Source organism: Excalfactoria chinensis, chromosome 1 (genome assembly GCF_039878825.1).
Source record: "Excalfactoria chinensis isolate bCotChi1 chromosome 1, bCotChi1.hap2, whole genome shotgun sequence".
Taxonomy (NCBI): Eukaryota; Metazoa; Chordata; class Aves; order Galliformes; family Phasianidae; genus Excalfactoria; species Excalfactoria chinensis.
The window spans coordinates 116,241,959-116,302,906 of NC_092825.1; the positions used below are offsets into that span (position 1 = coordinate 116,241,959).

General features: G+C 40.3%; 1 protein-coding gene across 2 annotated transcripts; it reads left to right on the forward strand.

The window, feature by feature from the left end:
• The first annotated feature begins 31,618 nt into the window (after positions 1-31,618).
• Positions 31,619-59,651, forward strand: GEMIN8 (gem nuclear organelle associated protein 8). 2 transcript variants are annotated; one of them, XM_072345641.1, is made up of 5 exons: positions 31,643-31,756; positions 32,456-32,506; positions 35,873-35,908; positions 38,652-39,075; positions 58,011-59,651. In XM_072345641.1, the coding sequence occupies exons 3-5, from the start codon at positions 35,885-35,887 to the stop codon at positions 58,265-58,267; spliced, it is 705 nt and encodes a 234-aa protein (XP_072201742.1). In that variant the 5' UTR covers positions 31,643-31,756; positions 32,456-32,506; positions 35,873-35,884; the 3' UTR covers positions 58,268-59,651. The 2 variants fall into 2 exon arrangements, with proteins under 2 accessions (XP_072201752.1, XP_072201742.1); XM_072345651.1 differs by lacking the exon at positions 32,456-32,506 and having other exon boundaries at positions 31,619-31,756.
• The last annotated feature ends 1,297 nt before the right edge of the window (positions 59,652-60,948 follow it).

A 60,948-nucleotide genomic window follows, 5' to 3' on the forward strand; every position in this document is an offset into this window, starting at 1 on the left:
TGACTGTCCATCAGCACATCAAGGTCCCTTTCCATCAGGCAGCTTTCCAGCCACACCTCCCCAAGCCTGTAGGGTTGCCTGGGGTTGTTGTGACCAAAATGCAGGACCTGACACTTGGCCCTGTTGAAATTCATTCCGTTCACCTTGGCCCATTGATCAAGTATATCCAGGTCCCTTTGTAGTGCCCTTATCCCCTCAGGCAGATCAACACTCCCTCCCAACTTGGTGTCATCTGCAGACTTACTGAGGGTGCACTCAATCCCTTCATCCAGACCATTCAGATCTATGCTAAGATTGTGCTGGTATATCATTCTAGTAACAGACAGCTAGGTCCAGAGAGATTCCAGGCACATCTGTCTCCAAATGTAATTAGGGGAATTCCACAATTCCTATGTATTCGATCTACTAAGGAGCAGACTAGAAGTGTAAATAAGTTTAATTGAGAGCTATCTTCATTATACTTATCTTTCTAATTGGATTTAATTAAATCAGTCTGTGTTAAGGATCTCAGTGACATGGTACACCACTTACATACTCATGCTTTATTTCTATATTTCACTCAGTCTAAGATGAGGCTCATGGACAACTCAGCTCTTCACTGAGCCCTCCAACAGACCTGTTTCTGAAGTGAGTATGAAGCAGACACTAAACACAAAGGAGATTCAAGGCATTCCTGAACAGCTAGGACACTGCAAAAACAAAACAAACAAACAAGCAAGCCAAACAGTGGTAAGTACAGTGCTGAAGTTGCAGACAGACTGAAAGACTAGTGAATAAAGGTAGTGTTAAACATGTCTCCCAGGCAGAGCTTCTCAGTATCCTTTCAAGTACAACAGGGAAGAAGGCAACAAGGAGACTTGTATGGAGATTAGAGCAGAAGTGTCCACAAAGATCAAAGGATATACAAACAGTACTTTTGGCTGCAGACATGGTCAGGCAGCATTTGGAAAGAGGAGGTTTTCAGGAGAAAATAAAGGAGAAATAGGAATAGAAAAAGAAATGGGGCACACAAAAAAATGCTAATAAGAAAGAAGCATTTGCATGTACATCTTTGAGATTGGAATACAGGCAAACCAACAAAAAAAGTTGTGCAGAATAGCACAGACACTGCTATTGAGAAGTGCCGGATACCTAAGAGTGAAGGAACTTGACCTTGAGTTTTACAGTCCACTGAGACAAATAGCACTGTAATGAAATTCTACACCCTCTGTGGCATGCAGCCCTTCAGTTGTGTCCAGCAAGGGACCATGGATTGCCTTAAGAACTGGCTCAGAGAACTGGTGGGAAAAGCAGGAGCTGAGGGGGGAAATTCTCTAACCATTGTGTTTCTGAGAGGAAGGTATTGGGGAATGTTGCCTCTTGCTCCATTTCATCTTGACCAGGTCTGACTTGCTGAGTGAAGAGGAACACATGTTCTGATTTTTAAAAAGCAGAGTATTCCAAGAAGATGATATAGTTTATATAGAAGAGTTCACACAGACAAAAGAGGCTGTAGCCTTAAAGACACAGATCCTTTCAGAATAGCTTTCCTGGACTACTAGGCTGTTCAGTCCCACTTCCAGTGGGAAAACACTCACATTTCCTCACAAGCCTTTCACAGTTACTTGTCATTCTCTGCTCTTGCCTTCCTTGTAGACTATTAACACTTAATAGGGTTTAATTTATTAGTAAATTGAGCTTCAATTGCTATAAAATAATAAGCAAAGATACACTCTTTTTTTCTTATTTTGCTTATTCTTAGATGAATCACTGATGCAACACCAGCTACTAAAGGATGCAGAGAACATCTGCATGTCATGTACTTTAATGTACCTCATCCAGTTCAGCTCAGTAGGGCAGATTTCACACTCTTTACCCTCTGGAGAACACTTGTACCACACAGATAGAATGTTATCAGAAGGAGCAAACCTGTTGGGGAAACCCATACTTCTTGCCATCAATTTGAGGAGTGTTAAGCAAAGTCAGATCTTTGCAGAATACAGTCAACGCAGAAATTTCCTCAGAAGGATTGCTGTTGTCCCAGATGGGATTTCCTATCAAAGCATTTCGGAGACACCAGCCTCAGGAACAAGAATACAACAGCAGCTGAAGGCATTGCTTTGAACACCACAGGTCAGAATATGTGCAGATTAATTTATATGGAGCTGGCACATCTGAAATGAAGAAACAAATCACTGGACTATTGTCTCTGTTAGAGCTTTCCTCAAGCCTTTCCCTACAATAAAGCACTCCAATGACCCTCTTGCTCTGATGCATAGTGACACAGAATTTCAGAACTTCAAGCAAACTAGAATTCTCTAAGGTCTTGGCCTGAAATAAGAGTTCCCCTGGTGAGGAACTGAATAAGTATATTTTTCTAAGCACTCTGGGTAGTGTTCTTTAGTCTCGATTCATAAATTATTGGTGCCTCTCTGCTCTCTCTGAAGTCTCCTTCAGTGAAGGCTTCAGATCTGTGGCATCGAGGAACACACAACTGACTGTTCAGACATAAAATCTTCCCTGTTTGTTCTTCAAAAGCACCACACAGACCAAAGGCACTGAGGAGGTTTGGTTTTTTGTTGGTTTTTGTTTAAGTTGTGATACATCCCCAAAAATATCAGTGAACTGTATTTTCTTTATAGTCTCTGCTCCTAACCTGAAAATAGAAGCATGCAAGTTCAAGATCAGGTTGGATGGGGCCCTGGGCAGTCTGATCTAGTGGGTGGCAGCTCTGCCCGTGGCAGGAGCTTGGAGCTGGATAACTTTCAAGGTGGCATCCAACAGAAGCTGTTCTATGATTCTATGGAATAGAAAACATGAAATCTGCCTGCTGTTTCTCTTGTTTCAGGAAATCACTTCATATGTACAGATCTATAACTACTACATTGCAAAGAATGCATTAGATAAAAATATTGGAGATGTCCCATACAATTTAAAAAGAAAAATCAGTCTGTTCTGTTTTCTGGATACATTTCATGTGTGAAAATTTCATTTTCTTCTTATTCACTGACTTAGCTATCAAAGATGTTCCACTGGCATGTCCTGCAAAGTCCTCTTTACTGTATTAGTCTCTGGAGAAGGATGTTCAAACAGGGAATGCAGTACATACAGTAAATAGTTTTCAGTGCAATTTGATGGGAATTAAACCATCCTGAGGAGTCATTAGTTCAGTAAATTGCTGCTGCAGCATCTGTGCTTTCTACTTACATTACAGAACCGATGCTTCGATTTAATTCAGACCAACAAAACATATAAATTACTCTCAACTTTTTCTTTTACTTTTTTTTTTAACCTAAAACTGCTGTATGCCAGTCAGGTAAGCAAAATAGCTGCAGAAGACTACAGAAGACAAGCTCAGCAACTAGAATATACTCAGGCTAATTGGAAAATCAGAACATCTGCACGTTCATGAATAGTTTTCTCCTTGCTTTTACAACCTCTGTTTCAAAAAAAAAACCATAGTAACAATTAACTAAATCTTGTGTTTTGAGCTCAACCATCCTATTTTGTATAGTTCTAATGTGTACTGCAGCATTAATAGGTCACCATACCATGTGACATGTCAGACAAAGCACCACCAGGACAAACTCACATTGTTTCTTTGTTCTGTTACCATCTAGGTTTAATTGAGGACAAACTTAAGCTTCTTGGTTATTGAGAAACATAAAAATTGTTAACTTTCTGAAAGGTTTCAGATAAGAAAAAAATAAAGCTAAAATGTCATTATTTGGACACCATTCCCATGGATCTGGGTAATTTATTCAGGATCTTTAATTTGAGAGATGTCAATCCCACAACTATGCTAACAAAAATCACAATGTACACAAAAATAATAGGGTTTCAATCTAATATCTTTGATCATGCTTAAGCACTTGTGTGTTTCATTGAAGACATCGCTCTAAATTTGCCACTAAACCCATACAAGCACAAAATCATTCCTTTCCCTCCAAATAATAGAAACTTTATAGGAAATCTATCGCAAATCTTTTTACATTTATGCCAGACTTTATTCCTAGACCATCATACTAAACTATTCTAATCTGCTGCTGTTTGAAGCATTTTAATTTTGGTTCTGGGATACTTCCCCAGAGAAGTCATATTTGCTAGTTATTAGAGGGTCTAAGCTTTCATTTTGCCATGTGTGCATTGCAGCTGTTGTGCATTTATTCTTGTTGTCTACTTTTGGTCTGCAAGTACCTGAAGCATGCAGCACAAGCCAAGTTCCAAGCCATGGCAGATGACATAACTCTTAAGGGAATTATACCAAAACTACAGACAGCAATGAACACTCAGCCAATTAATGTGATCGACTATGATGTCTTTGTCATAATTATGCCTTAGAGAAATTAGCCTGGCTGTTGCCTTTCTCTGAAAAAATAGCTGATCTCTACTTTTGTCACCATGAATATGTGGCTGTTACTCTCTAGTTCACATTTATGTTGCCAGAGTATAATATGTAACAAACGTCAGCTTTTAATCAAAGATAATTCATGCGTAGTCTATCCTGAAAAAATTCAAATGAACAGATCTTGTGAGTGTAGTCTGTATCTTGCATTATCTTACCTGAATGGTCAGTTAAATCATGTTTCCTACTGTGTTCCAGGTTGTACTAAGAGTACTAACTGAGAGAAAAAGATGGTTATTGCTTTGAAAAACTTTCTATCTTAGTTAAACAACAGAAGCAGCCTTAATCTCATGGTACACAGTGTACAACACACTGTACTCTATGAAAACATTATGCGAGCAAAAGGCAGGTTCATTTAAAGGTTTAAGCTTCTTAACAACCTGTCATAATAGTTGACTAGGAAGCTACAACCCTGTGTGCCTTATAAAAATACAGAATCAACTAAAATGTTGCAGTACAAATGATAACTGAGTGTACTATGTTTCACTATGCTTAGAGATACAGTCTGCTAATCTAAAGGAGTTATAATAGAAAGATAGATACTTGAAATGTTGGGAAAACCTCCTCCAATTCTGAATGGTGGCTTTAAAACTGTAGTTGCAAATATTTTCTTTTTTCTAAGCACAAAACCTCACAGAAAACAAAGGTCATACACTACATATAGTTGCGCAAACCTCACTTCCTATGACAACCAGTGATTCCTCATCAGTTCCTTGTGCAGCCCCAGAAATTTGTTTGTTTGTTGTCCTTCCTGTTATTCTCGGTTTATAAGTTTTCAGGGCAAGAACCACTCCTTATACCTCTTTATAACTCATCATGCACAGTGGGAAACTGATATTTCTGATATCAGTTACAATCTGGCTCTTAGATCTCAGATGAAAGGGTTTCAGAATCCTTTTAAAGAACTCATGAAATATTGTTATTTCTTTCAGCAGAGAAGCAGAACCAAATGGCAAGAAGGGCAACTGTGTATTCTGTAGAAGCTTAGAAATATTATATGAGATATTGCTACCTCATATTACCTTTAATTGTGTATCTTCCTGCCAGGAGATCCTTTGTCATAACAGAAATCAAAGTGGCCCTGGGAGAAATGGCCAAACAGACATCTTTTGTGAAGCAGGAGTCTTGAAAGACATTAGAGGCAATTGGAAAAGGGCATTTTACCTAAAGATAGCAATAAAGCAGAAGTCAGAATTTCAAAAGAGTCAAAACTATGTTAGGGTGGGCACATTTTGTGCATAGAATGATAATATTATTTTCTAGCCATCTGTCAAATCAAATTCAAAGGATTTCCAGATCCATGTTGCAGGGGCTGGAAATATCATCAGATGCTTTATTTTGGCTTTGATGCAAGGCTAACTGTGTTAGGTCACTGTCTCCAAGAGTCATAGTTTCTGTTATCTTAAAAATACAAAAGAGGGGAGCAGTAAAAATTTACAGTAAAAGAAAAGCAATAAGAAAAGCAGTGAAAAGCAGTAAATTCTCTGGCTTCTGGTACTGCCAACATGTTCTTTCATTTTGCTTTGGACAATAAAATGACTGCAAATCTCAAAATCACCCTGGTAAGTTACTTCTGTTGATCCTTAAGAAATAATGACAGTGTTTCCTGTTGTACATATTCTGCATTTTTCTGAAACTCGAAATCAATTATTCAATGAGGAAAATAAATTGATTAACACCTGAGCACTAAACTACATCCAAGTTCTTGCTGATGGCCAAAAAAAAAAGAGTACGCCTTAGAGAGGTGGTAGAGACAACAATGACTCAGCTGCTGGCATGGAAATTGGCATGGAGTTGTTGCAGGTAAAGCATCCCCTGCTGATGCTCTGGGAAGGGATAGGGGTGAGAAGCTGAAAGAGGAAACCCTTGGTTTCCTAGTCCCACCTTTAAAATTTCTCCTTGGTCCCAAAATTTCCCACCCCAGAGGACCAAGGTGCACAGGAGCACAAGCAATGTGGTCTGACTCCAAGGAGGCCGGAGGGGGCGCACTATCTCTGGTGCACTATCAAGGAGAAACGTGTCTTTGTTTTTCTCTTGTAATCTGCATGGAACCTGGTTCTTAAGCTTAACACTGCTGGCAAAATCTCTCATCTTCCCCTTCATCTGGCCCTCCACCACCACCACCACTGCTAAGAGCAGCAGCACTATGAGAAAAGTCCATGTCTCCAGGGCTGAGTAGTTTCTGAAGGTCTCAAACATTAGTGACATCAAGAAAGTAAGATATATGACATTATTATTCCTCATGACGAAGTTTGAAACCCTTACTGCTAGCTGCTGGTGAACTCAAAGAGAAAGAGTGTAGATTCAACAGCCTTTTCTTCTCACGTGAACCCATGTAAAATACAAGCAAATGACAAAGTGGCCTTTTCCATCTCATGATTGTTATTTAGATCCACCTTTCTTCTGTGGGTACGTAGCAAAGCGGAGCTGAGCTTGTCATTTGCTGGCTCTATCAGTACTTTTGATACAAAACATTTTTGGGGGTCAAGGCAGAAGGAGGTAGACAGGAACACCTACAGCATGGTATGATACAGTTTGAGTCTCCTATTGGTGAAAGTATTTTAATTGGAAGCATAAAATAAGGCTAAATTCCCATCAAAATGTTTACAGCCATAAAATTCATGCTTTTGGAACTCCAGCTGGGAGTAAGCATACAAACAGAGCAGCTTTCTCTTACTTTGTAGTCTCTGGATCAGAATACAGGAAGATAATAAGTTGGTCCAAGAAACAGCAGGTGTTAAGTCTTCTGTTTTCACAGCTAATATTATACTTGAAACGGTAACCAAAAAAGCAAGGCTTGGATATTTGGGTTGTTTCCACTAAGAATAAATTAAATTTAATGTTTATTAGAAAGTCCGTGTTGCACAGAAATCTTTCATCCACTGGAAAAAATAAAAACAAAAATAAAAATAACAGTTAAAAAAAAAAATGGAGGAGGAAATCCAAGAAAAACTTAGAGCTGTGACAATTTGTAAGAACGTTAAGGTGCTCTCTTCAATTCTAATATCATCAGATGTTTTTCATCTTTAAAGGAGAACAAGTTACTGAATGTTATGTGGCACGCATATCTATCTCGTGTGGGTGTATGAATATATAACGTGTTGGAACAGGCAATGAAATGGCCTACCAAACTGGGTAAAGATGCATAAAATCTTCTTTTTAGCTTTAGCACTTCCTTTTCTCTCCAAGAAGAGGTCCTCTAAAACACTAGGATTAAAATCTAAGGCCTCCGTGCGACTCTTAGGAAAAGCATAATAACATGAATATCTTAAGGGGGAAAAAAGTGTGTTCGAACAAAGTGGATAGAACACGTATTTGAGCAATAAACAGAGCAGAAGACAAAAAATGCAATTGTTGGTATGAAATAAATGCCCTTTTCAGGCCTGGATTTTTAATCTTATGCCATTCTGATAGTGTGAAGTTTTGGACCCAAAATCTATGCCTGAATGAAGCGTTCCCAAAGCTGCTCCCTGACACCAGGGCCAAGTGGCATGAAGCGGTTTGTGCTCAAACTATTAAACTCCATTACCCTATAACATAGGGTGGCTGTACCTACACCACACTTGGGAACAGTCCCTGGCCTAGGCTAACTTCTGAGCTGTGCCTGGGAATCATTTGGGAGACTATTTGGCCAAAAGCAAGCCAGAGGGCATTTCAATAATTTAACAATATAAACAATCAAGTCTGGTGATGTGCCCTGGCACTGCTTCATTTATTAGAGCAGACACAGCTGACATGGCCAGCTGCTGAACCCTTAAAAGCACGAAGACAGCACAGATGGCCTTGGACCACTTTCATCTCCAAGCAGAGGTGCCGGGAGCATGCCCAAGCATATGTAGTGCTCCACCAGGAGCCAGAGGAAACCCGTTTGTTGCAGAGTGAGCCAGAGCTCATGCTGGTAGAAAAGCTGCTGCCTTCCAGTATCGCTGCCTCCCTCCCCTGTGGGCCTGCGCAGGAACACAAGCCATCATTCTCTTGATCCCAGAGCCAGGAAGGGCGGAAGATGCTGACATAGCCTGCCAGTGCAGAGGAGGACAGACAGAGGCCAGTGGTGGTCCTCTCCCACAGCAGCCAGCAGGGTCAGTGCACAGGAGTCATACAGCTGCAGAAGCCACAAGCAGGCTTAGGGAGTGGATGAACTATGCATTGTGATTTAAATCAGTGCAGTTCTCAACAACACAAGTTTCCTCTTTGTTCCTGAGAACTACCATAAGCATCTTTGGTCTGCATTTTTCAAATGTTATCATCTTCTATTTTATGAAATGTTTTCATTACCTGTCTATTCTAATTGTTAATTTCGCAAACAAAATGTCTTGGAAAGCAGCAAATAACTTTCTTATGTCACTGAGAAAAGAAAAGCTGTTTTTTGTTTTTTTTTTTCTTTATGAGCTGTGTTTTAAAAATTGTGATGAACTAAAACACAAACATTTAAATGACATAAAAAATTAAAAGAAGACCAGGTAAAGCGGCCATGCACAGACGAACTCCCAATGTGAGATTCAAAAAGCAACTAGTTTGTGTCTGCTTCTGGGTTTATGTCCAGAATAAAAATAGGCAGCTCTGAGGAATTCAATACTTGCTTTTGTTTTCCTCTCACCACTCTGCTGTAAAGACCTCATAAATGTGCCGTGGGTTTCAGCTCTTTCTCAACTGTCCAGTTAAAATTGTCCTTCAAAACTCCTGGTTACCACTGAGGGCTGTTTGGATAGTTTGACCCAGTCCTCCCATTAGAAATCTTTGTACTACAGCAGCGTCCCTTGCCAGCCACTGGCCTAGAGAAGCAGCATGGATGCAGAGTTTGGCTTTGAGCTTCCGTGGCAAGGTTTTGGTAGCGGAGGGCTGCAAGGCAGCTGCAGGGATGGGCTCACGTCAAATCAGAGCCAGTTCTATCTAATCCAAAAGGGACCTGCTTGCTTGTGCCTCTGGGAAAGCAGCTTTAAGGAAAGGAAAAACTGCTGCGCAACAGCAGCTGGGAGAGAGAAGTGAGAGATGGTGAGAGAAGCAGCTCTACGGGCACTGACTGAGGTCAGTGCAGCAGGAGGGCAGGAGGTGCTCCAGGCACAGAGCAGCAGCTCCCTGCAGCCCAGGAGAGGCCCATGGAAGAGCAGGCCATTCCCAGCAGCCCACAGGCACAGTGTGGAGCAGATCTTCACATACAGCCATGGGGGACCCCACTGGGCCATCGTGAATGAGGCTGAAGAGTGATGACATGAATAATGTGTGGCTGTGAAGTGAGGAGTGTTTTTCTTTGGTAAGAGGAGTCTTATAAAAGTAAAGAAACATGGTCAGATTTTTGAGCTGAATGTCTCATTGCAACTCTACACATTCCATTTGAAAACATTCAGGTCACGTATTTATGTTGACTGAAAATGGGGATGCAAATATGCCAGGGCCTGAGGGAAAAGCATGGAGCTGTGCCAGGGGAGGGACAGCAGGGGATCAGGGAAAGGGTCTGCACCAGAGGGTGGGAGGCATGGAATGGGATGCACAGGGCTGTGGGCATAGCCCCCAGTTCAGGAGTTCAACTTACATCTAGACAACGTTCTCAGGGTTTGATTTGGATGGTGCTGTGTGGAGCCAGGGGCTGGCCTCAGTGAACCTTGTAGGGGCCTTCCAGTTCAGGATGTTCTCTAGTTCTATGATTTCAGTGCTATTTCAAGTTCTTGATCTTGGTGTTGGAACAGTAAAAAGTTAACTAACACATTTTCACCTTATCCATGACACTCAGATGTCATGGACTTCTGTCTTCTCTCTGAAGATTACAGTCTTCTCTTTTTCAGGTTGAATATTCTCCACTATGTAGTCCTACAGCAGTTTCATTCATCTAATAATTCTAGTTAACTTTCTCTGTAGCTTTTGTGGGTGGGCCATCCAATTGATATTCCTTGAAAAGAGATCCTAAATATTCTTCATGCATTCAGCTGACTCTGCACTTCTCTGCAACATGAGCAGACGATGGCACACCATATACTCTCTTTTTGCCTTTTGAGAGGTTTCATGTAGCCAAGGTCAGGCAGAAGAGAAGACCTCCATACAAAAGCTCAGAAGTCAACTGTCCCAGGACAGACTGAACTTGCAGACAGCCCGGCATTATAGTACATTGAGGATGTCAGGTGCTAGGTTTAAAGGGTGTACAGGGTTCTCAGGATTAGATCCTTGCCAGAATGTAAATATAGATACAAAGTCAGAGAATTGCAGAAGTGTTGACTCAGAGAGGCCTGGAAGTCATCCCATGCTCCTCTTGCTTGACACTCATCCAGGTCATCCACAACTTTGTCCAGCCCTTTTTTGAAAACAAGGATCAATACTGGAAAATCTACTTGTTTAGTGTTGCTCTGCCCTCCAAGTGGAACAGCTCTTCCTAATGTCCAATCTGAATATCCAATGTCACACTCTGTGGCTCTTAGCTCTTCTTCTAGCACAATACACCACCAAAAATGAATTGATTCCATCACCCTTATACCTGCCCTTCAAGCAGCTGCAGGGCACTATTAGGTACCTCCTCAGTTTCAACTCCTGTAGCATGTGATTCAGCTTCCAGCCACCTTGGTGACGTCTTCATTGGGCCTTCTTCAGTTTATTTATACCCATCTTGAACTAGAGAGGTCTGAAACTAGATACCATATCTTAGTGGCAATATCATCAGCGCTGAGTAGAGGTGGATAGCAACTTCTGGCCATATTCATCTTAGAAATGGCTCAATGTGTAGATCACCTTTGCAATAAGATGTAAAGATGGTTTATGCTTTACCCCAGAGTAAAGAATTCACCATAAAGCCCCAGTCCTTTTCGACTGCAGTCAAGATGATTCATCTTCCCATTTTTAGTAAAATATATGGCATTAATTTTAAGGTATAACAAGAGATTTATAATTTTATGACAATTAAAATATTCCATTGAGTAGGAGAAGTGAAACCTTCACCTTCATGCACATAATGAAACAACACGGTCCTTGCTTCAAGAAAAGAAGCTTAGGTAACAGAAGGTGTTGTGTGGAAAAAGAAAAATAAATGACCACATGTGAGTTGACAGTGACACACCGATACCTGGTATAAAAAGCAGCAGTTTCAGCATCAGCTGCCCAAGCCAGCATGTTTTATTGATGTCTTCCATCTTTGATTAAAATAACCGTGGCTATAACAGTGCCATGAAGAAACTCCTTCAGATTGTCAGTCCCATATATGATGTCATTTTTCTCAGAGCCTAATAGAAAATAGCATGGCTTCAGAATAGGGAATTACATACCACAACAGGAAGCCATACCAAGGTAAGTCAACTGGAAAAAAGGAAATTCCCATATATCCATGGTGCTGAACAATTTCTCTGGAATTCCAGGATAATTCCTTAGACAGCTCCTGTGCCAATCTCCTAGGTGGGCAACCTGTGCTCATGTGAGGTGAGAAGGCTTCTACATCTCACCTTGGGGCTGTATTCCTGAGAGTTCATTACCTGGAAGCATGAGTCCATGTTACCTTTTTAACCAAGCTCATAGATCATCCCAGTAGCAACAAGTTCTACAGTTATGATGGGTACAGTTAAAACTCTTGTTGATAAGACTTCAGAAGTAGGCATGACTGAAGTGAAGAAGATATAAAGCTATAAGAATTTTTGTGTGAAATATCCATGAAAACCCATTGTGAATATTTGAAGTTTGGATGCATAATATTACTGAACAATAAAGAGGAGTGAATCAGGTTAGTCTGATACACCTCTGTGAAAAGAACAATTTTCCTTTGAAAAATGATATATTCCTAGAAATCTGAATTAATTCAGGTCCATAAATACATCATACATTCACTGAAAAAGGAACAGAAGAAGCAGCCTAATCTGATAAAATTTCCAACTCAAAGTGTCTCATAATTCGTGAAACAGGAAAAGGTAAACTCTGTGCATCTCCCATTTGCTAATTCAGTTTGCTTTCAGCAGAGGTAGAAAATAAAATTATCAAAGAATAGCATTTTTTAAACCGTTAACATAAACAGCTGCTTACTCCACATGGGTCCAAAAAGCACATCAACACTTTTTTTTCTCTCTCTATGGACAGAAATTCTGTTCCAGTTCTACTCATAATTAAAAATCCCAGTAGCCATAGCAACAGGACCATTGAATGTCCAAGGTTGGCCCTATAAAGGCCTGAGAAACATCCTCAAAGCACAGACCAAAGGTGATTTAAAAGGGAAACATTCTCCCTCGCTCTTTGGCTACCATCTTCTTGTTGCTGAGGAAAGAGGGAAGATTCCTAACTCCCAATATGATATCTCTGTACATTAACTAGTTAGAATAAAGGCTAAATTCAAAACTAAATCTCTCGAGTAGAATTTCAGTACCTAATTTACTCTAATATTAGGCCCCTGGCTCCTATTCTCTTCAGTTCATAAATGTAGATAGGCTGGAGGGACTGCAAAACACAAAGCAATAACATAAAATAAACTATTAAAGCTAAGGACACCATGTTCCTTTTATTCTCGCACACACCCACACATATACACCCACACACAGGCAAAAGCTCCTCAGGAGAAGGAATCTTGAAATGTGAAAAGTCCAGTATGCAATAAAGCTGTAAAATAGACATTACTTTTTTATGTACATGTCCTGTGTCATTAAGCAGCCTTCCTAGAAAAAGGGACATGGTATATACATGCCTTTTTTTTTGCTACAGGAGTGGTAATTGCTTTTTCAACACAAGTAATTTCGAGCTACTTGTTATACGCTGAGTGACACACTGGACAAGCAATTTTGTGTTCCCACAACAGCAAATTAGAAAGGCAGCCAAGCCAAGTAACCACATGACAATCCTTTTCTCCCCTTGAGTTTCAAATTATTGCATAGAAAGCACTAAAACCAATACAAAGCCCAGCCATTGATTTCACCATGAATCAAGTTTCACCCCAAATTCTTTTGCAATTGTTCATGTGTAAATTTTAAGTGTCTAGAAACTTCAGCAAGAAAGTTGTTAAAGGTAGCTTTTTACAGAGATCCCTTCAAACAACCATTACACAGTCCTTCCATTTGGAAATAATTTCTTCATTATCTTGAAGACCTGGTTTGTCCTTCAAAGTTTTCCTGCCTGAACACTAGCCCTTCATTCAGGCTTCCAAATTCAGTTGTCCGTTCTGTGCGCCAGACCTTCAGCTCAAGCTGGCAGAGAGACTCCTGGAGAGCATACATCTTCAAACAGCACAATTCAGTGATACTGTGCCCATGCAAATGGAGAATTGCCTGTCAATATGATTCTTGCATTTTTTGTTGGTTTGTATTAAAATGAAACCTCATGTGTCTAGAAGCTGTATCCTCATCTTCCTTTTTGAAGCACTCACTGGTTTTGGAGGGTTCTCTTGTTGGCCCACCTTTGCAAGCACAAGGCTGTGTTTCCATATAGTGCTTGTTCTGCAGCTCCAAATTACCCTCAAGCCACTGCTGCTTTCCCTAAGAAAAGAAAATGCTGACTTGCCTGACCTGCAGAGTGAAAGAACATCATTTGCACAAGGGTAAAGAGCTGCTGTACATAGGAATTGAAACTGAGTCTTTGGTCTGGAAAGCTTGAACAGTTCTGAACAGAAGAGAGAGTACTACAGTGCTTCTACTGAATGGCAGAGAAAAAAAAGAAATACAAAAAGTTTGAAGCTGTCACCTCCATAGGGGTTGCCACTGCATGGAACTGGATTCAGTGCTGAGACCAGATTGCATCATTCCCCACATTCCATAAAAGACGCTTTATAACACTGAGAGTGTCGGTTTTATTGAAAAGCATGTGGCTTTTCTCAAAGATCTTCTGATATCTGGCTAAAAGGGATTCAGATGGCAAAAAGGAGTTCAAGTGAGTTTATTATTGTATACTCCACCTTAGTTTCCCTCTTTGCCTATTTCCTGTTTCCCAAAAGAGTCAAGCACATGCAGACAGAAAGAATCATATAATCATAGAATTGCTCAGGTTGGAAAAGACATCAAAGATCATCAAGTCCAACCACAACCTAACCATACTACCCTAACTAACAACCCTCTGCTAAATCATGTCCCTGAGCACCACATCCAAATGGTTTTTAAACACATCCAGGGATGGTGACCTCTCTGGGGAGCCTATTCCAGTGTTTAACTACCCTTTCTGTTTTTCCTGATATCAAAAATAAACCTCCCCTGGCACAACTTGAGGCCATTTCCCCTCGTCCTGTCACCTGTCACCAGTGAGAAGAGACCAACACCGCTTTAATTGTAAGTACCTTCCAGGTATTTGAAGAGAGCAATAAGGTCTCTCCTCAGCCTCCTCTTTCCCAGACTAAACAGCCCCAGTTCCTTTAGTGCCCTCCTCATAGGGCATATTCTCCAAGCCCTTCACAAGCCTTGTTGCCATTCAAGTCAATTCAGTTTTGAAGGAATTTGTTTGTTTCCACAGGCTGCTTTGGCAGTCAGAAGTACACAAATAAGAAAACAAAAGGTTAACACCAAAAGCACCCCAAACCAATTTCAAATGCACAATTCAACAGAATAGGCAAACATAACTTCTTACAGAATAAATTAAAGCAAGGTAAACAGAAAAAAGGGATATGCTGAAACCCATACTTCATTACTCAGATAAAATTCATACAAAACTTAAAGCAAGCTTGGCAAACAACTGTTTTTTTCAGACTCCATGGCTTTCCATAAATAAAATGAGAAATATGCAAGGTAAATATCCAGATGAAGTACACTGGTTTTCCCATCTGCAGTTCCAAGTCCAAAACAAATTACTTGCCTTCTGTGCTTGGACTCAGAAATAAGTAGAGCTGGTTCACTTTTGGCTCAAGGGATTGGCTCTGAATTGGCTTGCTGAGCTAGACGGCAGCAATAAGCATTCTGTGTGTATAATATAGTCTTAAATTTGGCACTTTCTCTCCCTGCAGTCCTCTGGCATAATGACATCTATTCAAATCGCCTACTTTATTTGCCTAACACAAGTGCTGAACATCTCAAAATCAGATGCCTGACCAAAGCAGGCATCAGTACTAAAATAATGCAGAGCATCCAACTTAGGGTGCCAAAAAGAGAAGACTATGAGATCCACAGCCCTGTTTTTCAAGGTGAAAAGCATGCAAAATATGACCTTACAGTATCAGTCCTCTCATATTTACTTTCCACTGCACTGCTTCTAGAACTTGTCTCCTCTTGGGAGGAGAAGGGCTACTGTCCTCAGAATTTGCATACCTGGTGAGACAGACAGACAGACAAAAGATATGGTTGTTATTCCTATCTTAAAGGCATTTAACAGGTATTCACATAGTGCCTTGCTATGAACAAAACAGTGACATACAGACAGGAAGGGAATTAACCTAAAAGATTTAACTGAACAGTGTTGTGACAATGTGTGATCCGTGACCAAAACATCTTTTGAATTTTCCACTATTTTTGTGTTACTTTTTACTCACTGTAAAATGAAGATTAAGAATTGATGTTAACATATGTGCACTTCTCAAGAAAATTAAACTATTCATATTCGCATCCAAGCTGGGATGTGGGGGAATTATTTTGGGCATTCTAACAAAAATAGAGTGAGTTTCCACCAGCTCTTGAGGTCAATAAAAGCTAAACACTAAAAGGCCTGGCAGAATTGTGCCACAGCTTCTAATACCTAATATACATATATATATATAATTTAATGTGAGGGATTAATGTTTTACCCTCAAAAACTAGCAAGTGCCCTGTAGGGAAAAGGCTACAACTTATAATAACAAAACCATGAATTTTAAATTATGAGCTTGTGAAAAGAGAAAACTGCTGATGAATATTAAGTCACAACTGTAAGATGACTCACTTTAGTATTTATTCCCGTGTCAGTTATATGGCACTTCTGAAGCTGTCTGAAACAGCTGAGCTGGGTAAAACAAAGAACTGGTCATTATGCAGAATCAGTCAAAACACAAGGGCTGATACTCCATGTTATAAAACGAAGAGGGATGTATTCTGGCTACAGGTTTTAGCCTTATTATTTACCTCCTCAGCCATGCCCACTTCCTCATCAATGCCTCTTTTGTGCCAAGTCCTACACACCTCAGTGTCAGTATCCTGTGATCACTGCTTGCTCAGTATGGGTTTATCATGCAAAAACATTGCCCAGACTACAATTAATCTTTAGTACCACAGAGGCCTGAGATGTGATTGTTGTGGGAATTCCACAGGCTTTACAGCATTTAAATTCTCAGCCACAATCTTGCATTAATGTAGAAGAGTTATTGTGTCTTGAATAGGTTCGTGCCTACCCAGAACAATGTTAGATTAGAGCTTAATGCTTCCACATAGCCCAGCTTCTTGTCACTTCTGGTCTTCTTTTTTTTTTTTCTTTTCTTTTTTGGCAAAATTAAATTCAGCTTTACCTAATGAATATACACTCCTGATCATGCAGAAAGAGGGTCCTAAGGCTTATGTTGGCAGGTTGGAAAGTCTACTGTGCATTCCATTTCAATGAAAAAATAAATAAAAAAGGAAAAAGAGGAGTTGAAAATTAAGTTCTTAAGCAAGAAGACAAAACTTAGACAATTCCCCAGTCCTCCAATTAAGAACTTGCTCATTCGGGCCTTGTGCACTGCCAGCAGACTGCACACTGATAAAAACAATTTTGGATTATTTAGATTTGAGCAAAAACACTGTGAGTTTAGAAGGCCAGCATGAAAATCATTGGCATAATGACAAGCTCCAGCAATAAGAAAATTCAATTAAATCATTACACAGAAACATAGCACTGATGGAATTTTCACTGCTCTAATGAGGCCAGTATGGAGTTCGTGACCTGCTATGAAGAATGTTTAACAATGATGGGCCATTGAGTGCAATTATTTATTTCAAATTCTAAGAGGGAACTCCATCCTACATTCAGGATGGGCCTCATCAGTGGTAACAAATGATAGCCTAAATAAAAGACGTTACTAACAAACGATAGCATAAACATTAGATGTTTCCTTCAGCCTTCCCATCACCAGAGAAGAAGTGAGTTTTGTAGCATTCACACACATTGAAAACTAAGATACTGTTGGTGAATCAAAGAGGGACTCCATAAGCATGTCATGAAGATGCTTTAAAGGGCGTAGAGGAATTATTATTTTCTTACTTCAACAATCTCTAAGAAAGTTACCAAAGTAGAATAGAACTGGTGAACTGGGATTTGGATGTACAAAAGAAAGAGCCTTGCACAGGGCTGGAAATTGCTGAGTTTTGTAGACCATGCTGCCAGCTGACAGCACAAGACACTGGCTGCATTTGGTGCTGGGCCCAAGTCTTGCAGTTCTGACAATGTGGTCAGACCTACTACAAGAAATGAAGTAAAAACAAACAAACAAAAATATGAACAGGAATATTTGTACAGCCATTTTTTATTTCGTTTAGCCGACTTGGATTTCAGATTAGCTCTTGAGAACACAAAATACTTTGGGCTCCATATGAAGTCCTCCAGTCAGAATGTGATTAAGACAAAATTTAACTCCCTCTTGTAGACAAAATGAAATCCAACACTAGGAAGAATCATTTACTTCAGTACTCATGGGAGAAGTAAAACACTATTAAAATAAATGCACAGTGGGTAAGCACAGCTCCTCGCATTCTCTCTCAAATTGCATTTTTAGAGGAACGCTTTATTAAGGTTAATACTGTTCTCAAAGTTCTCATGGAGAGCTGGGAAAAAAAAAATAATTCTTGGCTTTCAAAACATGCTTTAAGGCCTTCAGAGGGTCTTTTTGATTTTTGAAGTTTAAGTTACTCTACCTACATCCCTCTGTCACGTGGAGCTGGGACCTGTGGTTAAGTGTTTATTGAACACTTATATATTACCCTGCCACAGAAATACTGTTCTATTGATATTTCCCATGCTAAATATGCCCTTCCTTTGGTGTTTAACATTCACCATGTAGTGTGATATATCTGCAGAAATGTGCTGAATAAAGAGAAGGAGAAAAAGAGAGGGAGAAAAACACTTCTGGAAAATCTTCCCACCATCTTCATCTTACTGTAATTAACACATCTGGTATTATAATATAATAAAGATCTGGCTGATTTTCACATCACCACCAGTACTGGTAAGAAGAAAGTCAGTATCCTGAAGTATTATACATCCTTCACTTGGCAACACAGGATTCAAAAGTAGGGACTTAGTTACTTGTGGGCATTAGCTATATTCCCTCCTAGAGGATGATCTTGACTCTTTTCGGTGTTTCTACTCCCACATGAGCTCTCAGCTGTGCTCTTTTCATCAGCATCTCTGTTCTCAAGCATCACCATGCTGCAGGGGACAGACTGTACTTGAGACAGTTTGCTCAGGAGGATGCTATATATTGTGCTGGACTGTGCTCTCTTTCCCTCTCCTCCCCCTTTAATGAGTAGGGAGAGGCATCTACAGAATAAGCCTGATTTTCTGGGGAGCCAGCAATTATTACTAAGAGAAGCAAGGCAGGAACAGATAAAAAAGTGGGATAGATCCAGGAGGGGACATAAGATAAAAATGAGCCCTGAGTTGCTGCACTTTTTATAGATGCTGCAGATGTAGAGGGATTGCCATTTAAATGTTTGCCAAAGTAAATCAAATATTTACAAAGAAGATCACCTCCTTGGGTGGAAAAAATTATCTTTTCAGGAGCTGTGGTATGCTTATGTAGAATCAATTTTCTTTTAAACAATGACCCATTATAAACAAAAGTAAAAAACAGACCTTGACACATCATAGCCAGAGGAATTAGTGTGCACTGCAATATTTGGAAATAACACAGGTTTTCCAGCATTTTATATCTACTGTAGCTCCTCTTCCAAACTGCATTTCTAATACCGTAGGTAACAGCAGTAAAGCAGGCTGTGTTGCTCAGTATTCTGATGGGGGGATTCCTGCTTCATCTTACCACTCTAGAGCAGACTATCATGCAAATGTTTGCTGCAGTGCCTGATTACACCAGACTGAAATACGAGAAAAACAAACAAACAAAAAACCACTGTATATCTTTGCCAGCAACCATAATCATGTAAAAAAATCTAACTGCTATGGGTTTTTATCTACAAAAAGGAAACACGGCATTTTAATCTGAATACCATTACTGAAAAAGAAATTAAAAAAAAAAATAAAATACACTTTTATGGGAGAAATTCCAATTGTTTGTTCTGAAACAGACTTTATTGATTCTGCCTCAGTAATATCCTTGCTGGGGTAAAAAAAACAACAACAACCCTTAGAAGCCAGAAGGCACAATACAGAAGGAATAAAATGACAATTGCATAAATGTCTTCCTCCCATTAACCAGACTGAAAGCTGTTCCCACAGATATTCTATGAAACCTTCCCACTAAGTAGCTAGGTGCAAAATTGCCTTGATTCTTTTCTTTCTCTTTGTGAGAGAATTTGACACAGAATGGCATACTGTGGCGCTTCCTAGAAAAGGCTCAGGTGACGGCTATCGCAGTGTTAGCTACACATCACAAAGTTTTCTAACAGTTTAGTAGAAGGTTAAATGTTATTAGGCTTTAGAAAAGAAAGCATTTCCTACAGCCGTCCTTCTCTGATGTCATTATTCCTTGTGGTTCCAGTTCAGCTCATTTGTCATGTTATAGAGCACGGTAATGAAAATTCTGTTGTTCTTGTGAAAGCTCTGCAAATAGCTGAAGTATCTTACGGCTATTCTTACTTCAGGGTTGTACAATAATTTGTGTGAATTACCATCAAAGATGAAAATTTTCTCTCGTCCCTGTGAGTTGTCAGATGTTTTGGCTTTCACGTTTAATAGCCTACAGTATATATTTTTAGAAAAGTACAAACAATCAGTGGTGAGAAGACAAACCTAAAGAGATGAAGCCACTGTATAAGTTCAGTTGTTGTGAAAATCTGCAGCAAGGAAAGATTTGATGAGCACTTAGAAAGCTTTTATTTCTATAGCAATAGCAAGAGCACTAAGTAGGTGGCAACAATTCTTCCAAAGTTATCTAATATTTTAAGTCAGGGTCACATTCCTCTTTTCTTGTAAAAGTTTGTCTACCCTTCTGCTCCCAACTCCTTTATAAATGTGGTTACCTTCAGCCCTTGACTTCTGTTTTTCCAGAGCCATCCTTGCAGCCTAAGCCACACTAGCCCTGTCCATCCCAGCTCTGCATCCCCACCAGCACTTCAGTCGGCCTGCACCTTGCCTTGCCAAACCACAATGTCTGCTTCCCTGCATGTCTGATCAGGTCATCCCCAAAATTACTCTTTCCCAGGTAGTACTGAGTGGCTAACACTCCAATTGCTGGTGACAAGAGAAGTGAGGGAAAGAAAAGGCTAACACCACATTTTACCAGTATCTTTTATACATGGGAAATACATTCTTCACACTATCCCACCTCAGCATTTCAATGCCTGTTAGGCTGGGTCTTTTGACTAAACATGCAGCATTATCCAGTAATATCCCACATAAATCCATATGGATCAATCTCACTGGAACAACTGTTTCTGAAAAGATTGTTCCATTTTCTATTTATTTAAATGTGGTATTCACAATGATTTCAAAATGCTCACTGATTTAAAATACTTTATAAAACTATCTTTCAATCTGTCATAAAAATTTCTACAGCAGTGGAGAAAATACTAAGCTAAAGTTCTGGCTCTGCACTAGAACAGGTCAGAGAGTTTTGTGTTCCATTTTCCTTGTTTAATGAAAGTTGAGGGGTAAGGCCCAGTAGTATACACGTGAAAACCACATCTCGTTAGTTGACAACCTTTTAAATGTGCCAAAGGCTTTAACTTGTATAAATGTGCTAAGGAAAGACTTCTATAACCATTAAGAGATAATGAAGGCTTTGAGATCTCCGTTAAATCTATTCTAGGAAGCTAAAATGAGCCAAAATTAATCTAAACTAAAATATTTGAGAGCTATATGTCTTGAGAGTTTGAAAAATGTAACGTTCTATGAGCAATGCCCAGACAATCTAACACAATGAATTTTCAATAGTATTTTGATGCCAAGAAATGGCAAGGAGCCCTACATCAAAATGAAAAATATCCAGTTACAGATTTCTGTAAAATCTTGAGCAATGAGGATGGTAATGAGATAAACGAAGGGGAAGAAATGAAAGGGATAGGAGATGGGCTTTTAGATCTTTATGATACAAAGCTTCACCTGCAGTATTTTGTTGTTGGTTTTATGAGCATTTTTCTTCTGGTATTTGCACATTTTTATTTCTCCCTTTGACTCCCTCTCCATGTCTGCTTTGATTGTTTACTTGCCCTTTAAGTAATTCCATGAAGATGTTACTGTGTGCAGTACAGCACTTTTTTAGTTATAAAAGCAAGCCACAACAACAGGGAAGGGGAGGAAGAAAGCACCTAGGAAGCAGTCAGGGCAGCATCCTGTAACCCTTGGTCATAGTGTGGACGTGCACCAAATGGCAGTCTTTCCTCTAGGTAACAAAGCGATTAGAGGTAATCTAAGGATGCACGACTCCTGAAACCTCTGGATGCAAAGTTAATGAAAGTTCGTAGAGCAGACAACATTCCATTAACAACCCACAGGGCTGGCACTAGAGTGATGGAACAAAAATTATTTATGCTCAAGCCAGCAACTGCATGTGGTAAAGCAAACTGCTCCAGAGATTATCCCCTCGCTCACATAACTCAGACCACTGACACACAGTTGAGATTCTCAAGCCACGTGCACCACGTATAGCTGTCTCCCTACAAATACTGCTGTCAGGCCACTGTTTCCTCCTGTAATTCTCCTGCAAGTAACACATCTCTCTCCTCTTGCTGTCTCTTGCCTGAACCTCAGTGCTTGCTTGAACAGACATTTTCTGAAGGTAGGGAGAGTGCTTCCACTGAGGTAATTGGTCTAAGTTCAGGGTACCTAGTTGCTATCTCAGCCAGAGCCAAACACAGTACTTCAATGACTCTGTGGAAACTGTAATGATCTCAGATGAGGACCATTTTCTCATCGTTCACAGTAATGACAGGTTATAGTCATTCAGAAGAAAGGATAAAAACTAGCAAATAGTTCATGAGAACCAATTCTGCTAACCTAACACCCTTAAATAAACAGTAATATTACAAATCTTAGTAAATCTGTACAAGCTTAGCCAGTCAGAAGTATTCTGAGAAGGATTTTCAGTGTTTATTCTTATAAATTAATTGTTGCTTCTTAGGAGTAGTATTCCAAATATAGCAAGAAGATCTCTACTAAAGCATCTTACAGTGTCCTCATAAACGCCTAAAAGAACAATGGAGATGTACAAGCTTTTTTGTTGTCACTGTTAAGTGTGTCACAAAATACTGATGTATAAGAAAGGAATTATGTTCTCAGGAATAAATCTCTGGAACCACCCCTGAATCTATCCAGTTATGTCGCATTGTATTCATTACAAGAGCATTTGAACACCTTCCAGCTACTTACAATGCAAACAACAATCTCCGTCTCCTTTCCCACAGTAGGATTGCATTCATATTCAGTTCTATGCTAGCAAATTGGTTGATTTCTGTATCTGGTACCAGTACAGTGAATATCACAGCTTGTCCTACGTCTCAGAGAACAACATATAGTAAGTATAATACAAAATAATACAGAAGTGTTTGCTGGTTTGGCTGGCCATGCTGTGTGTATACACATGCCTGGGAAATTCATCAAGTAAATATCACATTTGATTTCCCAAGTGAATATTATTTACCACACCAGTATTTCTCTCATTTTGTAAAGGCAGATTATCATCTCTACTCCTGAAGATTTCCTGCCATGCTAGTTCAACTCCACGTGCATCTCCCTGTAAGATAAACCCTCCAGGAAATAGCAGTAGTGAGATTTTGCTTTTTGGAATCATTTAATAAAAAGTGCTTCATTATTCATTCTGTGGGAGTCTCCCTGGAAATAGCAAGCTCTCATTGAACAGGGAGATGCTATGGTTGTAAATCATAGAATACCAAACTGGTAAGATGAAAACCACAAAGAACATTTAAATTAACAGAGAATGGATGAGCAATTCATAATTAATGATTTGGGAATGAATGCCACCTCAATTTATCATCAAGTGTTTGCAAAGGCAGTACATGAGCTTGTAAAGCCTTTTACTGTCTTTTCAGGGTCATTACTGAACGCTGGCCCAGTCCATTCCAGTATGACCGATAAGGTCGGGTGTTTAGTCCTGCACTGACATCTCAGCTAAAAACTGTGCAAAGGATGACATCAGTAATAAACTAAATGCTTATCATCTTGAGGGGAAAAAAAAAAGAGAGAAAAAAAAAACAGAACTGTTGAAGCTTGTGCCTATGAATTCAGCTTGACTGGCTGAAAGGGACTGTGCGACGCTTTGTGGAATCTCTCCATGCCCAGCTTAAAAAAAGATTGATGTTATGAATTTGTGTTAAATTTATAAAGACTGTGTCTTCAATTCACATACAGAGTACGTCTATTTTCTCTCTCTGCTGGTTGTGTTCTCTCCTTGTTTTCTGCTGGACTGAAATTCTTAACCCCAGTGGTGATTCAGGGCCAACAATTGTGCAGGGATGCCATCTTTCTGACAGAACATGTCACATAACCTGTTACAGAGACATTCAGCAGCTACTCACCACTACCTTTCTCACCCATATAACTACACACATACCTCACTTAAGAGCACAAAGGCCTCCCTCTCTGATGGTCATTGTGTGAACATCATGTCTGGCCATGTGGTAGGACTATGCACACACATACCACATCTCCTAAAGGACTTCATGTGCACATCTCCAGCCACAGAAAAAAGGTCCCGAGCATGTCAGCTGGAATAAATACTGTGACCCTGTGATGGAAAAAACAGCTGAGTCTTCAGGACAGAATTAGCAAGGAACAGGTGAAATACCAGAGAAATTTGTCCAGCTCACTTCAGGCTCTCTCTCCATCTCCGGGCTACCTTTAGGAAAGAGGGAGTCAGGATGAACCAGAGGCTGCCCTCTTCTAGTCATTTATTTTTTTTGTCTTCCAACACATTGAAATATAATAGGACAAAGAGTTCATTATCACACTGGCCAGCTGCTTTCCTAAACGTAAATTTCAAGAGGAGGTAACTGAGCAGGGGATCATCTAGTGGGAACCTGGATCATCTGTCAAGGATGATGAAATGTTTAATATACACAGAGAACTTCTATCTAAGGAGAAAGCAAAGGTAAGTCCAGGAAAGAAGGCAGAGAATAGCAGGACAGAATAGAGACCCTGTTGGCAGAGGAATATCATTGCTTCAGGAGGAGAGCTCTGGGCACCTGAAGCTCAAGGACAGTTCCAAAGTAAGGAGAAAACTGGAGCGTGAGTGTACATGAATTCACACTGCTTCTAATTTCTGTAACACTTACCAAATCTGCATCTGCTTGCTTTGCCTTCCACATACCTCTTACAAAGCCATTATAAGCTCAGAGTCTGAGATCTGGGAAAGGGTGAGAACTGGCATTCAAAGAATGCTCAGGATCAGCATTGCTTCTGGGTATGTCAAGGCTTCTGGGCACTGAAGCCCTGTTCCTGAGAGAGGCCCAGCTTCTGCGTAAGAAGTTTATCAAAGACAGCAAGGAAACAACACCAAAATTATTCAGGTGGCAAAAAGCTTAAAAGCACACAGGATCCAAAGGAGCCAACTCAGCAGGACATGTGCCCAGCCTCTTTAAAATCCTTGCTTCAAAGCTGACATCTTTGCGGCTTTCAGGATTCTCAGAATTTAGCTGGGACTTCCAGCTAGAGTATCTCAGTCAAGTGTAACCTAGCAATAACAAGACAAAAAGCAACAATTAATGGACTGTCAAAGGAAAATATTTGCTTTCAATGATGTAAAAACAGTTTCTGTACAAATATTGATTCATTTAAGTTCAATTTAATTTTTTATTTGTATTTACAAAAAATACTTTGATGTTTGCCACATTCAAACGTTCTTATTCAACTCATATCTGGTTATTATTCAGGACTGAGAAGAAAAAATAGTGAAGTTTTCACAATTTGATGCTCTGTAGGAACTTCCGTCTCCTAAACCAGCAGTAAGTACATGCCATATGCAGGCCATTTCTCTGGGTTTGCATGCTGCTGGGTTCTTCTGAAGAACACTTTTTTTTTTTTCTGATTTGGGTATTCTCTGTCAAGGAAATCCTAGGAGTACATCTGTTTGTGTGGGATTTCTGCACTGACATATAGGAGAATGTTCCAGAGGCTTTGTTGTCTGTGCTCAACTCAACACAACAGTACCTGTTCTGCAAGTTCTAGAACCAGGGGGCTTCTAGGGAAGTAGTATGTATGACGTAGAAGTAAAATCTCCCATCTCCAATATGTATTGGTTTTTCTCTACACAAGGAAATCCTCATTAGCAGTAGGTTGTACCTTTTTCAATTGCACAGACCTAGCTCTGTATTTACCATATAATGTACACACACATCTTTCTGACATTTCCGAGACTCAAATTTTACCTCTCACACCCAGGAAGCAGAAATCAGCTTCTGGTTAATCAGCCAGATCCCACTGGTGAGAGCTGAGAATACACCAAAGGCAAAGGCTACATGACACCTCCCTCAGTCTTCACACAAACTTTGTTGAGGAAAGTTGCTTCCCTTCTTCTGCCCCAAGAGGAACAAACTATAGTGAGATCAAGAGCAAATGTTTCCATGAAAACTTCAGTCCCAAAGAGCATTCTCATTGAATGAACACGATAGTGGTAATTAAATGAGAAACTGGGACTAATTCATAATCAGACAAATAAAATAAAACAAGCTGTTGATGCTTGAAATATTCAAAATGTATGGACCCCCCTAATACTCTTTTCACAATTACTCATTCCTACTGCATCAAAAATGTTATTTGACTCTCTAAATTTCAAGTAAATCAAAGGGAGCACATTCATCATGGCATTTAATTGCCACCTAAAACAAGAAAGACTTGCATCATTTTCAGACAGAATAGCTACAGGTAAAGATGTCACATTACAGTTTCTCTTTTTGCCTACCCTTGAATACATAGCAGAAATATCCAGGATTGTATCTGGTATCTAATGTCAATGGAGGCAGCCATTTTCAGAGAGCTTGCATGTTTTCAACTGAGCCTAATGGAAGAATGGGCTCTTCACCTGGAAGCATAAAGTTGGTAAAATAAACACATGCACCAGTATAAATATTTTCAGATAACTATTCTGGAGCACTCAAATGCCTTCCTGAGTTGAAGAGAATACCCCAGACAGAACTTTCAGCTTCAGATCCTGCCTTGTGGATTAAGCATCTAAGAGTCATGAACTTACACTCTTTTCCACCACCTTCTTTTCCTCCCTATTAGTTCAGCTCTGAGTCAGTCATGAGTTCCACAGACTTGTTTTAACCCCTAAAGAACTTAAAAGCCACGTGTAGCACTTGAACCATTAGAGACTTGTAAATAGTCTAGATGTGGCCCTGCCATCAAAGTCAGACCACTGACAGCAGGTTTGTACTGGCCCCACAGCTGGAGGGGTGCCTAAATTCTCAGCTGCAGAAAGAAGCAAGTGAGACTGACTTTGCAGCTTTGTTGGGGTCAATCCATTTGGGCACCTAGCTCAGCTGTGACCCAGAGCGAAGCCATTGCCATCTCTTGCATTTGCACACAGAACTTTCTGCAGCTCTTCTCTCACAATTCTCAGTCATATGGAGACAAAGCAATGCATTTGAAGGATCAGGCAGACTCCTCTTGTTTGGGACAGGTCAACGTAAGTACACACCTGTTCTATATTCTACACTGCTCCTCAGTGCACTTTTAGCCTCAGTTCAAAGAAATTATGAGCTTTTGTAACAGGGGACAGAGAGAACACAGAGAAAGACTTTTGCTTCCTCAAAGCCATCTTTCAGCAGAAAGATCAGCCAATATTTTCTATGGTCTGCCTTGGGATATAGGCACTGCTATTGGCATTATTATTTTCACCTACTGTTCTGGGCACAACAACAGTCTGTAGCTGTGGAAATTCAAAAGGTCATTCAAAACATCATCAGTGAAGAAAAGAAGAAAGATTACATAGGGCAACTAGAACAAATCAAGCATCTATGGCCTGACAAAGTAACTGAGTGTTTTCTACTGAATGTCAAGTGTTATTCAGTACTTCTATCACTAACCCACAGTCAGTCAAAGGTGGACTATTGAAAAGTTGATTATGAAGCTTAGGCAGAAATTGAAATACGGAAATAAACCTGATCCCACAAGATTTGCACAAACTCTTTCCAAACATAGAACCCTTTAATTTTAGTAGTATTTTTGTACCTATACCTCTTAGGCAGTTCATCATATTTCAGTGACCAATAAAGGAATGCAACACACAAATAAAAACAACGAGAACATAAATGTAATTTTAAAAGTTAGCTGTATCTCTATTATGCAATATTTGTCAAAGCAAGGAAAAAAAGCAAAGAAACCCTACATTAAAATGCTGAATGTTATACAGTCATTATTTCATAGAACCATAGAATTGTTAAGGTTGGAAAGACTACTAAGATGGTCTAGTCCAACAAACCACAGCCTCAATCGCAGCATTCAAAGCTTCTCTGGGCAGACTGTTCCAGTGTCTCTTTGTCCTCATCATAAACAATGTCTTCCTTATACCCAGTCTAAATGTATTCTCTTTCAGTTTAAAACCATACAGCAGACTCAGTACCCTCCTTCACTACTGTAGTCACAGCCATCCAGCTGTACAACTCTGCCCTGATCCAATCAAGGCACTGATTGGACGTTTAAAACATCTGACATTACCAGAGGTTTTTCTGAATGAAAAGTAACTGGTGATATATGAAATAATATCTTCTTCTGTACAGAAGAAACAGTACAATGTCATCTGCTAATTAAAATCTTTATACGCTGCTGCTGTATAATAATGGCAAAATTAACAAAGACAAACATAAAAGAGACCCAATAACCAAAGACAATCAGGATAAAATTTAAATCAACAATAAGATGTATCATTACAGTGTTTTATTGTGTGCATAAAATTAACGCGTAAAATTCTGACCTAAACCATCAGAAGCTGCTATGCCAAATGTTCCAGTGTCAAGCCTCCAGCAATAGAAATTTAAGAACTAAGTGCTCTGTTCATTTTTGGTTTCAGGCTCTGAAAATCTGGATGGCACAGGTCCCTTTGCTAGCCTGCGAGAAAAAGAGGGACCTTGTGCCATCTGAGAGCTAAGAGAAGACAGCATATTTTAGCAAGACAAAGCTACACACCTGCCTACTTGGCAAATCTTTTAGTCCATCAGAGAAAACAGTTGAGATACCAGCACTGCTGCTTGAAGCAGAAGGTTGTGTATTACCATTTAACAATGCTGCCATCTTTTGGCTTAGGTGGAGTTTCATGTTTAATAATCACTGTTGCCACATTAAAATTTTTGCACTTTTATAGTGGGTCAAAGGTGGCTAAACATAAACAGCTGCAATAACAGAACCTCATAAGAATTGTCTCAAGCTTCCCTGAAAGTCAGTGGAAAAATAAGCACTTTTGAGGAGTGATTCATTTCATCCCAAAGTAGATAACCAGCAGACATCAGATATGAGCACTACTTAAAAAGTATTAATGCTCTTTTCCAATGGCTATAAAAGCTACTGAAGCATGATCACCTCAGTCGTATACATCACTGACACATTCTAACTGTACAGAACTGGCAAAAGGAATATTACTCTATAATTCAGTGGAGGAAGTCTTCAGAGGTGCTGCTATCAATTCATTTATTGGGCCCCTCACTGCAAGACATTGAGGCCCTGGAACGTGTTCAAAGGAGGGCTACAAAGCTGGTGAGGAGTCTGGAGCACAGGCCGTATGAGAAGAGGCTGAAGGAGCTGGGAATGTTCAGCCTGGAGAAGAGGAGGCTCCGGGGAGACCTTATTGCTCTCTATAACTTCCTGAAGGGAGGTGTAGTGAGCTGGGCATCAGCCTCTTCTCTCATGTCATTAGTGATAGGGCCAGAGGGAATGGTTTAAAGCTGCGCCAGGGGAGATTCAGGCTGGACATTAGGAGGTATTCCTTCTCAGAAAGGGTGGTCAGACACTGGAATGGACTGCCCAGGGAGGTGGTGGAGTCACCGACCCTGGGGGTGTTCAAGGAAAGACTGGATGTTGTGTTGAGGGACATGGTTTAGTGGAAGCTATTAGTAATAGGTGAGCGGTTGGACTGGATGATCTTTTAGGTCTTTTCCAACCCTGGTGATTCTATGATTCTATGATTTTCTTGTATTCACACACAATGAGGCAACAGGAACTAAAGAAGGGGATTAACTACATCTAAATCTGTATGAGTCATAACATTTATTCCGGAAGTCCAGCTCCAGTATAAATTTTCTCCAGCAGTTTAAGATGTTTCTAGCTCTCTCTCTGCTTTGCCTTCATAGCCTGTCATTTCCTGTCTCAGAAAGCTTAAGTAAAAGAAATTCCATGTGCTGTTTCCTGCACAAATACACATATCAGAAAATTTTCCTAGAAATGTTAGGAATTTTGGATTCAGATTATGTAAGAGCTAAACCGAAGCAGGATTTGTTTTAATCCAAAGATAGATCTTGAATTATAGTTGAAAAACCGCTACAAATTAAACAACATTTAGCATGATTATATCTTATCAAAGGGAAAATAGATATTAAATAAAATGCTTTAAATGGTTAATAATTAGCCAACAGCTTTAGAGTTGATTTTTTTTGGATTATCTCTAAATCAGTAGAGCAACACAAAAATAACACATTTGCAAAATAATTTTCTACATACAATTTTGCATCAGTTCAACAGAACCACACATTTAAATGTTACAGATATACAATTCTTGAACAGTAATGCAAGAAATAGTGGTCAGAATCTAATTTCCTACTTTCTGTTAGAATCACCATGTGATGGAAACGTCTATCCTGTCAATGCCTTGTCAACGGTGCTCTTGTTACTTACATTTCTACAAATCCCCAGTGACTGGACTCCTCATTTCTTAAAGTATAACCTAATTAATTGATCAATTAATCAGTCTGAGTAGCTGATAAATGCTCTCTGAGATGTCAAGACTTAACAACTGCTTATAAGGAAATTTCTTTGCTCTTGCACCTATTTTACTCCAGCATTTCAATCTCTGCCCAGGCAACAATATCCTAACTTTCTGCCTGGCTCTTGACTAGTGTTCAATCACTAAAGCAGCCCTAAAAACTGAAAGGAATACAGCCATGGAAGAAAGTTGAAGAGGGCCCTGCTGTGTTATAGGTTACCATTCATAAAACTGGTAACAGCAAACCTTCCCTGTAATGCTTCTGGTTCCAAACCTGAGCCACCTAGCTAGAAAAAGATCTGGGAATCCTGGTGGACACCAAGCTGAATACAAGCCAAGAAATGTGCTGTTACCATGAAGAAGGCTAAGAACTTATGGATGCTCCATCTCTAGAAGCGCTCAAGGTCAGACTGAACGGGGTCCTGCACAGGTTGATCTAGTGGCTAGCAACTGTGCCCATGGCAGGGAGTTGGAACTGGGTGGGCTTTGAGGTCCCACTGGGGCACTATTGATGGGCAAAGCATCAATAACGGGTCAAGAAAAGTGATCCTTCCTCTCTACTCATCAGTGGTGAGGCAACACCTGGAGTACTGAGCCCAGTTCTAGAAGTATAGTACATGTGAGACATGGACATGCAGGAAAGAATCCAATAGAGGGTCACAAAGCTGATGAAGGAACCAGAACATCTTTCCTACGAGGTGCTGTGGCTGCTAAAGCTAGAAAAGTGAAGCCTTGGGAGAGCTCTCAACAATGCATACAAATACCTGAAGGGAGAACGTAATGAAGACAGAGCTGCTCTGTTTTCAGCAGTGCCCAGAGACAAGAAAGGAGGCAGTGGGCACAAACTGGAGCAAAAAAGGTTGCCACTGAAGTACCACTGAAGACAGCATTTCTGTGCTGTTCAGGTGACAAAGCAGTGGCACAAGCTGCCCAGAGAGGCAGCCTGCTCTATGGAGATCTCCTAGAGCCACCTGGCCGTGGGCCTGGCACCCTGCTCGGGGAGGGCTGCTGGGGCAGGGGCTGGGCCTGATGGACGCGGAGGTGTGTGCCAGCATGTCATTCTGGGATCCTGATCCTTAGCAAACTCTGAGCATCTGGTGATTTGCTCGTGGAATTCTTAACTCAGGACCGTGTCTTCATAACAGATAGCCGTTGTATAGCTTTCCTCATATCTTTTTTTGTGTGTGTGTGTTTTGAACCTAGTGACTCGCCAAGTTAACCCCCACCTTCTGCTTTCCGCAACTCCCTGCCACCGGCCTGCCGCTTGCACAAACACGCATCCCCCTGCCGTGACCCGACTTCCCACAAGATGGCGCCGCGGCTCCAGTCAGGGTCGGGCGGAAGCGGCGGAGGAAGCCCCTCTCGCCGTGCCGCTCTGCGTGAACGCCGGAAGGGAGCGACGGAGCGCCAGGGCCGGTTCCTCTCGGTTCCCTTCGCCGCCGGCTGCTCGGGCGGCCTGGGTGGGTATGCAGGCTGCGGCCGAGGCCGCTCCTTTACGCCGAGAATGCTGCGGGAGGGACAGGCCGGGGAAGGCGGTGGCGTTAGCGGGAGAACGAGCAGCTCGTGGGGAGTTAGTTGTGCTTTCAGAGCTTGGGCGCCTGATGGGGGCGGATAAACAGCGTTTATGGCACGCAAATCGGCTTAAGGAGTCGAGGCTTCTGCCGTCCTTTCCTCCGCAAATTGTCGGTGATTTGGGGGCACGGCCCCGTGTGTGCTGCACGCAGACCTCCGTGGCAGCGTGTTTCTATCGGCCCGTGGCCTTCGCATTTAGCAGGGCCGTGTGGCCTGAGTTACAGGACTCTAATCGGAGTTTGGGCACCACGTATGTGAGAGCAGGAAGTTGCTTTTGTCTTCAAAGCTATGAAGCTTCGTTCTTTTCCAAGCTAATGACTGAAGCGAGGAGGTCCCACGAGGCAAAAGCTGACTGGGGCTGCTGGTAATTGCACTGCACCATCGGCCTCAGCTTTGGGCCCACGTGGGTTTGTGTCCTGGATCTTAATTACCCTCCTTTCAGCAGCAGCACAAGGTTACAGCCCGCAGGCTCTGCCTGGCTTGGTCCTAACGCACTCTGAAGTTTGATCAGCATGCCTGCTTTGCAGCTGTGTTGTTTAAGCCCCTGCAGTGATCATAGTTGTGACTTACATGCAATTTGTTTGCAGGTATTAGCACTGTTGGTGTATGAGATTGGTGTGAAGACATGGTAACAATAGGTATGTCTTCACGCTGTCCATGTTTGCTGATGACCTAAGTTCCAGGCAGATCTTGTATTTATGGCCATTCTTAGAGAAGAATGAAGTCCATACAGTTGGGAATTTTTCCTCTTCTTTCTTTTTAAGGGAGATACTGGTGTAGCCAACTGTCTTAGCAGTCACAGAGTTGAAATGTCTTCATAACTGTAACTAGGGCACTTTGGTATTAAAGTTAACATTGTACACCAGTATTAGTCTAAAACATATAATCAAAGCACTCTTCAGACAGTTCACTCGCCTGGTAATTCTGCATTAGAAGCAGAAATAAATAAATAACGCAGTAGGTATTTGTCGGAAGGTGCACGCTATTGATGTAGTGCACACTATTGATATATGATGGCTTGCTTTATCTTACTAAACTTTTGGATTATTTTTTAAGAGCTGTAAGCAGGTGAGTTTGAAGGTACCCAGTGTGGATTGATGTTCAGCACTTTAAATTGTCACTTATAGCCATGGGACTTTGTGTATGCACTTTGTTTTTCAGAGTGTCTCTTGCTACCCTTTGTTAGGAGTTGTTGAGTTAGGAAGATCTCTGGTCTGATTTGGAGAAGACCCTACTCAAGGAGGAGAAGCATTAGTAGTAATGTTTGTGGTTCTTTATCTGTTGTTTGGGGCATTTCTTATACAAATGTAGATCAGTTTTTCAGGAAAGCTTTGTATAAATGTTTTGGTGAAGAACTCTGTTGAATTTCTCAGAAGTTTGCCTTTCTTTAATAATATCTTGTGTTCTTATCTCAGTACCACAGGCTGATTTATTTTATAGTCATCAGTGTTATAAATAAAGTCAGAATCTCTTTGATCCCGCATCCTGCATTAATGGGCCTTTTGAGCTGTACCTGTAGCCTCCAGTATGGCAGCCATGTGACAGCACTATATCTAACACCAGAAGATGGTTTTGTTCCCGTACTGTATTACCAAGCCTTAAAATGCAACAGTTGGTCTCAATTTCATTTGACTCCAAACAAATTGAGTGCTGTCACTGCTTTGATCAGATATATTTACTTTCATTAATGTTTACTTGCCTGATGCTGATAAAGAAACAAGCATGTTTTGATTAAGCACATTCTTAATTATCTGTGGAGAAATATTCTAAAACTGAGAAAACGAAGCAGTAAAATTTACCAAAGAAAATGCTTTCATTCATTAATTTCTTTCATATTTGGTAAACTTAATAGAGTTGAATAGGTTCACCAGGTTTTCTCCCTCCTTTCTCCCTTCCTCATTAGAGAACACGTGTACGTGTTGTGTATTAGTAATAAAGTATCAAACTTCACTAGTTACTGCTTTAAAAAGTACATTTACATTAGGCTCTGAACCTGATTTCTATTTACGCTGAAGCTAGTTCAAAGAACCTTCTGTCACGTAGGAGGAATTAGGGGGATAATGAATGTGAAATGTACCTAATTTTTATTTCTGAAGTGGAAATTGAAGAGTTGGCTACCATGAGCTTAGATTTTTAAGTGTAAGGAAAAGACATAGTGACCTTGACAGTGTCCAGATGTGTATGGGAAAGAGACAGAAAGTACACACATAAGTCATGAGAATGGAGCTAGAAGTTTTGACAAGAGGTAGCATGGGAAATGAGATGTTTGAAGTGTGCAGAGGGGTAGCCTGTGAGGCTTCTATGTAGGTGTGGATGGCAAATGTTACAAGTCACTGCAGTGATTTTCAGTGATCTCAGTTCTGGGTTTTATTCTCTCTCCTTTAAGTAGGCAGAGGGGAATACAGTGAATTCATCACTTGGTTTGCCTAATGATGCAGTTCTTTTACTCACTTACGTGTCATCCCATTGATTGCAGTGGACTGCTTGTGAACATAGGGATTCCTGTTGGTCTGACTAAGGATTTATGGGTTTGAGCTTGGTGTGTGCCATACGAAGGGCAATAATCTGCCTTTGTGGTAGCTTCATGATTTGCATTTTCTTTGAATGTGGCTCATCCTTATTCTTTCACCCAGTATATTTTGTCATAAGAGGCAAAAAATTGCTGTTTAATTAGGAGTATTAAATGGGAGACAGAGCACAAGTGATGTTTGTCCTGTATTCGCATGCATTGTGAAAAATCCTAGTTTTACGTTGGTATAAATCTACCAGTTTATAAATCTAACAGTTGTAAGTAAGTGCTGTCCTGGCTATATTCCAGCATTGCCGGGAAGAGCCTTTGACTATGTTTTATGGGTAGCGGTGATGGTTTAGTGTGCTGGGTTCCTGTTACCTTTCACAGTCATCATGTACATTAAGTTTTGAATGACAGTACTGGGAGGAAGTTGGTGTTGAAGCAACTAATGTTGTAATAAAATAATTGTCAGGTAGGGAGGTCAGTTGGAATATTTCTCAGTGATTCATGCTGGAAGATCACACTGAAAATGATGGCAAATACAAATCCAGCCTAAGAATCACAGAATGACTTGAGTTGGAAGGGATCTTAAAAGCTCCAACCCCCTGCCATAAGCGGGGTTACCAACTGCTAGATTAGGCTGCCCAGGGCTGCATCCAACCTGACCTTGAAATGTCTCCAGGGATGGGGCATTCACAGCTTCTCTAGGTAGAAAACTTTGTGGTTACAATAATCTTGTTCATGCTCTTGCTCTTTCCCTTCCTTCCCTTCCCCTCTTTTTTCTCTTTTTTTACTCCTCTCCCATTGCCCGTATTCCTCTCTTTTTCCTCACATTCAAAAATGTTATTGCAGCCTGTGTTGGTGTATGTTTTCTTTGCAGGAGATAGGATTGGCTGTCTGGACAAAAAGATCAGTAAATCAGAAGAAAGGGTTTTATGCAGTTATAAGCGCATTCTAAGTTTAATCAGAAGATTTACAAAAGTGAAGTTAAGATGACTTTAAACATCTTGTGGTACTTAAATTTTATGGGTGTCCCTGTGCAGATGCTGCGAAAAAGCAAGGACACTGTGTTTGATTTGTTTGATGTTTGCTTGTTATTTGTTTTCTAAACAAATAGTTTAGAAATAATTAGAAAACTATTTCTAAACTATTTGTTTCTAAACAAATAGTTTACTCTAAAGTAAAGGTTGTATAATATGTGGGATAAAATGAAAGATAGTAACATGGAAAATCATTTAGTCCCAGTATTTTGGGCTGTATAGTAGTAGGCAGCTCCCTTTTAACCTGAGTATTGTAGAGGAGAATTCTAAGGACTGGGTTTTGTACTGACTAATAAAAAGCAACTAATAAGAGCCTTCAGCTAGCCGCAACAGAGAAAGGGTATTCAATACCAATAGGCCATGGTACTCAAGCTTAACAAATATATATTGATTACTTGTGACCATCATAATGCATATTCTTACAAATTAAAAGCTGCTATTTTGTTTTCTAGTTCACTGTGATCATGGAGCAAACTCCTCAAGAGATGGTAAGCAGTATTTATGGTTGTCAATGGGATTGCTTAGTCACATTTTTATATACAAAATGCATATAAACACTTTTATTGAGTTGTCAACACAGACATGTAAAAATTAGATGTGAAAGTATCTAAATGGCTATGAAACAGAATTCAGATTACAACAGCGAGTGATTTGTCTACTCCTGGGGAGGCTCCAGAGTCATAACAGGAAAATAACAGAGGACTCTGATCATTTGCCTTAGATTTATAGCCTTTGTTTTCTTGAGGAAATCTCTTATTTCCATTTATTCTGCAGCTGAAAAAGCACAGACGTAGAACTAAGATAGACTTTAAAGTGTTCCCTTCCTCTTTCCACACCAGTGTAAAACATGTCTGTAATTTCTTTTTTAACAGATGGATTTTAAAAATTCAAATGTAAAAGGGGGGGTTCTAAGGGGTCATTTTCAACAGAAAAGCCATAAAAAGTTCTTGGACAGGCACCAGCATCGCAGTCCTGTCTCCATGAACTGGCTTTTTGTCTTCCTTTCTCCTAAATTAACAACTGGAGCCAGTCAACCAGCTGGATTCCAGAGCTTAGAGTAAAGTCATCAAGGGCACTTTTAGAAACATTTGAGAAGAACCGGAGATATTTTTTGAGCTTTAAAAGAATATGTTGTCATTTTTGTAAATATATAGAATGTAGGAGATCTGTGCTTTTGTCAAGCTGCATAATGTTTCAAAACTGGATTTTGAAGTAGTGGGAATAATCAAATGTTCTGTAAGTAACCTGCGAATGTATCAAATTTGACAACAGAACGTTCTCATCTGTTGAAGGATGAGGAGTCACTGTGACATTCTTTAGCAAAGCAAGAACAATAAATAAATGAAAAAAACATTGTATATTGTAGCTTTTAGGTCACTGGATGATTAAGAATGAAGAAACTCCATATGGAAGGCAGATGCTTCTCTTGCACCTACTCATTTTAGGAATAAATCTTCTCAAATGATAGGTCTTGTAGCAACACAGTTTTGGACTAAAACAAGCATCAATGCTATGAAGTTTAACATCCATGAATTGTTATCTGGGCTTTTAAATCGGATTGCTGAGCCCTGTAGCCCTTCACCATTAGGGTGCTATTTTAATCAAAAGTTATTAAGGAATGCAAGCTTGTTTCATTGTGTGGTGTTTTTCTAATGGACTCATGGCTGGGGATCCTTTATTTCTGAAAGCACATAGCAGTTACCTAGAACAGGAGCATTTATAGACCTCTTATGGAGTAATGTGCTCAGCTTTGTAGAAAGAAGGAAGACGTAGCAGTTGAGGGTTTTTTTTTTTGTATGAATAATAATTACTCCAAGCTCTCGAGTATTATCTGACAAAAAGAAAATGAAAAAAGGTATAAGTAAATGAAATTAACCTCACTTTATACTGTTAGCATTAAACAGGAAGTGTTTCTTAGGCTTCTTTTTTTTTTCCTGTTTTGTTTGGGGATTTTTTTTCTTTCCAGAGGGCCATTCTTTTAAAGCTGTGGAATTGATGCCAGTGCAGACCAAGAAAACACACATATAAAGATTTATTTTCTGATACGCCTCTAAAAAAGAATAAAATGAAAAAAAAAATAATAATAAAGGGCTGTAAATGTCACATTCATCTCTGAAAACCTTGGCTAATCTCGCCATGGATTGAGTGTTTGCCAAAAGGTGGTTTAATTAAAAGTCTTCTCATTTAACAGGCGTTCTGTTTTGCCTAGATAAAAGACTTTCTATAGAAATCAAGATGGGACAGGAGGGAGGGAGAATGACTATATGTTTTATTTGTTCTAGATTTTAGCTTACTACTCTATGGCTTTCTTTTAAGATCCTCTGTTATCTCCTGATTTTGAGAGTAGAGTGACGATAGAGTTGAAATGGTCTGTATGAAGGGGCTCAGGGCTAGAAGGACTGCAGGGCTTTTCAGTTGCTACTGGAACGTGAACAGAGTGAAACTGAGCCATTTCAGGGAAACTAAGATCAGATGTAGGACAAGAGAAGGTGTTGTTGCAATACATTTGCCTCTATAGAATTATTTTTCCATGTGCTTTATCAGTGGTACTTTGTTACCCTTTTTCATGTGTTGGTTGCTGATGAGTACAAAAGGGAAATTTACTGGCAGCTGGCAGTTGGCTAAATACAGACTTGTTTTTGATCAAGGCCATGATGGCTATATGAACTTGGCTGAATTGCCATTTGACCTTTCCCGAGAAACTTATTTTGGCAGGCAGATGGAGGAAATATGTTACTGGATAAAATGAATGCCTTTGTTTAATATGGAGGAATTTTAATCTCTTGTGTTTTCCGCCTGCGGATTTGGAAATCAGGTGTCAGTTGTAATACATACACCTTGGAATGACTCTGTTCTTAAAACTCATGTGAGTGGTTAAAGGAGATGTGGAATATACCCACACAGCGTTTTTCCTAAAAAACACTGACTTTCACCTTAACAGTACAAACACTTGTATGGAAAACACCTCCTGCACACTACAACTCTGAGCTGTTAATTCTTCCTTGGTAGATATGATGATGAAAAAACAATCTCTTGTAAGAGTAATGAAGTGTAATGCATTTGTACTGTGTTAACAGTTGCCCTTTTCTTTTAGATATATATATTTTTTTCGCAGGAAAAGTGCAGTCAATGATTAAAATACGAATGTAGGGCTTACTGTTACTCAGTGTTTTATCTCTCAATTACTGCTTGTTTTCTCTTCCATGTGTGTCTCCCCCCATTTGGATGCAGGAAGAAACTGAGCCATGGTATTCTCATAAAATGTACGCAAGATATTGGAAGCACTATGATTTAGCTATGCGCTGGATGCGTAGGCACCAGGAAGCCTATAGGAAAGCCATGGAGTCCTTTTGTCACGTACCATGGCCACCTTATGCAGCTTCTCCAAGTAGCCGCTACTCAGATTGGGGTGAGGATGACCCCCCGTGTACCCACAACCATTTTTCCAACTATGGCCCACATGGCAGAGCTCAGCAGTACATGGATACCCAGCCAAGGAAGGAGGATGATGACAGGGAGGAGGAAGAGGAAGACTCTGAAGCGGAGGAAGACTCGGAGTCCGAAGGGGAGTTTGAATATGACCTGAGTAACATGGAGATCACAGAGGAACTTCGCCAGTTTTTTGCCCAAACAGAGAGGCATCGGGAAGAACTACGTAAGTCTGTTCTTGTTTTGTGTTTTCTTGTGCTTCGTGGCCATACCACTGAGTCATGGACAGCTTCAGACTTTACAGGTTTTATAGCAGTTACAGAAACAGGCACTGCAGGTGGACAGGCCAAGCAGATCAAATCAGGCAAAACCAGTGGGTGCTGTTGAGTTCGGCTCATAAAAAACTGTTAGAAAAATGTTCAAAATACCTTCTGTGAGAAAGAGAGAGAATTATGACTGCAAAGAGGGGAATAACATGCTTTGTCTAGGAGATCGTATTCTTAAAAATTTTGGAGTTCTTGAAACTGAAGTTTAAATCTAGTTAACATGCTGTATGTCTGAGAGGGGAACCCAGAGGAAGTGCTTCGCTGCATCACTGAACCCTAGGGTGAACCTCAATGTGTTCTATAATATGGAGCAGCCATTTTGTTTGTTCTTTCTTGGCTAACCCAACAGTAAAATTCCAAGACCTTTCTCTTGTCTCTGCATCCCTAAGGTACTCTTCATTCTATACTATACCAGAAGTTTCTCTTTATTTTGCATCTTGATCTGGAGCCAAGTCATTAGGCAGGAAATGTAAGCCAAAGATTTACTATTTATGTCAGATCTTGAGCATCATCTTTTTTTCTGTGAAATTCCTTTGTTTAAAAAAAAAAAAAAAAAAAGAAAAAAAAAAGTTTATTGATAGTTTATTTCATATACAAATATTGCAGGGAGATTAATGATCTGTTTTTAAGAAGTAGTATGATGAGAACTGTTCCCCTGAATTCAAATAGCAAATACTCAGAATAAATGTTTAATAGAGCTTTCTTAACATACCGAAAGAGGGAAATATTCTAAAAGGAAAAATAAAATAAAAAAAGGATAATAAAAGCAGTGATTGGGAGGGGAAAATAGAAGTCATGTTATTATAAGGTCTTTGATCTGAGGTATCCAGTGAGCTGAGACTCCTCAGCTTTAACTTTGTGCTTCCTGTCAGTATGGTGCACTGTTTCTGTAGTTAGCAAAGAAACATGAGCCAGAGTTCAAGTGGTAGTGTGTGATGTACCAGCCCTTTCTCTCCATGGTTTTTCAGCATCAGCTTGATGTCCTCTTCTGAAACATTCCTTTAATGAGGTACAGGGTACTTTAAGATGCTTGGCTAATTCTAGAAATGCAGTACTTTCTTTATATATATATATATATATATATATTTTAATCTATAGATATATATATATATATCTTTATGATTAATGGTGTTTAAAGGTGTATGAGTGATTAAAGTGCTGTCCTGGAAATTGGAAAATCTGGGCTTACAGATGGTCTTTGTCACAAATCTCCTATATGACCTTGGTATAGCTGTTCAGTCTATTCCTGACCCCTCACTGACTGCTCTTGCTAAAAATATGATTTGATCCTTTATGATGAGCAGGTGAATCAGGAAGTGGCTTGTGACTCAGAATACAGATTTGACTTCTGTTCCTTCCACCACTCGGAGCCTTTTTGGAATATTTAGGTTTCTGCTCTGTGCCATATACTAGCCTATTTGTGGGTAAGCGTGACTTCACTTTCTTCAGTGACATATCTTTGTCCAGAGTTAAGCAGAATCTGGCCTTGAGCTACTGCATGCCTCAGTTTCTTGTCAATTGAAGTTTCTTTGTGGTATGATAAAGTGAGGGTAATAGTTGTATGTAATTATTCAAGGCATGAAAAAGTAAGCAAGTGCTAGATTTAATTAAAATATAGAAGTGTTACAGAACTCTTGAGTTACTGGTGCTATCTAAATGCTAATTTTAAGAATAATTAAAACTATTGTATAAGCTTGTTCAGAAGAGTATTTTTTTTCTTGCAGGGGGGAGAAAGAAGAGTAAAATGCATTTTTTGTTCTGTTGACGTTTCTCATGTAGCATAAGTAGCAGGAAGAGGAGAAAATCTTTGTTTCCCTCATTGTATGGAAATGAGCTGATATGGAGACTGTTCAAGGCAGTATCACACAGTGAGGTAGTGTTATTCCTTTTCTTGGATGCCTTTCCAGAACAAAATGAAATGAAAGTTAGAAGCTCATTAAGGTGCAGTCCCTTACACTACCATGTTCTGTCTTTCATAGTGTGCTGAAGAATCCCTGTAGTTCTGTATTGATACTCAAGAAAACTGAGACAATACAAATGCACAAAGGAAACCCATGCTTACTTATTTCCCCTCTGATAGCTTTTCATTTTAATCCCAGACTTCATGTCATGGGCTGTCTCACCACCTTTAGGAACAGATCTCTAGAGAAACACAGGCATTATAAAGCTCAGTAACGCCTGAAATTTAGGCATCCATCTCTGTGAGAGCCGCTTGTAGTGTTGAGGTGAGAATTTTAAGTTTTCTCTAAACTGGGTATTTCAAAGGAGAATATCAGTAGAGACCGTGGCGATCAGGTGAAGTGTCAGCCAACTGTCAGAACATTAAGGGGAAGCTGTGTCTCGAGTTTTCTTCCTCTGATGTAAGTAAGTGGGTCCAGGTGGAGTTCACAGCCTTTAAACCATCCACCTTGATATGCATTTGCAAGCAAACATCTGGCTCGCTCTTCTTTTGAAATGAGTGCTGTGCATGAGTTTGATATATGTTTATGGGCATTCTGCTGAAGTGTGAGACACATGGGAGAAGAGCAAAGGGCCAAATAGGGGATTTGGGCTCCTACAGGAGGGTTATATTAGTATAGACATGGACTATTAGTTTATTTTTGTAATGGATGACCACCAGGTCTGTTTTTCAAGACCTGCAAAATTAGGAAATTGTACATAGACTTAATTTGGACATGTGTAGGATGAGAGCTTTGATTTACCAAGGTAAATACAGCCAGTTCTCAGCAATGACCCGGGTCTCATCAACATGTGAAAGAGTAATCAAATAGACTGAGATGATCAGACTCTCACTTCCAGTGCCGGTTAAAGAGTCCACTGGAGGTAACAGGAGTCACAGACCTTAGAAGAGAACATCTTGCAAACTTTAATTGGAAGACTTAAGTAGGCCTGAGGTGTGGGTGGGAAAGGCATATGTCTGGGTGGTAAAATGCAAGTCAATACTAATTGCAAAAAGAATTTCAAAGAGAAGGAAGCTATCATTTTAAACCAGCCACAGAAAAGAACTTCAGGTTTATTCCAGCTTTCAGTAACTAGCACAGATTTACAGGACTATGCCTATTCTTTAGCAATTTTTTTTTCAGTTGTTGGCTGACTTGTACAGTAAAGCCTTTAAAGCTGGCAAGTTCTAAGTCTCGCTGCATGATTTAACACTTAGCAGGGATACAGTTGTTCGCAAACAATCTTTTTTTTGTCTTTGAATTCATATCAAATTCCTCATAGTTTTTATATTCTCGTCATGTGTTGCAGTCAAGTTATGTGTTCCTGGAATGCCCCAAAGTAATTGAGAGCAGAGTTCTGCTGAGTCTGTATGAGCTCAGACACATTAATGCACCACAAATTTCTTCCATATCCTAGATATCCTGTACATTTGGATAGAATTCCTTACAGGCAGTTTTGATTTCTTTTCAGTTGTTTACCTTCATATGCAATCACAATTGTTGAGCATATCTGTTCTAAGCGGTTTTGTCCTTCATCTTAACTGATGATCCTAGTACCCTGTGCTTCCCAGGGATGTTTGTACTAGCATTTAGGTCATCATTGTTCTAAGTTATCACACCTGTCAGGCCTAGGTAGTGTACTTAATTTTCCAAGTGTCCTAGATATGAAGAGCTGAATACATTGTCGTCTTACATTTGCAAGAATTAAAGGGATGCAAACAAGAAAGTAAGATTCACGAGCCTAAAAATTCGGTGAATTGTCTAATTGCATGTATTTTATTTATTGCACTTCCAAATTTAGCCTTTGATATGTAGTTTGTTGTTACGCAGTTTTTCTTTGTTCCCTTTTTACATACAAGAGTAGATGACTGCTGTAACTGAGCAAATACAGCATTGCGAATACATTGAGAACCATTCTGGGGCAGCCAACAGGCAATGAAACAGTGTCTTTTATTTAAAAACAAAAGCAAAGGAAAGTACCGTCATGACAGTTCATTACTGTAAGATAACGGGCTGTCAGTTGTTAATGCTACGACTCTTATTTTCCATTAAAGCCTCTGTTTGTATTGCCCACATAGACCCTCCAGCTGTTCCCAAAATAATGTTGTCTCAACTTAAAATTTCTGTGCCAGATGGAAAGCCTTTTAAAAAAAGAAGAAGAAATTGAAAGGAAATGCTGAATGAAGATGTTTGTTTCAAATCAGCAATTTGTAGGTTTTTTCCCTTGGGTTTCACAGGAAGATGACAGTTGCCACTGCCTCTTCCGTGACAAGGAACTTATGGAATTTTCCATGTTTTTTAAACTTGTCTGAATAATACCAGATCCATGAAGCTTGGGGTTTTGTTTAAAGCCTTTGTACTTTGGAAAATACGGGCTTTTATGCTCATGTTTGTTACCATGCTTTACCAAAAGTGAAAGAAATAAATGTTTCTCTCTGTTACTCATTTTGCTCTCTGAGACTTTAGTTCTCCTCCAGATGACCAGCATCTTTATGCTTCATTTTCCCTACCCTGGACTGTCAAAACAATGCGCATGGTGACACTATAAATGTCTGCTTGACTCCTTGGCTTGTCAGCTTTGCCATCATACAGATTTTTACCACTGTCTTTGTAAGCTGGATTGCTGAAGTTTTTGAGAAGAACTTGTGAAATCGAGTGCTCTCCATAATACATGTGGGTGTTGAGATATCTCAAAGGTATGCCTTTTGGAGGCATGGGGTGTTTTGTTTGTTTGTTTTATTTAATGGAAGGATAAATACCTTCTCTTAATGACTGAACCTTTTATCCTTTAGCAGCAGTCTTCTGTGTCCAGTTTTGGGCCCATCACTGCAAGAAAGACATCGAGGCCCTGGAACATGTTCAAAGGAGGGTAACAAAGCTGCTGAGGGATCTGGAGCACAGGGCTTATGAGGAGAGGCTGAAGGAGCTGGGAACGTTCAGCCTGGAGAAGAGGAGGCTCAGGGGAGATCTCATTGCTCTCTGTAACTTCCTGAAGGGAGGTTGTAGTGAGCTGGGGGTCGGCCTCTTCTCTCATGTCATTAGTGATAGGACTAGAGGGAATGGTTCCAAGCTACAGCAGGGGAGATTCAGGCTGGACATTAGGAAGGAATACTATATATACATACATACATACATATATTTCTGAGAAGAAAGAGTGGTCAGGCACTGGAATGGACTGCCCAGGGAGGTGGTGGAGTCACCAACCATGGGGGTGTTCAGGGAAAAACTGGATGTTGTGTTGAGGGACATGGTTTAGTGGGAGCTATTGGTAATAGGTGAGTGGCTGAACTGGATGTTCTTTTAGGTCTTTTCCAACCTTGGTGAACCTATGATTCTCAAGTACATAGGCTGGTGCAATCAAAATAGAGGTTGTTATTATTTAGAAATCGGTGGTAGAAGAACGCCTCTTGCTGCAGAAACAAAGAAAAATTCCACAATTTTTCACCACCTTTATGTTGAAAAGTAATCTGTACTCACAAACAAACAAACAAAACAAAAAGGTTCTGCATTGCATTTGCGGAACAATGGAGTTGGGCACAGTTTTATATACTCTTCATAAGGGAAGAGATTAACATTATACTAAGAGTACCAAGTTGGGAACACAAGATATTCCTACAGAATGTGATAGTCAAGAAAATGGCCATGGATCTCATGCTGGAGACAGAGCTTGAGTTTCTAACATGTTTAGTTTTGTTGTGTGGACCTTTGATTTTTTTTCCCACTAATCCAACGTGTTTTGCAACTGGTGGCTGTTATGCTGCTGAAAGTTTAATGGAACAGAGAGGCAAGGTGGCTATGTGCTTTCTGCATCACTGGACCAGATACAGTCAGAAATGTATTTCCTCTGTTGCATGGTCAGGAGGATTTTGTAAGGGTTCATTTATAGAGCCAGGAGTTACAATAACTGAAGTTGCTGTTATTGTGCCTCAGGCTGAGACTTTTTGACAGTGTTGGCATCCACTTATAGTGTGCAAGCAAAGGCTAAGTGTGCAATCATTTTGCTGCTGCTATGTTCTTGGTATCATGTCCAGGGGTGCTGCAAACTATGCTTCAAGCATGCAGTCTGGGCACTCAGGGAGCTGGGGCTGGCGAACTGCAGCTCTGTCTATGGCTGCACTGCGCTCAGTTCTGCCCAAGTGTGCTGTGGGTTACAGATGTTTGAGGTACAACAGGCTATTACTAGGAGCATGAGAGAAGCAGCTTGTCTGGTTCAGTGTAATTGCAATATAGACATTGCTTTAAGAGGAGTGCTGAGGTGTCAGGTGTCTCCATTTTTTCTTTCATTTGATGGAAGTGAAGAATGCTTCAATAGCTGCCTTAGTCTGAAAATATGTATTAAACTTTGGAAACCTATGGTTAAAATCTCACCCTTTATTTTTCTGTCTCCATCAATACAGTGGAGATAACACATAGGTGGCTTGTTGAGAGGTTCAATTTGTTCACGTTTATGAGAGAATTTGTGTACCTTGGCAAGAAGTGAAAGCCTTAGGTGATACAAGAATAAACGGTATGATCTGAGTTGTTCATTCCAGACCTTTCATTTAATGCTTAAGTTACATGTCACTCCTGCGTACATCCTACTGACATCATCTTTACTGAATGAGTGCAAAATTTCACCTCCTTTTCTCCCAGAGAGCTGTTGTTCCTAAGTTATTTGTGAATCAGTGAAGTATGGTAACCTTGTATTGTTACTGCTCTTCGTAAATCATTGCTGTGGTAAAATTCCTCCTGAATTGAGTATTTTTCTTGAGGCTGTGAGGATAAGATGCATGGGACAGACATCATTGCTCCTCTCAGCTGCCTTTGCCCCTTAGCATCTGCATGTAGGTCTGCTGTGAAGTCTTGATAGTTAGTGGTCTCAGAGGGATCCAGTGAAAACTGTTCAATAGTTTGCAGTTGTGTACGTGGTCACTTCTTAGCTCTGATAGGTCAGCTATTAGAACTTCCTCTGTACAAAGAAATTGGCAATTCAGTTTTAGGTCAGACAAGCGGAGTGTCATCACCTGTTTTGTGTCCATGCTGTTTCCAAAGTATGAAAGTATATTGCAGTATTGTACCTGGGTTCTGCAAAGCTCTGGTAAAGAGCCACCCAGATGACCCCAAGGAATCATAAAATCACAAGGTTGATTCTATCCCTTCCCAGTCTTCTTGTTAGAGCAAGAATAACTTTCAGAAGGTTAGGTGAGTGAACACATAGAATCTACTTAAACCGGGAACTTGTGCTGGTAAGACACAGAAGTCACGTCTGTCTGCTTGCTTATGCTATAAGCATCTGCAGCTGCTCTGTGTGGTTCCCCTAGTCTTCTCTTCATTCTTTGTCCCTGCAGGGGAGCCTGTGAAAGCAGCTGCAGCTGCTGTGGAAAAGAGCAGGTGAGACCATGCTGATAGCTCTAGGGAAGTGGTGTCAGAGTCATTCAGTGCTAATCACTGGACTCAGACACTCTGTTATGCACTTTTGTATTGCTCTTAAAATTCCTGGATTAGTGGTTCTGTCTGGGTGCCACATGTGGCACTTGTGGACCTCTAAATGCTTGCAATTAGGAGAGAGCTCTGACTCAGTTTTGTGATGCTAAATCTGAATTCATCCATCTTTAATGTAGTGCTCATAACCCTGTAGTTGGGCAGTGGCTATGAATTAAGTATTTTCTAACCCAGTCTTTTTTTGTGTCTGCTTATGGGAGCTGTTGTAGCATGGACATTTAAAGTTTTAAGGCTTATAGTACTGGAGGGAATGCATTTGCAAAGACCGAGGTTAGAAATGAATGTAACCACGATGCACGTTTTTTGTTCTCTTTATTTCCAAAATCTGCTCAAAATCTACAACAGAGTATGGTGCAACAATACTTCAAGCATTTAACATTTTAGATCACTCTCTTAGAAAGCAAACGTCTTGTATGGATTTGCTTGGAGACGTAACTTAGCTCTGCAAATTTTAATGTGATGTTGCTAAAGCCAAAATTTCAGAGGAACCATTTTCTTTTCAACATCTTTCACTGTTCCTCAGTTTTATCAGAAACATCCAGATGGAATTCTTGCCTACTGTAATTAGGGGCTATGGGTGCTGCATGGACAGAAACTTGCGAGTTGAAAGACTTCCTTCTGCCTGGCTCTTGTAGAAACTTACTTCCTTGCATGATCAAAATTGAGAGATCCAGAAGCTACCAGTCTCAGACTCAGGTGGCCTTTATAGAATGCCATTATGGTCTTGGACATGTCATTTGGGACTGCATCCACAAAGCTATCAAAATGGATGGAATTTAATATCCAAAGTAATAATCTTTCTTTTCCCATCCATACTTTCAGGTTAAAAATCATATCCAAAGGAAGAGGCATCTTAAACTCCTGTGTGCAATGAAACATTTTCATTCTATCTCTTCCAGTGGCAGAGTTGAGCACCTGTGATATGTTATGATGTGGTCTTCTATGAAGCCCATCCATTCCAAGAACTTAAGTCATCTTCTGCTCTAGGAGTTTGTGTCCAGAGTCCCTCTTTTGGATTTTAGTACAAGGGCACAGAGGTATTTTTCTGTCTCTCAGAAACATAGAGAAGTTTGTTGATATGTTAACGCACTTAAAAAGAAGTTGTACTGCAAGCATATGAAGTGCTCAGCATGGATTGATCCAGCTGTTCATTAGTGTTTTATTTGTTATTTGCCTCCAAAGTACAAAAACCTGTTTATCTGATGTCAGAGCTTTCCCTTGATATTTTCAAAGACATACGTCTTAAGTTGTCAAAACGTTCTGCTATACACTGAAGTCACAGAGACAGTGAGTGTAAAATGAATAAATCTTAAGTGGGTATTTGTACTGAAATTGTATATGTACAGAAATAAACACGTGTGCTATACTGGTGATTGTTATTGTTCACATTTAGTTGGATAAGAGTCTCTTGGGTTTAATTTCATTTCTAATTGCTAAAGCTGTGGTTGTTGCTTTAAAAATCAGCTCTATGTTCACGTAGAAATTAGGGAAACTTTGCAAAGTAACGTAGGTTTCCTGAAAGATTGTTAGACCTTTATTTTAATGTGGTTGTTCAAATACTACAAAACCAATATTCTTCTGATCTTACTCTACACATGACTTGTAGAACATCTTTATTTCTAGATCTGCAGTATTTCATGTGGTTGCTGATTAGAAGGGATGCAGAAGATTTCAAATTCATCAGTTGTCACTGCTCTGGGGTTTCTGGCCAGTGGTGTGGTGAGGAGGAGTCTGAGAAACTGTGGAAGGGTCCAGAGCATGAGATGTCATCATGGTAATGTGTTAGAGAGGAGGAGGTGCTGAGGTGGCAGTTAGCAAATTATCTGACTGGATTTGGTGGTGTATGGGGAAAAAAAACATCTGCTTTTTTCTGATCTTTCTATTTCTCAGTATGTAAAGCTGGTGATCACTGATTACTTGCATTTTCCTGCTTTTGTGGTCCTCCATTTGTGTTAGCTACTGACTTCTGTTGAGAACAGGCTGTGGAGTTTGAATCTTACAATGACTTGGGTTGGAAGTGACCCCACGGATCATGAAGCTCCAAATTCCCTGCCTTAGGCAGGGCCACCAACTTCCTGACTGGGTACTAGGCCACGCAGCCCAGGGCCCCATCCAACCTGGTCTTGATCACCCATATGGACAGAGTATCAACAGCCTCTCTGGACCCCCTCCAACAGCTCCACATCTTTCCTGTACTGGGGACCCCAGGCCTGGATGCAGTACTGCAGATGGGACCTCACGAGGGCTGAGTAAAAGACAATCACCTCCCTGTCCCTGATGGCTGACCCCTCTTCTGATGGAGCCCAGGATTCCATTTGCTTTCCAAGCTGCAAGAGCACCCTGCTGGCTCATGTTCAGATTTTCATTCACCAGGTCCCCCAGGTCTTTCTCAGCAGGGCTACTTTCAAGTTCTTCTTCTCTCAGTCTGCATACATATTTGGGATTTGAGATTACTCCAACCCATGTGCACTTTTCTATGCTGAACCTCATTAGGTTCACATGGGCACACCTTTGTAGTTTGTCAGTGTTTCTCTGGGTGGCATCTCTTCCTTCTAATGTGTCAACTGCACCACTCAGTTTGGTGTCGTCAGCAAACTTGTTGAGGGTGCACTTGAACCCATCATCAGTGTCGCTGATGAAGATGGTGAAGAGCACCGGTCCCAAGCCAGACCACTGAGGGACACCACTTTTCACTGGCCTCCACCTGGGCATAATGCCATTCACCACAAGCCTTGTTCTATGGCCTTCCAACCAATTCCTTATCTGCTGAATAGTCTAGCCCTCAAGTCTCTAATGTAGAGATAAGGATGTGGCAAAGGGACCACGTCAAAGGCCTTGCGCAAGTCTAGGCAGATGGCATCAGTCACCTTCCCCTTGTCCACCGTTGACCTCACTGCATCACAGAAGGCCAACAGAGTGGTCAGGCATGACCTTCCCTTGGTGAAACCACACTGGCTGTCTTGGGTCATCTACTCATCCTTCATGTACCTTAACGTATCTTCTAGGAGGATCTGTTCCATGGTCTTTCCACAGGCACAGAAGTGAAGCTCACTGGCTAGTAGATCTGCGGATCCTCCTTCCTCCCTTAGGATTTTATTCTGATGGCTGTCCTTGTGTGAAATCTTCATCAAGTCTCTTCAGTGTTTCTTTCGCTTAAGAACTGCACCACTGAAGTCACAGAAGGGAGACATGAAGCTCCTACTTGATGAGTGTTAACTTTGTAGAAGCCAGGATGCTGAAAGCTGCCTTTTTGAAATGAGACAGTGCTTAGACCTCTGCTCCAGCAAGGGGCTCTTGAATTATTTCTAGTGTCAAACATTTCCCTTTTGCAGAAGGTATGATAGGCACACATCTGCAGGTTTTCATCTTGTTATTGTTGTTGTGTTTTTCCATACTAGGCACAACAATTTAACCTTGTCCATTTAAGTAAATCTAATTTAATTTGCTAGGGCAATGAAATGATGCTAGGTGAAAGACAAGATTAGAAACAGAACTAAGCGTTTATTTTGTGTTTCATTTGTATGCATCCTGGCATTGCTCTTAAACTATTGCAGTGGCTTTGAAATCCTAATTTGTTATGTGGGTTGTTTTTTTTTTTAGCATAGTAGCAATGAGAAACTGAGAAGGAAAGTTAATTTGCAAAGTTACCCCTCGGCCCTTTCTTTTATAAGTTTTGTTTTATGTGCTGTTTTCTTTAGTTCCAGATGTCTCTTACAAAATTGTTGGTCAGGCAACACACTGTAGGGGTTTGCATTTAGTGTACTAGCAGCATGGAAAAAAAATGTATATTGTGGCGCAGTGGTTTAAGCTGCTGCCTGCGGCACTGGAGAGCCCGGGTTCGAATCCCCCCCCTGTGGCGCAGGGGTAGAAGTGCCACTTTGCTACACAGGGGGCTCGAAACCCGGGAGTTGGACTCGATGATCTCTAAGGTCCCTTCCAACTCGCACGATACTATGATACTATGATGATGATGATTTCCTTCTGAGATTAATTTTATCTGGATTGATGATTGTTAGTTCTGCATGGCTACAGTGTCACTAACTTCTGGACCGGCTGGTGAACTGAAAGGTCTGTTCATAGTCTGTGCTTTCGCTCAAAAAATTGGTGATGTGGGCATAGGTTACTTTCAAAAGTCTTTGCTTTGGTAACTTAGCAGATTTCCCTGCTTATCTTACTGAGCTGCTTTGCCTTAGAAGAAGCTTGAAGTCAGTGGTATAGTTTGTGTCTGGAATCAAGGAGAAAATTCAAGTGAAATTCTAATGTATGAGTTTATTTTAAAAGGCTCATACATGCTACTCTTTTATGTTCCCATGGAAGCACCAAACATTCAGTTTTATTTAGCCGTGGAGCACTCTATACATCTCAGAATGCTGTCTTCCAAATGCGCATGCCTATTTTCTATTCAGGACACATACAAAGCTGGTAGTGAAACTCATGTTTCCTCATTGTTTTGGTTTGCTTTTAAAGAAGCACTTCTAATTGTGTGTATTTCTTTGTTCGATCTGCTCCGGCTGTGCCATATATGCATGTGTGTATATATGGATACAGTTATATATAGATTTAAGTAATCCTTCTGTTTACTCTAGCACTGGTGTCTTTGTCTGGCGTCAGCACTGTTGCCATCAACGACAGATTGGAGTCGTTTGGGGGATGGGAGTGCAGAGTCAGCTGGCTTGTATTTAATCTTATTTCTGTAGGCTTGATCTGTACTAGAGGCAGCTGCCAGTGCCTGATCCTGTATTAATTTCTGTATGGTGGTCGGCAGCCTCCTAGCTTTTTAATTCTTATAGGTGGTGCAAATGTACAGTCAGGATGTCTATGTGATACAGTGCTGTGGTTAGTTACCTTGGGTGTGCATGTGTGTTTTGTGTTCTCTGAGTGGCTATGGGATGCACGCACATATGATTAAGAGCTACATTCAGACTATTCCACTTTCTAGAGCAGGCTTCCACTTGGAGTTCCATGGAGCTGGCTGGTTGATTGGTGTTGATGGGTTTTGCTTCAATTCATTCTCTGCTGGAGATAAGAATGTCCCTTCTTAAGGGTTTTGTTGTGGAAGGTAGTAGGAGGAAATAAAAGTTAATGGTCGTTTAGTTGGATGGTAACCAGTGTAGCCTACTACTAGTGTAAACATGGACATGAAGGCTTGTATTGTTTCTATCTAGGAGCTTGGGCAGTTTGTTTTGGAGACTACAAGACAGCCCTTCTTGGTTTTTAATCCTATTTGTGGAACAGAAATCAGCTTTTTTAATCTCCAATTAACTGTGCAGCTTTAATCCAGTTACTTACTCCAAAAATTTCAAAATTGTATGAGATAATTAATTCTTCATAATTATCAGGTAGGAAAGCATTAGACTCCTTTTGTAGAGTAATTACACTGAATCATGATGTGGATAATTAACGAGAGTGGTAAAGTACTGTTCAGTAGCAAACCAGGGGGTGGAACGCTGTGGCTCTAACCTTGCTTCCTGGCTGTGTGTTCACCTCGGTTTCAAAGATAACATCCAGTCACTTGTTGTCTTAGTAAGCGATCTTGCCCTGTTTCTACAGAAGTTTCTTCTTTGAAATTTGTAGAAGTCTGTTATAATAACGAAGCTATCAAACTGAGTACTTTAGATTTGCAAAATCCGTTTCCTGTCTGCCCTGACGGCCTGTTGCTACTTCATCTTTCTTAGGGAGACACTCATGTTTCTTAGACTATTTCCTGCTTTTACCCTTAAGTTTTCAGTCAGTCTGGGGTTCAGCAAACATTTCTTAGTGCCAAAGCCAGGGTAGGTTGTTTTTCTTCCCAGCCCATTCACTTCTGCTTCCATGCTGCCATTTTAGTTCATCTCATGGTGCCAAGACACTAAACTGTACCAAGATTAAATATAACTTCTTTGTGGGATATGGTGTAGTGCCCCTGAGACAGTTATACCCGCATCTTGAGGGGCTTGTGAGCTGGAACGTGCAGATAAGGGGAGAAAGAGAAGCAAGAACTGCATAAGCTAGTTTTGTAGTCGGGAAAAGAAGAATGTCTGTGGAACCACAGTTTCAGCCTGCCAAGGAATCACATCTGCTCTTACTTCAAAGCCTGCAACAGAGCATTTTCTTTCCTTGTTGTTTTTTTTTTCTTCAGAACATTGCGTTGCTTGTAGATATACATGGTGAAATATTCTATTTCTTTTAACTCCTTCCCTTCTCAACTAGCGGATGGAAAACATGTCTGCATAGGTGCTTGGGTTTTTAATGCCTTTGGCATTTGTGGTAGCTCTCTTTCACAGTGGTTGTCATTCTGATGACGAGGAGCTTATCACTGGGGACAGTTACTTCCCCCCAAAAGTCACCTTTATTCCAGAATGGTGTTTTCAAGCCAACCAGATGATTTAACTATGTAAGTTGCACTGCTCGTGTAGTAAGATTGTGATTACTTGCATCTCTCATGTTCCCACCAATGGAAGCTCCTGCTCCATAAAGCTTTGCACTTGATAAGGAGTAATGGTCGAGATGTCAGCTTTCTTGAGAGCTCTGGAAAAATTAAAATCCTTGAGTATCCTATTGGCAAATCCTTAAATTGAAATCCTTATTTTGTTAGAATTCCTTTAGGTGGAGATTGGGATTTTCTACATGGTATGCCTGGTTTCTACAAGCACTGGTGTAATAAAATGGTCTGATGCTGTCACTTCAGAGAAGCCATGTAACTCCATGTAGAGCTGTTTAGTTTTCTGGGGGAGCCGAAGAATCTGGCATTTTGCATTGAGAAGCCTGTGTGGGCAGAATATTTAACACAGCAGATAGGCTTGTGGGAAGTGGCATTCAAAGGCAGGGAACTAGGAGTTTTTAATCAGTAGAAAAGGGAAGTGTTTTTAATCCTGTCAGCGTGGGCTGTTCAAGCTCAGCTCAGGTAGCATTTAAGACAGGATGAGAAAGCTCAGAAAGTGCACATGCAGCAGTAACAGATTCATTAATCACTTGAAATAAGCAGACAAATATGTGAACAGGGGTATAGGTTGAAAGCATGGAAAAGAAAAAGCAGAATCATGACTAGGAAAAGTAAAATAATTCCTTCAAGGATAACTTGCTAGATAAGCAAGAAACTGGAAGTCAATGGAGGCTGTGTGATATACAGGGCAAGCAAGACCTTGGTCTCGTGGCATAGCTGTATTGGTGCAGATCAGCAAACAGTAGTACATCCAGCTGCAGGTGATGTGCACCCAGAGGAGTGGGAACAGAGAGAGCTGCCTTGTGAGAAATGCTGTCAGCTTGTGTGTGATCACTGGGCTACAGCAAGCTAAGGGCCGGGCGTATAACTACAAAGAGCTAAAAATGGTGCAAGATGTGATAGGATGCTGGATATGAGTTTTTCCACTGCCTTCAGTTACTTTCCTTGCTTTTATTTGTGTTGAGAAATCTCTTCATGAAGACTTGTCTTGAAATGTGGGAATTTTCTTGCATTTTGGTTTTGAGATTATTTTGTCCTTTTTTTTTCTTTTTTTTTTTTCTGTTTTCTTTTAATAAAAAAAGGGTGAATTCCAGAGATGTTTTCTGTTTGCTTCTTAATCTTCTCACAGAATACTACAAACAAAGAACAACAATGTAAATCAGACTTAGTGGTATACGACCTTCTTCTTCTTATAAAATAGAAGGAACAAGACCTCTGAGTTTATGAGAGCTTTTAGGGGAAATTGCTTACATCTCGAAGAGCTTTGGTCAGAGGTCCACAGAAAGTGTGCAGAATGGTATTTGTGTGCATATGGAACCACAAATGCAGTGACTAGCCAAGATGTTTTTACTGTTTATCCTGCTTTTGGCAGCCCGAGGATGAAGGTCATTGCCTGCATTCATTCGCATTTCTTTCATCTGGTATAACCAAAATTATAAGGCAATATCCATAGCAGGCAAGAAAAAGTGTGAGGAAAAAAACCTTCTTTCAGAAGACCTAGAATAATTGATGATGTCCCAGAATGCAGTATGATCTTGGTATTCCTGAGAGATGAAGAAAAGATTACTTACTGCACTTGGACAAAGGTGTCTGAACTGCTTTTGGCCAGTTTTTAGCTATGGCTTCACAGAAGCGTACTTAGAAGGGATAAGTTACTTCTGGAAATTGCTTCAAGGGAGAGGAGAATGTTTGGGAACAAACAGAACTGGCCAGTCAAGAAAATGTCAGCATTGCTTATCCTTGGTGTGGCAACCAAACATTGCTGCTGCGGTGTGCCTGCCTTTTGACCATCTGCAAAATGCTTTTTCACAACAGGGGGAAGTGAAACTTGCCAGAAGTTGAAACTGCATGCTATAGAGGAAAGCACTAGGGTTTATTCCTGCTTGTGTGAAATAAAAGGAGAAACTTCTCAGAATTGTGTAAAAATTATATATATATATATATATGTGTGTGTGTGTGTGTTTGTTTCACATTTATTGCCTGGCAGCACAGTGACAAATTTGGAGTATGGAGCTCAGATTTGAAAATGAGCCGGGAACTTCGTTGCTGTGGGCTCAGAGTTAGTTTTTTAATAAACCTTGCTGCCTAATTCATAAACTAATTCTTCCTCTCGCTATAGGTTATTATTGCTAGAAACAGCATATAGTTCTATTGTGTTTGTGTGTGTGTTTTCTATTATCAGAGTCTAATTGTCATCTTTTGATGAGATGGTAGCTGCAGATGTAGCGCAAATTGTATTGCTTTTAAAGTAAATCTTGAGGTAACAGATAGAACCCAGACTGACAAAGTTAGGGGAGTTGTGCTTCACTGTCCACCAAAGGTAATTAGTATGCTTCTCAACAGGACAGAACTTTCTCAGCCATCTTCTTTCTTAGCTCAGTATTCGGCTGGAAATAACTGCTTTGATAAAAGCAGTAGCCCACATACTCATTTTATGCCATGGCTTCTCTTTACATGATTGCCATGATGCCGAATGGTGCCAGCGCTGTCACTTCTCACAGTGGTACCTCTCCACAAATAACTGATGGGAAACTACATCTTTCATGCAGCTACTGCGGCATTACTAGCGACAGCTACCATATTCTGTGCTCAAATTCAGCCTCTGCAATTAAAAGCTGTGGGTGACAGACTTCTGTCCACTGCCTACGCTCAGACTGTCTAAAGCTCATTCTTAGATCTAGAACTATGTAGTATTGTCAATCTGGGAATTTTTTAGCCAGTCGCTGTGGAATAGTTAGTTAGGTTGGAAAGTTAATGGCGTTACATGTGATTAATAAAGTGCAATGTAAAATATGTGCTTCAGAGGTTCACGAGGTAATTCAGAGAGTAGAATTAAAATTCACATTATTATTTTGATTGTTAATATCAGGATCTGTGGGTTTATGAACCACTCTGCGCTTCAAATAGAGATTGATGCGCACTAAACTGTAATCCACTCATCTGTCATAAAGCTTGTGCTAGAAACGTATTTAATTTCCAAAGAGAAGGATTCATTATATATCTCCAGAGAAATTAATTTCTAAGTGTTACTGTGTGCAGTGAACTATCAGAGATACTCTCAGGCATGTGAGGAAGCAGCTGTTTCTAGTACGTAGCTATAGAAGAAATGAGTAACAAATTTCCATGGACAGTACAGAAGTAGAAGGAATTGTCTTTGTGAACAAATTTTTGTCAACAAATGTGGGTATAGCTCATTGCCTTGCCAGGGTTTTGCTCTATAACCTGCAGCAGGAGATGTTTTTCCAGCACAGATTTTTGGGGTTTGTTGAGGAATATTCAGTGTGAGTTGCATAATTTGCTGCAGGTTTGTCCTTTAAGCATATTACCTAGTTGTGGGCAGCCTGGTGTGCCACAAAGTCTGCTTCAATGCAGTCTAAGTGACCTGTGCCACCTGAGCTCTAAGCCTGTTCTCATGATGCTGGGCCTTCTGTAGGTGGTATTAATAGTTTTAATTAAGAACTCTGGTTGAAATGGCATGACACCAAATAAATCCAGAAATGCACATGGACCTCTAATGTAAGTTTCCTCATGAGTTCTGGCAATGCAGCACGCTCTGGGGATGTACACTTAAAGAAGCAGCCCTGAAATTGAAGCATCTCTTTGGAGTAGATTGCAGGGGAGGTTGAGCTCAATGGTCTCCAGAGGTCCCTTCCAACCTCTATGATTCTGGTAGCCCCTCAGGCACTGCTGCCCTTCCTCTATCAACACAAAATGGTAGAAATGGCAGGACAAAAGCTCTCCCTGTCCCTCTCTTAACAAACAGATACCAGAATTGAAGTTTCTTCTTACATTGTTGAAAATGCCTATTTTCTGTGAATGAGGTACAGGGGGTAATTCTTTTATGAAGTCTGACAGTCAGTTGGCTGCTGCATACAGGGCTTTGCAGTGTAACAATAAACTGCAAATGTTTGACATGGATATGTCAGGATACTTAGCTTTGGATTAGGATTTGCAGATGTTGTGTGTTTGGTAGAAGCTAAATTATCTCTCTGAGGGAAAGGGGTCCGTAGCACCGAAGACTGAGAAGTATGTCCTGTATTTGATTAATACATCCTGACCAGTGAACTCAGTCCCTCTTGTTTGTTTTAAAAGTGTTCACATTAACAGTGTACCATTCCTATGATGAAGTTTTGGGAACCATCATTTGCTATTGGTAGGTGAAGAAGTTCGGTACCTGCCAGCTGATTTTCTTCATCTTGTATAAATGTCTCCCACTAGAGAGGAGTCCTGTACATGCTTTGTTTTAATTGCACAGAGCATTGTTTATTCCCTCAGAGTAGCGTTCATGAAGTAAGGGTATCCTTACGTGCATGCAAAACCAATGTCTTGCTTCAAAATTGGCCTTAGTAAAGAGGATATTTGGCAGATTGGTCCCAGCGTTTCACCTCTCTGAACTGGTTTGAATCCTCTTTAAAAGATGTGGTGCAAGGATATGTGTTAGCTGTTGTTTTGTCCTGCCTTTAAAGCAATGACAGTAAGGCTGTCAGTTTTGAACTTTGCAGGTCATGCAAAATGGATGAGGTTGGCTAGTTTGTCTAAACACAATGCTTACAGCTGTGTTTCATTGGTTCCATTTGATGGCTGACACTTGCGTGACAGACTGGTTTGTTCATTTGCAGAGAGCAGTAACTGATTACATTTTCCCTTGGCTGTGGTTCAGCTAAAGTTGCACTGTCCTATGCATTGTTTCATTATCTCAGCTGCTAAGTAATTACTTTGGAAACCAACTCTCACAGTTGTTCTTTGCTTTTCAGGACTTGTGTACATTAGGGAAGAACTGAAGCAATGCTAGTTACTACTTTTTATTACTAACAGAGAGGTTTTCTGTAATTTCTAGGATCTTCTTTGCTTGAAGAAGTTGGCACCCTAAATGAGTGAATCTGGGCTATCTAGACACACCACAGATTTGAATATGTACTATTTAATAAGTTAAAATAAAATGTGATTGGGTGATAGATCAGTAATTTACGTGTCTTGTGTTTCTGTTGTATAGGGAGACAGCAGCAGCTGGAAGCGGAGCAGCAAGAAATGTATGTGGAAGCTGATCAAGACCTTTACAGAAACACGAAGCGTTCTGTGGAGCCACCTGCAGAAAGGCCTGGGGAGAGAAGAATGGCAGAAATGGAGGAACTGTACGGTGATGAAGCTGCCAAAATCCTAGCTATGGAGACTGCCATGCAGCTTATCTTTGATAGAAATTGTGACAAAAAACAGCCCAAATACTGGCCAATTATTCCTCTCAAGTTGTGAGTACCTGGACTGTGCTCTGACCTGGCATATAACTGTAGGGACAATTGCCTCAAACTGTGCTGCTGAAAGAATGAACTGCACATGTCAGTTTTGGATGGGTTTTAGGGAAGAATCCAGCAAGGACAGAGTGATTTTTTTTCCCCCTCCGTTCTTTTACATTATCTGTAGTGATGGTCAGACTTCATGTACGTACACATCATTGCCAATTAGTAAAAGGGAGAGATAGTAACGTAACTGAAGTCTGTTTCACTCATTTGATGTCAGCCTGGCTTGACCATGCAGGTGAGAAATGTGACAACACCTAATGAACTGGAAGAAATTAACAGCAATTACAAAATGGAAAAGGCTATACAAATTGCCAGCTCATTCCATGTAGGAAACTAAGTCATCTTATTCTTTAGTCTTATTTAATATAGCAGTGTTTGGATCCAGCTTAACGTGACACAGCTTGAAGTGTTGTGTCTCCTAATCTTTTGATTTTTTTTTTCTCTTTGAGAGCCAGGAGCCCAGTGGTCAAGACACAACATATCAGATTACTGTAGCCTGGCCATTGGAATTACTTTTTCAAAGGCATATAATAAAGCAGGAAGTTTTTCTTCAAGACTGATACTTGCCTGGCAGGAGTTCAACTCTAACAGAAAATTAGATAGGAAAATGTTTTAATGAAGAAGGTGGGGAGTTTGTGGGAAGAGCTTGATGCAGCCCTGTCTGTTAGAGATATTTCTAGCAAAAGAGAACCTTAAGAGGGCAAAATGCTTTTTGAGCCAATGCCAACAATTATTTTTGCCATTCTAATAGAAACGTCTTATTGATTTGAAGCTTGAAGGAAGATGTATCAGTCTTTAACTGTGAAGCACTGCTGCTACATACTGCTGTGTGCTGGAGTTCTGTAGTTTGTGTTAAGCACTCTTACCATGGCAGAGTAAAACAGCATGCTGTTTTACTTACGACAAACATTTGTGTGCCTTTTCTTCACAGCAGAGAAAGTCACAGCTGAAATTAACTTCTCGTGCCCATTGTGTTTGGTTTTCTCTGCTACAGTCAGCTGCTCCAAACCAGATCTGAGGTGCAGTTTGGAGACTTGGTTTTCACTAGTAGCTAACCATGCTTTTTAAATCAGCATTTTGAGTTCAGTTCTGCCTCTTTCACTCTTCATTAGGTGTGAAGAGATGGAGTTAAACACTGAAATTAAAATCCCCCAGTGTTCAAGACTTGTTAGGGAAGTGATTGATGATATGAATAAGTCACGCTTGACACATGAGGGAGGCATGTTCTGAATTACAGCCCTGCATTTGTCTTCACTCTTGTTTTTTGTTGGATTTTGTCAGAAATCTAGCATTTTGTATGGATTTCCTTGTTGACCAAATAAATGTTCTTAATGACCTATTGTAATTGGTTTAAGACAAAAACAAACTAAACTTCTGCACTCCAGTTCTCAGATCTAAAGCCATCTCTTTGCTGTATTGGTTAGAGAGAGTTGCATTAAAACTAGTCACAGTTTTAACATAGTAAGAAGCACAAAGAATGTAGACAGGACTTTCACAGGAATGCCAATCAGTACCATACCACAGACTATGGTACAAAATGGGCAGGAGAGCCCAGTCATATGCATAGTATTCTCTGTTTCCATTGTGGTGGCGATGTCTCCCCTGCACAGTTCACTAAGAAAGAAGGGATGCTTAGGAGTGTGCTGTTCTTGATTTCAACACAGTTTTTACCATGGATGTTTCTGGATCCAACTGGTTCTGCTAGCAGAAGCTGAAATCCTTATCTCCTAAAGTAGTTGTGGAGACCCCATACAAGACAAACATTGAATTCCTTACTCACTTCAGATAAAATATACAAGAAATTTTCCTGCCTTTGTGTTCTGTAACTGTTTCTAAGAGGTTTCTAATATGTGCTGTGAGGTTGGAAGTAAAGAGATCTGAATAAAATGTTCCCTAAGAACTTTGCGCTAAGTTTGAGTGAGAGGAATCCACTGTTGCAGATGGTGTTGGTGCCAAATAATCTCTTCAGTGCCCCCAGATTTCAGGAGACAGGCATTTGCTGGTGAGCTCTATTTTGCTGGTTATTCAGTGGAACCTGGAGATTTTGTGTTACAGTTTATTCCACCTCCTGTGTCATTGTAGACTTCTAAGAAGTATCTCAAAAAAGCATCATCGTGGAAGCAAGGTAATTGCAACTCAAAAATGCACACAGAGTCAGAATGTCTGTAACACTCTTCTCTCCTGCGTGCATGCATGATGCTGAAATCCTCAACTGCCAGGCTATGTACTGCTTGTTTTATTTTATTCCCCAATGATGATGGTACTTCAACCGCATGAATAGAATGCAGCGGTGATGCCGCACACTTGATTCTTCCTTCTCCAGAATGTCACAGTGCTACTTTCATTTAAGCCAACTGCTTGTATGGTCCTGCTGAAAGGAAGTTCTTCATTTACTGGTAGTAATAGTTGTCTCTAGCTTTTCTCAGCTCTAAAAGAGAAAAAACAAGCCACGCATCTTGCAGTTACAAGCAAAGTTCTCATACAAGAACTTAGGGAAACCAGCATCTAAAACTAAGACAATGTCCTACATGCAAATATGCAAACTGCCTCCTCTTCCGAAGCTTGTGGCTGGTTGAAGATGCTTTTGAAGAGAAATGGGAATAGATCTCTTGTACCGCACGCATTCTTAAAGGA

What these genes read in the sequence shown, in the direction of transcription:
- GEMIN8 (XM_072345651.1), top strand. Translation starts at nt 35,885, where the DNA reads ATGGAGCAAACTCCTCAAGAGATG. An exon ending in AGCAAACTCCTCAAGAGATG is followed by an intron (nt 35,909 to 38,651) that starts GTAAGCAGTATT and finishes ATTTGGATGCAG; the next exon opens with GAAGAAACTGAGCCATGGTA. An exon ending in GAGGCATCGGGAAGAACTAC is followed by an intron (nt 39,076 to 58,010) that starts GTAAGTCTGTTC and finishes TCTGTTGTATAG; the next exon opens with GGAGACAGCAGCAGCTGGAA.